This window comes from Vicia villosa, linkage group LG4 (genome assembly GCF_029867415.1).
Source record: "Vicia villosa cultivar HV-30 ecotype Madison, WI linkage group LG4, Vvil1.0, whole genome shotgun sequence".
Classification (NCBI taxonomy): Eukaryota; Viridiplantae; Streptophyta; class Magnoliopsida; order Fabales; family Fabaceae; genus Vicia; species Vicia villosa.
The window spans coordinates 128,256,021-128,328,109 of NC_081183.1; the positions used below are offsets into that span (position 1 = coordinate 128,256,021).

Here is a 72,089-nt window from a genome sequence, read left to right on the forward strand (position 1 = left end):
CCAAAAATTGAGATTTTGATTAATTCGGAGTTGCATCTCCGAAAAAACAAAAAAAAATCTAAAATAATCTCAAAAATTAATTTTTGGATATTAATTAATTCACATATCATAAATTTGATATAATTTATGAGTAATGAATAATAATAATTATATATTTTGATATAATTTATGAGTTATGAATAATAATTATTATATATTTCTATTCTGATTCATATTTTAAAATTTAAAATAATTTTAATTAAAATAATTAAAATAATTTCACTGTTATAATTTTTTATTTATATATTTATATATTTATAATAATTAGGTTAATTTACAATTTTGGTCCCCCTGTTTTGGGTTTTCCACGATTTTGGTCCCCCTATTTTCTTTTTAAACAGTTTTGGTCCCCCATCCCAATTTTGATGCAACTGTTCATGCACGGACATGCACTGTTCATGTACAGATATGTACTGTTCATGGACAAAATTGGGATGGGGGCCAAAACTGTTTAAAAAGAAAATAGGGGGACCAAAATCGTGAAAAACCTAAAACAGGGGGACCAAAACTGTAATTGAGCTTAATAATTATTATATATTTACAAAAAAAATTAAAAAAATGAGTGTTTTAATTTATATATTTATATAATAATTATAATAATTATTATATATTTATAAAAATTATTATATATTTATATATTTATATATTTATATAATAATTATTATATATTAATTATAAATATATTTATATATTTATATAATTATAAAAATTAAAAAATGAGTGTTTTAATTTATAATAATTATTATATATTTATATATTTCTATTCTGATTCATGATTAAAAATGAGTTATAATTTTTTATTTAGTTTAAAAAAATTAAAAAAAGATTTTGTCTTAATTTTATTTAATGAATAAATTTTATATTTAATTCTATATAATTCAAAATTTACTTATGAAATTAAGATGTTTTTTATTTATATAAGTTAGTAAAATAATTTTTAACTTTAAAATTGTTTAGGAAATTTTGATTCACCTTGATTTTATACCTATTAATTGTATTGATTCACCTTGATTTTAATTTTTTAATAATTTTTTAATAATTATTGAATTCTTTCGGAAGTGTACATCCGAAACATTTCAAGACCAATTTGGTCTTGGAATATTTCGGATATGCATCTCCGAAGACACCCCTCCCAAAAAGGGGTGTTTTCGGAAATGCATCTCCGAAAACCAAAAAGGGGTGTTTTCGGAAATGCATCTCCGAAAACCAAAAAGGGGTGTTTTCGGAAATGCATCTCCGAAAACACATTTTTTTTCGTGTTTTCGGAATTGCATTTTCGAAATAAGACAAATTTTGAAAAAAAAAAAACGTTTCGAAAATGCATTTCCAAAATAAGAGTATTTTGATTTTTCACCACAGGTGACCAAGAAAATAGGGAGGTGGGTAAAGAAATTCTCATTGTTTATCTACCACTTAGGGTGGAAGAAGCATTCTCTTGTATGATTTGAGTTATCTCTGTATATTTTATATAATTAAATAGTTTCTCAAGGTTGAATCATGATTAAATTGAAACTCCTACATATGCCTGAATAATTTAAGCCGACTTTAGTATAAATTATTTCAACAAAAAATAAATTATTTTTTCATCTACTATAAATTATTTTTATTTTAAAGAAATTAAAAACAATATATGATAAATTGCTTCTGTAAAATTTTTCAAACAACACACAAAATACATACTTATAAATAAAATTAAATAAGTCAATTTAAACAAACCGATTCAAATAACAATATATATATATATATATATATATATATATATATATATATATATATATATATATATATATATATATATATATATATATATATATATATATATATATATATATATATATATATATATATAGGGGACGGCTCAAGTGAGAACACTTGGTTATTATGAGAAATGAGAACATTGAATCACGACCATTAAATTTTGATTTTGTTGATTTTAATGGACTTGATTGGTTTCTCTTTATATGATCCTTAATATTTATTTTAAATCAACGTAGAAAGAGAAACCAATCCAGTCCATTAAAATCAACAAAATTAAAATTTAATGGTTGTGATTCATTGTTCTTATTTCTCATAATAACCAAGTGTTCTCACTTGAGTATATATATATATATATATATATATATATATATATATATATATATATATATATATATATATATATATATATATATATATATATATATATATATATATATATATATATATATATATATATATATATATATATATATATATATATATATATATATATATATATATATATATGGGTGATGCACTGACAGTGTAAAAAAGTTTTACAATGTCAACCAATCACGATCATGAATCATGACAGTGTAAAAATTTATATGACATAGCAAAACGATTTGTTTCTATTAGATGACAGTGTAAACTTTTTTACACTGACAGTGCATTACCTTTAACCTATATATATATATATATATATATATATATATATATATATATATATATATATATATATATTTATATATAAAGACATAGACAAGTGTTTTTATACAAATAATAATTAGTTTTAAAAAATTGTAAAATAGAATGAAAGTTGTATTTAATTATTACATCCATATTTTTTTATAAATAACAGATAACATATATGATATTAGTATCTTGTGAGTGCAAAGTTTCTCCATTATTGAATGGAGATACACTTCCTCTCATCCAAAACTTTGATAAAGGGAGCGAAGGTTTCTTTAAGAATCTCAAAAATCATGATTATCTTTATGTGATTCATATAAAAAGAAACAACAATATTGGTTATCTAGTCACACACAAGAGTTATATGGAAATCCTTAGCATTCTTTTTCTGATTGAAGAATGATTACAATTAAATGAAATTAATCACAAATTTGATATCATAGTGACCACAATATTATTCAAATCTTGTATAGATCATAGATGATGGACATATATGTAGGAAAGTGATACTCTATTTAGGACCACTTTGCAATAATTTGACCAAAAACTTTCAACGCTTTTAGGCATTAAGAAAAGGTATGCTGTCTTCGCCATCCACTCATTTTTTCTTTCACTACGCCGTACAAGGGCTTTCACAGCGCTTTTTTTGGCCTTTAACAGCGCTTTAAAGCGCTGCCAAAGCCAGCGCTGGCGTAGGCTACGAAAGCGCTTTTAAAAGCGCTCTGGTAGACCCCCCCTTTAAGAGCGCTTTCCTGGAAAAAGCGCTCTTGTAGGACCCCCTATAAGAGCGCTTTCCTGGAAAAAGCGCTCTGGTAGACCCCCCTTTAAGAGCGCTTCTTAGTAAAAGCGCTGGCAAAGACCAGTAAAAAAGCAAAAAAAATTAAAAAATTACGCAGCATACAAAAGCGCTTTTGGAAAAGCGCTCTGGTAGGCCCCCCTATGAGAGCGCTTTTTCCAGAAAAAGCGCTCTCATAGGGGGGCCTACCAGAGCGCTTTTCCAAAAGCGCTTTTGTATGCTGCGTAATTTTTTAATTTTTTTTGCTTTTTTACTGGTCTTTGCCAGCGCTTTTACTAAGAAGCGCTCTAGTATGTGGACCTTTAAGAGCGCTTTTTAGAAGCGCTGTAGTTGCTAAATGAGGTATTTTTATGTGCAGCCTATAATTTAATCCTCCCAGTCGACCTGTAATGTTTTCGACCTGTAATATTTTCGACCTGTAATATATTTTCGACCTGTAATATATTTTCGACTATATTATTTCAGCCATCAGTAAGACAATATATATACTAATATATACCATTATAATATCCAAAATTATATATATACATCATTACAAAATTATATATATACATCATTACAAAATCAACAATATTATAGTTCAAATCTGCATGAAAAATAGCTTAATATAAAATTGACACAATTCCTCTTTGATTTCTTCTAACTTTAGCTTCGAGTACCCAGCAGCACGGAATTCGTCAAGGTACTATAAAACAAAAACATAATATGAATAATATATTTAGGTAAATGTAATAAATTATATGAAATTATCTTAAGTTATAACTTTATACCGTGGGAGGAATCTCTAATTGATTCGCCTGAATGATTTCTTTCATAAACCTCAATACAAAGTATCCGCAGTCTGAACTGTTACGCTGTAGCGGACACTACATAGAAAAACAAATAAGATTCTATATAAGTTGTCTTGTTTTACCAAGTAGCATAAATATTATAAGCAAATTTGTGAAAAGTAATGTACCTGCACTTCGATCCAGGTGATGTTGTTTGATTTAGTCCGGGATACCTGTGCGTCCCGTTGACTACGGAATACTTGTATTGATCTAATTAACAAATATATAAAAGCATATGTTTAGATCAATCCCACAAATAAGTAAATATATAAATATACACGAATATATATTTAGAACGATCCCACTTACAAATCAACGATTTCCTTCATGGCCGGATAATTGGTCCATTCACCCTTTACCGAATTCAGATAATACACGACTTCCCTTATCGGGTTGATAGCAAGCAGCAACCAGTGTGCTCTATAAATTAAAACAATAGGTTATATGAAAATATTGCTATACACTAAAGAAACAGAGATTAGATGAATAAAGAATGAGAAACTAACCCTACTGGTCGGGTATTATACGCCCAAAGATGCAGACATTCTGTATTGCCGGTGGACATGAATCTATCGACTAAGCGCTGTCTAACAGATTCCGGATCCGAAACAATTTCCATTCCGCTGCAATGGGCGGAAGACACGAACCGGAATCTGTTAGACAATGCAGTCCCGCGCAACACTCTGTCATACAACAACCTTAAATAAAAACATAATAAACATTAGATTCTTTTCATTGAAAAGTGTAAATAAATTATATTGTGGGACTAATTAAATAATATATCGGATGAGTGAATATTACCGGATGTATGAATGCATATTACTGACGCCTAGTTGATCTTGGTTAAAAATCTCTTGCAAGTCATCAATTGTAATATGTGACTTGAACTCAATACCGAAGACACTTTCATCCATATCGATTTCCCGTAAAGCACCATCCTTCATATCGGACATATCAACCATTGTTGCGAGTGTCGCCCGGTATCGAGGCACAAAAGCACCGCCTTTTCTTGCCGCTTGCTTCGGAGGACCACTGGGTGGTACACTACGAACCTGCTGCGTCACTTGTTGTGACTCCCGAGCGGATGCCTAAAAATCATATAAGTTAGGTAAAATATAAAATCATGCATATTTTGATTCAGATTATATATTAACACTTTAAATGTACCTCTTTTAGCGATGCAACAGACTCCTCCTCCTGTAAAATCCCTTTACCCTTAATTGCGGGTTTTATAGGAGCAGTCTAAAAATAAAATGTAAAACATAATTAATAAACGGTTTAGAATTGACATTCGAAAACTAAATGATTCATAATCGTTTTCAATTTACCTCATCACTAATGGTAATGAGCTCCGAGGGCCATGCAACAAACGATCCTATTGCATCTCGCAGCAATGTCGTCTCTGAGACCATGTCAGGTACCGGTAGAATCGCATCACGATCTAATACAACATCCACCGATACTTTCAGGTGTCCATCCGGGAGCGGTCTGTGGTGAAGTAAATCTCCCGAAGTGTTGTGCACTTTTCCCTTGCCAACTAGTCGATAATTCGGTTCCGATAAGTATAGTTGGCAAGATGAAATGCCCTAAACCAAAAGTAAATATAAAGTCATTATCATTAATAAAATAGAACAATTTAAAAGGAAAAAAAATTATAATTACCTCGGGAAATTTCCTTTGATAGTTGATACTAGCCTTATCACTAGTTTCTTTCACCGATGAAGTGTTGCACTTTTCTCTCATATACACTTCTTTATCTCTTTGCAATTCAGAGACTTGTGCTTGCAATTCCGCCAACTTTTGCAACACTTCTTCATTTGAAGGATTTCTTCTCCTAGGACTCTTGTAAAAAGAGGTTGGAGTCACACCATGACCCTTACCCCTCACCCGACCGGGATACTCGGGAGCATCTAGTACTCTACTAAGTACGCTCTCCTCACCGGTGGATGCCGATTGCGACAAGGTCTCCTGTAATTCATTTACATTTAAATAATTATTAGTGGAGATAAAAAGTCATTTATATATTAAAAAACATTTGATTTAATTAAAGACACAGTATTATACTTACACATTCAGTATAAACTCTCTGAACATCGGGATCGACAGCGTGATTCTTGCCCACACGAGCTTCCTTCCACAACACATGTACAGGAAGTGAAGCTTCCTCACTTTTACTCTCCTCCAACTATGCATTGACACAAACGATAAAATCGTCAATTAAAACATGCACATGTAGACAATTAATTAAATCGAATTTCTATTTACTTACAATTTTATCCTCTAAGCGTGCATATCCCAAACGCCCTTTTTTGTATGGATACGCGGGTTTGGATGCTCTCTCCCTATTCGTGGCACTCTTTTTCTGAAAAGCTTCATCTCTTTGCTTTACAAACTCAGCCCAATCTGCTTCATCAATGAAGGTCGCATACTTTGTTGGCCGTCCCGGTGCATCTTTAAGAAATTTTCCATCTTTATCCTTAAGATAGGTGTTTGTCAAAAAACTTTTCCACCCTCTATATCTCTTGCCGGCCAAACTAAGTATGTAGCTTTTACGTTCATCTGGTATCTCAAAAGTCCTCTGCAAAAAAACGTACGCATAGTGTGTTAGTATAAATAATTTAAACAATTTATCGTCAAGATAATAACAACAATTAACCATATATGATATATACCTGAAGCTCTTCCCAAATCGCTTGTTTTTTCTCCTCCAATTCTAAATTTTTCGTTTTCGATTTCCAGGTAGCTATGGAGACCGGAATATGCATACGGACAAGTGTACCAATATAACTTGTCAACTTTGCAGAATTAGGACCAATTGGTTGTTTATCAGAATTCCATTCCAATCGGTATACTAATCCTTGGTCTCTATGTCGTATGATACTCCTCATAATAGTGATGCCTCGTGCAACCTCTTTTGCTTCAGTATCAGGTGGAGCATTTGTATCCGAAGCAACTCTTTCTTGTGAGTTTTCTTGTAAGTTTTCAGGTGGGTTTTCAGGTGGAGCATCTCTATCTGAAGCCATTGAACCTGTACAAAACGAGAATATGCACCAAATTGAATAAAACAAATTAGTCGGACTATGTATACTATTACCTTTATCACTAACGTCTCTTTCTTTTCTTGGTAGGTTTGTGTACTACGCGTCTCTTAACAATGCGGACGGTTGGATTGATCCAAATACCCTCATTATGATCATTTCTAATACAAGATTCATTCTCATTTTGATCGTTTCTTGTACAAGATTCAATGCCAACACCAATATCACCTTGATCTTCAATTTTTTCATCAACTATTTTGTTAGATAAAAGCACTATAGACCATTTCGTACTTGTCGGATCATTGACATAGAACACTTGTTTAGCTTGAGAGGCTAGAATGAAAGGCTCATCTTTGTACCCTACCCTATTGAGATCCACTTGCAAAAATCCTGACTTATCCATTCGTACGCCACTATTATTTTCAACCCACTTGCAACCAAATACAGGAATCTGAAACTTCGCGTAATCAAACACCAAAATGCGCTCGATAACCCCAAAATATGACAAATTTGCAAATTTCGGATTTAAGTCATTCGCACTTGATATGTGCATAGCTTCAGCTACCAAGGTAACACCACTATTTTGCATAGTACTTTTATCATCCTGTTCTTTGGTATAAAATGTGTATCCATTAATTGCGTATGCGCTATAAGAAAGTACAATTACAGATGGACCATAGGCTAAACATCTCAACCTTTCTGTTACTGAAGCAGGATCTGAACGATACTTTGAATAAATATGATCTCTAAACCACGGTATGAAACTTCGATTGTGCTCTCGTACTATCCAGTTCTCATTTCTATTTGGATTTAAATCTCGGAGAACAACTTTGTGCATTTCAACAAACGGCTCAACCTCAATCTCATTGTGCAGAACATACAAGTGCACTTGATCCCGTTCGACCATTGATACTGTCACAACTTTATTTCCAATTAGCCTTTTTCCTTCTTTTTTTTCGACAATATGAGATTTGGGGAGTCCAATTGATTGAACATTTGACAGATATTCAGTACAAAACTCAACCGCTTCTTCAGCAACGTATCGCTCGGCAATACAACCCTCCGGTCGACTTCTGTTTTTCACGTACCCTTTTAATATTTTCATATAACGTTCAGCAGGGTACATCCATCTCATATAAGCTGGTCCGCACAGTTGTGTCTCTTTCACAAGATGAACGACTAGATGAACCATTATGTCAAAAAACGAGGGAGGAAAATACATTTCAAGATCACATAAAGTAACAACTATCTCATTTTGCAATGTTGGTAAGATCGCGGGATCGACCACCTTACTGCAAATAGACCTGAAGAAGAAACACAGCTTAGTTATTGCGCTTCTTACTTTTTCTGGCAGAATAGAACGTATACCTATTGGTAAAAAATGTTCCATTATAACATGGCAATCATGCGTCTTCAAACTCTTTAACTTGAGGTCTTTCATGGACACAAGTCTTCTAATATCTGAAGAGTAGCCTTCTGGAACTTTTACTTCACTGAGGAACTTACACAATGTTTTCTTCTCCTTTCTAGATAGAGTGTAAACAGCAGGTGGCAGATATGTTCGTCTTCCTTTCGTCACGGGCCCCAATTCAGTTCTCATCCCCATGTTTACCATGTCATTCCTTATGTTAACGCCATCCTTAGACTTTCCTTGTATATTGAGTAGCGTACCTATAACGCTGTCAAATACATTTTTTTCAATATGCATAACATCCAGGAAATGTCTTACGTACAACGACTTCCAATATGGAAGTTCAAAGAAAATTGACTTCTTCTTCCACCCACCCTTGACAATTGAATGTGCAAAAGGCTTGCCAAACTGAGTGCTCACATCTTTCACCTTTTCAAAAATTTGATCACCTGACAAAAAAGGCGGGGCTGTACGATGTTCGGCCTCTCCATTGAATGCTTTTCTCCACCCACGGTAGTGATGATTAGAATTTAAGAATCTACGATGGCCGAGAAAGACATTCTTCTGACAAAGCGCCAATCGTGTCGTATCGGTTTCATCTTCACAAACAGGACACGCCTTTTGACCCTTGTTGCTGTACCCGGATAGATTTCCGTATGCTGGAAAATCATTAATTGTTCCAAACAACATCGCCCTCAAGTTGAAACTTTCTTTCCTATACCCATCGTAAACCTCCACACCTCTCTCCCACAAAAACTTTAAATCTTCGATTAAGGGTGCCAAGTATACGTCTATGTCATTCCCTGGTTGTTTAGGCCCAGAAATTAGCATAGATAACATCATGTACTTACGCTTCATACATAGCCACGGAGGTAAGTTATAAATCATAAGAATCACAGGCCATGTGCTATGCGAGATACTTTGAATACCATGCGGGTTCATTCCATCAGTAGACAATGACAACCGAAGGTTTCTTGCTTCTTTTCCAAATTCAGGATATTCAGTATCAACTTTACTCCATTGTGGTGAGTCTGCCGGATGTCGCAACTTTCCATCAATAATTCTTTCATCTGCATGCCAAGTCAAGTGTCTTGAATCGGTCTCACTACGATACATGCGTCTAAATCTCGGAATTATAGGAAAATACCATAAGACTTTAGCAGGAGACAACTTTTTCTTATATCGAGGGGCACCACATTTAGGACACTCATTCAACGCTGCATACTCGTTTCGAAACAAAACGCAATCATTTGGACATGCGTGTATCTTATCATAGCTCATTCCAATAGAAGACAACATCTTTTTGGCTTCGTACGTTCGATTGGGAAGAACATTATCCTCTGGTAGCATATCTTTCATAAGGGCTAATAACTCTGTGAAACTTTTATCCGACCATCCATTGTCCGCCTTTAAGTTGTACAACTTTAACACCGCAGACAATCTTGTGAATTTTGAACAACCATCATACAACGGTTTCTCTGCATCGCTTACCAACCTCTCAAACATTTTGGGACAATCCGCTAGATCTTCTTCCAGCGCTTCTGCAATCTCTTCGACTCGATCACAATCGTATGTGTCTGTGCAATCGTCGTTTGAAGCATACTTCCTATTACACCTCGACCCAGCATTCCCGGTACTTTTCTCACCATGCATTGTCCAACATGTATAACTTCTATCAATTCCAAACCGTAGTAAATGAGATCCCAACTGATTCCCGTCAACCTTACCCCCGGCATAACAGCAACCCAAGCAAGGACACGGCATTCGAAGCGGGTCTTTGGAGTTCGCAACCGCAAACTCAACAAATTCCCATACCCCTTTCTCGTACTCTTTCGACAATCGGTTTGAATTCATCCATGTCTTATCCATGTCTTAATTAAGCTAAACAACAACGGTCAAACTTCCACTCTTCACAAGTAACCCCTATGGCGAATTCAATTCACAAAGTTAGTAAGTACCTCCTATATTAACTCTCTAAACACATAAAACTAATGTGTTTCTGTCAAAACGCAAAGTATAAACGGAATGAATCCGAAGCAATAAAACGTAACATATATAATCACACAATTTCAGACAAATTCATCATAATACCAGTAATTTGAGAAAGAAATTTACCTCGGATGTTACCGAACTCAAGAAAACGCCAAACGTCGAACTAGGCTGGGAAACGATCAAACTTTCACTATACACAAGTTACCCCTATAGCAAATTCACAAAGTTAGTAACCACCAAGACAAAATCGATTGAACAAAGGAAATCAACAATAGTTTGATGTGTGTACATACTCCTAAATATGTAGTACCAGAGTCAATGATACGAGCTCCAAAGAGATCCAAAGTTATCAATCCAGTCAGACCTATACAAGAAATTTAATTCAATGTATGATTATAATAAGAATGGGTGAATAGCTCATGATGCAGTTAATTAAATACACCACTACTAACACTACTAACACAAGACACACGATGCAGTTAATTAAATACACCACTACTAACACGAAGCTATAAAACTTTTTGCTCAAAAGCAAACCTTATGAATCATCCTTGTCTATATACATTAACTCACTCTTGTTTCATTCTTTACCTTCTCTCTTCCTCATTAATTCAACTCTCATAAGGTATATATTATTACTATTATTATATATTATTTATTATTTAATTTCTCTATGTGCTGTCATTCTCATACTTTACAGTACTTGGCATCCTTGAACAAGCCAATTTATTGTACAATATATATATACCATCACTCTCAATCTCATACACACACAACATATATATCATAGAGTTATTATATATAAATAAAAGTATATAATATATATTTTAAAGTAGAAACCAGAGACAAAGATTTGAAGATGGCACAAAGATTTGGTTAACTCAATTCTAATAGAAAAGTCTCATTCTAATACATTAATAAGCTACACTTGTGATACTATTGTTTGATGAAATGCCAAAATTTTGTGATACTCATGGTGCAAGTTTAGCCGTACTATGTTACTATTGTTTGATGAAATGCCAAAATTTTGTGATAAACAGTGGCAAGTCTATTTTGTATTCAGTAACTTCAGAATTTTATCAACACTACAGCCAAAAAACCATGGATTTTTGAATCATGAAAAGCGGAAGTAAATCAACTTAGAATTTAAAAATACCTACTAAGGATTGTGGCATTTCATCAATTATCAACTCAAATCATTTCTTTCAGGCATTTCATCAAACAAGTTGCAGGCAGAAGTTCAATCTTTGATACCAAATAAAATTTTCACTGAAAATTAAACCTAAAACTCACCGGCGGTGGATAAAACGAGTGACGGAGGAGAAGCCGACGGAGGGACGCCGACGGTGGTTGCCGATGGTGGTGGACGGAAGGGTTTCGCGTGCAGTGAGGGTTTGTGGATGAAGAACAGTGGTGGACGGAAGGGTTCTGCAGAAAACGAAAGAGAGAAATGAGAAACAGTAACGCGTGTTTTGGTTTTTAATTTTTAGTAATAAAGGCTACTAAAGCGCTTCTGAAAAGCGCTCTCATAGCCTGGTCTATACCAGCGCTTTTGACAAAAAGCGCTCTCATTAAACACCCCTACCAGAGCGCTTTTGAAAAGCGCTTTCGTTCCCCCCACGTTCCCCCCACCTACCAGAGCGCTTTTGTAAAGCGCTTTCGTACCCCCCACCTACCAGAGCGCTTTTGAAAAGCGCTCTCACAACCCCCCCCTACCAGAGCGCTTCTTAAAAGCGCTTTCATACCCCCCCACTATTAGAGCGCTTTTTTAGCGTGTTTTTTAATTTTGTCTTTAGCGAAGCCTATGCCAGCGCTTTTCCTAAAAGCGCTTTCGTAGGGGTGCTGCTAAAAGCCAAATTTGGCGTAGTGTTTCTATCTAAATTGTAAACTTTCTTTGCCACTACAAGTGCAGATCCAAAAGAAACAAACGTGATAATCACTGCATGCATGAAAGCACTCTCTCGGGTCAAAGATATAATAGAAAGTTTGATAACAATAGTTGAATGTATTTGGTTTAAAATTTGGAGCAAACATATTATTTTTTGTTGACTAATTTTTTTAATATTTAAAATTGAAGGGATAAAGTTGGAAAACCACCTTTCATTTTATTTTTTCTGTTCATTTTAACATATTGATTCATTTTAATATAAGCCGCACGCTACTCTTGGATTTATATATATATATATATATATATATATATATATATATATATATATATATATATATATATATATATATATATATATATATATATAAAAGGAGTAAATTATTATAACTAACTCCAACTCTAGATCATTGATTATTCTCAATCTAATGGTTAAAAATAATAAGTAATAGTTTTCTCTCTCCACATTTAATTACTTATTATTTTTAACCACTAGATTGAAAAGAATCAATGGTCTAGATTTGGAGTAAGTTATAATAACTTACTCCTGGAGTAAATGACCATTGATTATTCTCAATCTAATGGTTATAATTAATGAGTATTATTTCTCTCTCTCTCCACATTTAATTACTTATTAATTTTAACCATTAGATTAAAAAGAATCAATGGTCATGATGAGGAGTAAGTCTTGGTAACTTACTCCTGGAGTAAGAATATCCGTCCTATATATATATATATATATATATATATATATATATATATATATATATATATATATATATATATATATATATATAGAGAGAGAGAGAGAGAGAGAGAGAGAGAGAGGGGATCAAGTTACACTCGCTCGTAACTTCATTTCGAATAAATATTTTTTAAAATCAACCGTTGGATTGAAAATACTATCATGTAGATCATATCTATAAAATTTGAACTTAATCTATAATAATTTATTATGCCATTGCATTACATCAAAATTAACGTTATATGAAAGTTCATTTTGAGGTTAATCTTTGGATATCTTGATGGTATAGTAAATCATTATAGATTAATCTCAAATTTTATAGTTATGATCTATATGATAGTATGTTTCAATCCAACGTTTGATTTTAAAAAATATTTATCCGATGTGAGGTTATTAAGCGAGTGTAACTCGTGGTGTAACTCTTCGGGTGTAATTTGATCCCTCCTCATATATATATATATATATATATATATATATATATATTGTTCTTGTGGAGTTCAATACCAATCAATGTCACGACTCAATAAGATTCGGAGTTTAAAGATCTGAAGTCCAATAAAATCATATATGTTCATATTAATGTACCCCTAATTAATAGAATTGAAGTATAATCTAACTTATCATTACAAAATCGGTTTATAAGGTGAAGGGTGTCATTATATATAAATTTTCTTAGGCTCTATCTTTAATCAATGTGAGACTTGAGTTTCTTCCAATACACCTTCTCATATCCAGCACTATCAACTTTGATGTGTGAATATAAATGGTGAGTGACCCAAATTGTAGGACTTGGTTTTTCAATACACCTACTAACGTCTCTCTACAAAATCAGGTTGTAAGGTGAGGATTGTCACTTTATATAAACCCTTCTTAGATTGTATTTTTTATCAAGGTAGGATTTGGATTTCTTTCAATACTAATGACGTCGGATCATTGATGTATGAGAGCGTAATCTTAAATCCACATTTGTACATTAAAAGAGTGTTCTAGGATCTCAGAGCAAATGTGGAATTGTCTTAGAAAGAGACATGATCCGATAAAATTATTGAAGAGAGACCTTCAAATGACATAACCAATTATATCGTGACATCTATCCATATGAGTGATGGTCATTGATCCAAAGATTCTATACATCCATAAATCCTATAAAATACCATATAAAAGTAGTCACAGGCGTTAAATTAAGGTGTACACAAATTTATAGCCTAAATACCACTCACATCCAATAGTCACTAACTTGAGCGTTAAAGTGTTTGCAGGTACCACACTATCCCGCTCAGAGTGACACACCACAGAGGACCCTAATTTTCTAAGTTGTATGGATTTGTAAATTCACGATCAAGTGAAATATTCCTCTCGTGAAGGAACATTCATGCAGTCTCTTAGAATGACATATATCATTCAACCATCTACTTAAATGTCATAATGGAATACTAGGGAAAAAGTAAGAACTTTAACTCGAAATGCCCACAATTTGTGGCTAGTGAAATCATGAGAAGAAATACCAACCTAGAATATAGCCTCACAGGATCCTCATCTAACCCAAATAATCAGATCCAGCCTCCATTGAAAATTGAGACACGTTCTTCCTCTCCACTAGTCTACTCCATGAAAAAAGGAAACATATCACCTTAGGGCCCTACTCTAAGGGACCAAGCAATAAACAACAAAATAAACATCTTGCTGAGAAACCTGCTCACAAGGGTCAATAGACAGTTTGCAACCCTAGAGTTTCAAAACAAACAACATCGTGAAATTGAGTTTTCAAACTACAACCATTTCCCACCTCACAAATTAAACTCACTGACCTTTTAAAATCAAATAAAGATTTTAACTGGCTAATTCTACGAACCAAACAAGAGATTTTGATAGAATAATCTCCAAAACAAACAAGAGATTTTAGTAGAATAATCTCTAAACCAAAAGAGAGCTTTTAACAAGATGATCTCACAAAGTAAATAGAAATTTTAATCGGCTGATCTCAAGAATCAAATTGATATTTTCACTAGTTAGTCTTAAGAACTAAAGTCCAAATAAAAATTTCCTTTAATAATATTGCAAAAGAGATAATACTCTCTTTAGTAAATGACAATAATTACACACTAACAAATTAACTCTCACAATATTTTTTCACTCTCAAAGCCCTAAGGTAGTTAAGGTGAAGAAATAAAATATGTAGTAGAGGAGAGTAGAAAGTTAGAAAGAATAGGTATATATTTGATTTCTGGTGTAAAATGAAAATAATGAAAAACCCTTTATATATAGGAAAAGAAATAACTCAAAAAGGAAAAGGTCTATGGGATTTTTTAATGAATTAATCGATTAACCCTAAGACTTAATTTATTAATAGCTTCAAAAAGAATGAAACCCTTATCCCAAAGTGAAAATCCTACAACAGTTATGTGAGTTAATCGATTAAGAGTATTTCTAATAGAATAAGGAGTATTTTTCCTTGCTCTAATCGATTAGGACCGTTTTCATTTTGTTTTCGGCTAAGTAAGCCGAAATCTTATCGAAGAATGTAGACTCAGACATAGTCTTCATCTTCATCTTCCCAGCCAGTTGGCCGGATTTGCTGAACTCCTTCGTGGTTATCCTAACCCACTATCTCCCGATCCCATTGGAAACCATTTGGGCGAAGAGTAAGGAAGTACAAGGCGTTCTTTGATGGAGAATTCCCCTGTAGGGTTACAAGGGCCTATGTTAGCAAGGTTTCTATCAAAGTTCCTTCAATCTACATGGTTCACCTCCCCATGTAGTAGCTTTGATTATCTTCAATATTCTCTATAATTCTGTCCTCTCGCCAGATGGCAATCCTTTGGTGCAAGGAAGATGGAATCACCCCCACGCTATGAATCCATTCGCGACTTAGAAATAAGTTGTAGTTGTCTCTTTCTTGAATTACCATGAACATAGTGGGTCTTGTTATTGATCATATCGTTAGATTCACCTGTAACACCCCTAATGTGTGACCCATGTTGTCCTCATAGTTTAAGAGCACCATGTTGTATTGTTTGATACCAGTATTAAACATTCCAATACGCCTTATCATGAACTGTGGCATTAAGTTTATCGTTGCTCCTCCATCAACTAGGATTTTGTTGACTCCTACATTTTCCACTTTTCCTTTTATGAATAGAGGTTTTAAGTGGTTCTTCATTCCTTGGTCAGGACACTTGAAGAACGCATTTTGTTCATCGAAGGCCCCATTGTTCATCACATAATAGCACACAGGTTTATGTTTTGCCATCTCAATTTCATGTGTTTCTTTGTTTTCTTCGACCTCTATCAGTTGGTCGTATTCATATGGCAAAACAAATACGACATTACAATTGATGTTAAGGGAAGACTCACCATCTGATTCGAAATCATCAGTTAACATGTCTTCATCATCAATTTCCTTATATATCCTCCTCTCATTCGTTTTCTCTTTCCTTGGAGAGAAGAACTTTCTCCCTGCCGGTAACTTTTCTTCTATTTTGGCATGTGGAGGAATCTGATTACTGCTTGACTCTCTAACTTCTTTTTCCAACATCTCCCGCTGGTCTTTCTTCACTCTTTGGTGTCTCCTCCATTGAGACCTAGTCATAGGGTTTTTACCTTTGTAGTTATCAGATTTGTATGCTTGATGTTTCGATGTCTAGAACTCCTTCTAGTACGCTATGGATGACCCCCTTCCGAATTCAAAACTTCTCCACTTCTCTTGTTCTAGAACTCTATTCTCGATTGGCCTTACCCATTTATCAGTTGGGGCATTAGAGGATGGTTTGAAGGTCACCCTTCGACTTTCTTTTAGATAAGGGCACTTAGGTCTTCTCGGCACTCCTCTCTTGTCGAACACAAAGGTGCTTTTTGCATCCCTCCAGTGTTCCTTGCTTCTAGCGTACTGGACCCTCTCGAAATTTTCTGAGGCCTTTCGATCATAGATGGCGCTACACCTAGGGCACATGAGGGCCTCTGAATTCTTTTTGTTGCCGCTGACCAAAAAGTCCAAGAGACTTTCGCCTGCTTTGGGGTAAATAACCTTCGTTTGGTCCTCCTCCTTCTGGATGAGCCTTTCAACTTTATTTGTATCAGCATTTCGATTCATATCTACCATGTTGACCTTGAGGCTGGGGTTATCACCAATCTTGACCTCCTTGAACTTGACTCAAATACCCTCAGTGGCCTTCATCATCTCGATACCTGCAGTAGAAACATCAATGGTTTCGACATTATTATCTTTGCTGACGAGGCCTTCAGCAACCTCATTCGCATCGATGACAACATAATCTTCAGTGACACTGTCTTCAGTCACATCCACCATGTTGATAACCGCAGGCTCAACATAGTTTGTGTCAGCAGCGGGCATAGGGTCAGCGTCCACCTTCATTTGAGTCTTGCTTTTGTCGCTGAACCTGAGGCGCCCTTCCTTGATTGCATTTTGAATTAGATCCCTGAAAAGAAAACACAGTGAGGTTTTATGCCCTAAAAATTGTGATATTTGCAAAATCCCATCTTCTTCTCTTGTTCTAACGGAGGAATTTTAGCATCAGGTGGTACTACCATTTGGCCATATTTTACTAATAAATCGAAAATCTCATCACACTTTGTTATGTCGAAGGTATATGCTTTCTTAGGAAATTTGCCGTTCTTTTCGGGTTCGATAGGGTTCTTCCCATTTGACGGTGCCAGCATTTTGCAAGGATAAGGTGGCCCTTGTTTTAATTCAGCCAAATCTATTTCGCCTTCTTCAAAGGCTAAAGGGTCTTCGTAGGTTTCTTGTTCGCCTTCTTCGGCTTTGATATATGCAACCCTTTCTTTATTATGGCATCTACTCGCTCTCCCCTTTTCAGCTTTTATTCGTTCGACTTGTCGTACTCTATCGCCCAATTAGGCCATATCCCTCAAGTAATTGGGATCCAATTTCTTTCTTATGGAGAAGTCCAAACCTCTTGCAGCCATCTCAACCAATTCATGCTCGGACACTTGTGTGAAGCACCTTGCCTTTAACAGGCGGAATCTGTTAAGGTATTCGTCGATATGTTCACTAAACTTCCTTTTTATATTGGCCAATTCACTCAAGCTTATCTTTGATTGACCTATACATTGAATCATTGGGGTCTAGGAGTCGAAGGTTGCCCCTGGATTTATGCAGAAGAAACATTTGGTGTACTTTGCGCGTTTGAAGGCATGGCCATCAAAACTATCGCCTAAGGGATTGCCATCGATATTGTTGATGTGGGAATGGCCGTTGTGCCCTGACTAACAGGTATGGCATCGGTTGTTTTCAGTGCAACCGTGATTCCTCCTATCGGAGGAGGAACTTATTCTTTATTATTGTGGGAGGGTTAACCATCTTCCTATTGTATCTTCTTTTAGGTATTTCTTCGTTGCGGTTGGCTACTTTTCCACTCCTCTATCTCATACAGCAATGTTTAAACGATAGATAGTATAATTACAAAAGACAAGAAAGCACATATAAATTTGTGACTCGAAATTTAGACATTGTCCCGCTGGGCGTGCCAATTTGTTTACGTGGAAATTCGTAAACAAGCACTAACCCTCCAAAATGATTATTTTTCTGGTTGCTCGCAGGATCGACTAGATTGATCCTAGGATATAGTCTAAGTTTCAAGATTTTGATGTTGGTATTGTGTTCATTTTTGGTTTGGTTGGTGTATAATTTGTAAGTAAAATAGAATATATTGAAAAGGTATAAAATAAAGTACAGAAATGTTAAAGGTTTATGATTCAAAAAGGTAAATAAAAATAAAAAGACTTTACTGAAGATAAGTATAAACTGATAAAAGACAATGCAATTTGATTTAAATTAATTGGTAATTCATACGTACATTCTCAGCACTCGTTTCTCGATACGCTTTGATACTTTGAGTATGATTGAGTTTTGTACAGATTTGAACACGCTTAAAATCTAACGCTAAGATTCTAATTCATACTAAATCCACCCTAACATTCTATGCCTAACGGAATGCCACGTTTTCCGTTTGCAGGCCTTTCAAATTCTAAGGCTTCCACGCGTCTTTTTTGGATAAGACAGACCATTTGAATTTAAATCTTCCTTCGCTCAAGGCGCCAAACTCAACCAACGTGGCTGTTGAAGCTTATTCTCTGAAAGTTCCAAAATATTCTGAGTCTTTTATCCTTGTCTTTGAAGATATATGCTTTAGTAACATTTCGACAACATAAAAAATCACTTCATATAAATCGATGCTTCAAATAGCCTTCAAATGCTAGATTTCACATCTCTCTTCAAAATATCTTCTTTCAATAATCTTCTCTTTGTCCGTCGAAATTCCCAGCTAACACTACGTCAAATCAAAATGCCAATGTAGTTATATGAAGAGTTTTGTGTAGCCAAGAAGACAAGGAATTCAACCAAGCGCGACTTGCCAATGAAGTCTATTGAAGGCAATAGGTAAAATGTTGTTTTGTTTTATTCTTCATCCCAAAACTGATTTATAAAGAGAGAATACAATTAATTACAATTAATTCTCTCCTTAATAAAAAATAGAGAAATGGATGATGCACTGACATTGTAAAATAGTTTTACACTGTCAACCAATCACAACCATGTATCCAATTACATCACACTTTTATTTTAAAAACTTTTTAATGACAAGGCAGATTGTTGGTTTTCTATTGGATAACAGTATAAAACTATTTTACATTGTCAGTGCATATCCATTAAACCCTAGAAAATAAAGGAAATTAATCATACATAATGGAATTGTCTAGAAAACAATAAAATAGGGAAATAAAGATTGATGTATTTTTCAAAAAAGTTAAATCAAAAGTTGAAGATTGTTCACTCAGATGTATGTGAGTAATTTGAAGTAAAGTCAATAGGAGGTAAATGATATTTTATAAACTTCATAGATGAATTGAAATAATATATGTATATTTACTTGAAGGAGAAGAAAATTTAAGTATTCATAAATTTCAAGAGATTCAAGTTGTTGGTTGAAAAATAGGCTAAATGTGACATCAAGAAGTTGATAACTGATGAGGTGGTCAATATACCTTAACTGAATATGCCCAATTATGTGAGAAATAAATAATTAAGCATGAGATCATAGCACATTATAAATCAAAACACAAAGGCATTCCTGAAATAAAGAATAAGATCATATTAAACATAAAAATAAGCATGCTCTAGGCAAGAAAATTGTCAAACCATTTCTAGAGAGAGGAAAAATATCATCAGTATATGTCCAAAAAATAATTTAATAAACAAAACACCATATGAAGCATGGATATGCCTTAAACCAAGTGTTGGGCACTTCAAGACCTTTAGGCTCACTATGCTACAGGAATGTGCCTAAGCAACTCAAAAGAAAACTAAATGATAGAAGTCAAGTTATGATTCTAACTGGCGATCCCTCACCACATGCATACAAATTATTCTCATTAAATATGCATGAAAATAAATCAGTTCCCACCGCCCATCCCGAATTTAAAGGAGAAAAATTGATTTAACTGAGGGCGGAGGCGGGTGCGGGGAAAACCTGATTTTTAATTACGGGGGAACGGGGTGTAATACCCGAGTAAGGATCCACTCCATTTCTTAAACTCCATTTCTTTTCTATTACTATAGTTTTGTGTGTATATTAAACGTATTTCTAAGACATGTGACACATATTTACTATTTATTTAACTTTATGCACACAAAACTATAGTAATGGACCCTCAATTTCTTTTTAGGAAATGGAGTGGATCCTTACTCGTAATACCCACCCTAGCCCCATCATAGCCTATTAAATTAATTGTATTATCTTTATTCTTAATAATTTTACTATTTATTTACTTTTCTTAATCGTAAAGATAACAAAATTATTGAAATTATTATTTATTTTTGAAAAAATTGATTAAATAAAAATAATTAAGCATTATCATTTTTATTAAAATGAACAGATGTTTAATTTAATTATTGAATTTTGTTATTATGGAAAAAATATGCATTTTAAAAAAATTACAGTTTTTACGGGTGTGGGTGCGGGAAAACCCGTCCTCTGTTGGGGGCGAGGGTGGGTGGTCATTTGATATCCTTGACTAGGGGCGGGGATGGTAATGGTTAAAACTGCCTATCACCGAATGCGAATAATGTGATGATAAGTATAGATATGTAATTTGATGAGAGAAAAGGATGTAATTGGTTGAAAGTTTTAAACAATTCAACGCAAAATGACGAAGGCTCAAAATATAACAACATTACTTTATAATATGACCAAGTAAATGAAATATGAATAAACTCAAGAGGTGAGAAGATCAACAAGGGTCATAATCCAATCAGTTAGGTTAACTAACTATGAAATACTTCCTAATCAAGCCATATGTGAAAATGGTAAGCTTATTGAAGAAGCGATAATAGCTGAATGTGAGCCAACTGACCTCAATCAAGCCCTGAAAGGAAAATTTTGGCAAGAAGACATGACAAAATAACTCAAGTAAATATAGAAGAATCACACTTATGAGTTTGTCAATCATTTAAGCAAGAAAGCCATAGATATAAAATGGCTCTACAAGCTGAAACCCAGACTAAATTGTGAGATAACCAAACACAAAGCAAGGTCAATAGCAAAGGGTTTTCTTCAAAGGTTTGACATTGATTTCAATGAGGTATATGCACCAATTTCTAAAATTAAAAAAATGAGAATTATGGTGTCCATTGCAGCATACAAAGGATGAAAGATACATCAGTTAGATGTGAGGTCATATTTTCTCGATTGGCCACCAGAGAAGGAGGTTTATGTTAACATGAATCAAATTGAAGAATGACTCAATTGATGAAATTTTAGATAGAATCTTGTACAAACAAATCATAAGATCACTATGATACCTGTGCAACACTACATGTGATTTTTCCAAAGTGTTGGCTTGGTGAGAAAATTCATGGAGAAGCTAAGAACATTTTATCTACTAGCAACTAAAAGAATCCTAAAATACAATAAAGGCACGACAAACCATGGAGTACTCATGCCAAATCATTAGAATTATAGAAGGGAAGCTAACTCATATGGTTATTTTAACTTGAATTGGTAAAGAGATCAAGATGACCAGAAAAGTACACTTGGTTACTTGTTTATGATTGGAGAAGCTCTAATCTCATGGAGCTCAAAGAAGCAAGGGATAATGCCCTAACATCATGTAAAGAAGAGTATGTTGTAGCCTCTTATGCAGTCTGCCAAGCATTATGGATTGAATTGATAATTATAAGAAATGAAATTTAGTAGATTGTGAAGATCAAGTTATTGGTAGACAACAAATCAACAATTGATTTGACTAATCATCCAATGAGAAATGGAAGAAGTAAGAAAATCGAAAGAAAATATCATTTCTTTAGAGATCAAAATAACAAAGATAGATTGGAGATTGAATATTACAAAACAAAGTTGCAACTTGCAAATATTCTAACTAAGTTGTTGAAGAGAGTAAAATTTGATGGTCTAAAGAAATTGATGAGAACGAGAAGATTAGACAACATGAGTTAGGAGGAGTATTATGATGTAGTTCTATTTTAAAAGGTAGAAATTAGTTATAAGGTGGACAGACAATAATAACTAACTTCATATGTGATTAGTACAAATTTCATCTGTGGTTACTACTAGTTACATATGTGCTTAGTACATACTAACTAACTATAAATTAGTTAGTTAGTTAATAGTATGATCATATATAAAAATATGTAAAACATGTTTGTAAAAACAACTAAATAGATAAATTGAAAAGCAAACTTTAATTTCATTTTAACTCTCTCTAATTACATTTATTTTCTTTATACTCATCACCTTGTATTATAAGTTATCTCAACACGTCTATCCTATATCTATTCCATCTCAACACTTCTATCCTAATCTATTCTGTCACCATTAACGACCCTCGATATTTCACATTAGTGATATAATTCCTCACCTATTTGATCTACTTCGCACATATTTATGAAAGAAAACCATTGTGCAGATAAATTAGCTAACTTAAGTTTAAAGGTTAATAGTTTTACTTGGTGGAATGAGATTCACTCAAATATTTTATTGGACTTCAACAGAAACAAGTTAGATTTACCATATTATAGAATTAGATAGATTTGAGATCAGATTTTTTGCCCTCCTTATTTTCTATGTATTTTCTCTTTAGGTTTTGTTTGCGAGTTTGGAGGGGAGGAGAAGACTTTCGAAAATGAAAATTTAAAAAATATAGAAAAACATTTGACATTTTTTTAAAAAATGATTTTGTTTAGAATGATAAAAGAGTCATCATCATTACTATATTTTTAATTTTCATAATACTAACAACCTAAAAGATATTTGAAAATTTTATGTAAGCCCTCCAAAACCCTTCTTCAATTCAATTTTTGAGTTCCCCATATTAGGGGATTTTTGGTGTTATGAATAAAATCAAATCCTCCAAAACCCTCATATCTAAAATCTTTCTATTCTCTTCACTCAATCTTTCCTATTTTTTAAAATATTTCCCTCCAACTCACAAACAAAGCCTTAATCTCATGGGGTGAGTTTCTTTTTATTTATAAAAAAAGCTCACCCTAAAATTTTGCGGATATCAATACTCAACACTACCTTCTCACTTTTGCCTTTCATCTTACTTTTTATATGGTAGAGAATTTCTAGAAGCATAATTCTATTAGAGATAGATTTTTTCTCTCTACATTTTAGATGCTTTCAGTTAAGGGGTAAATAAATGGATTAGGATCCTCTCCTACTTTTTGTCTCATGTTTCCATTCAGCTCTCATCTCAACCATTTGTCTCATGTTTCCATTCAGCTCTCATCTCAACCATTCATTTATTATATGTTGTTTCTTTTTGTGTTTTTTATTTTTTTCAATAATAGCCTACCAACCATTAAATTGAAAAAGGAGAGATGACAGCCTCAAAAAGGCAGTAGAGGATCCATATTCTAAATAAATGTATATAGCTATTACTTATAATAATAAATGTACATAAATTACAAATCATAGATGAAATAATTGAATTCAAAGCATCTAAGTTAATGCCACCTTTCTTAAAGTGAGTTGTTACCCTCCATGAAATGTGCTTGCTTGGATTGGATTTCCATAGCTCAACTTTCTCTTTTTTTTCTTCTTCTTCTTGTCTTTAACCTTTCTATTTTCTTCTTCTAGTCATTGTGTTCTTGTTTCTATGAGAAGGATTATGATAATTTAATATTCGACTAATAAATAAATAAATAAAAAATTATACAAATTAAAATTTGAATATGAGTTATCACAAGCAAAATATTTTTAACAGAAGTTGGTTAATCAATTTGACTCAATCACTTACTTGCCTTTAAAGTTTTCAAGCTTTTAAACAAAGAATAAAATTTAAAATATTAAATTAAGAGTTCATATCAAATATTCTCATAAATTTATTAAGTTGTAATAAATAATTGTTCTCGGGGCTTAAAATGGAGAAGCACAATCATCAGTCTAAAATCACTTCATCAAACACTAAATGTACAATATAATCATGCTCTAGAACTTCTTATTTGATTCACGACATAGACTATTACTGTATACCGTTATATGTCATTAAACAGTCTCGCACATTCCACGCTAAAATGACAGAGAACATTTATAATCATCTCTCATAAATAAGACATCTTGTATGAAATGTACAATATAATCATGCTCTAGAGCTCCATATGGATCCATGACAAACTATTACTGCATTTAAATGTCATTAGACAGTCTCGCACATTCCACGCTAAAATGGTATAGAACATCTATAACCATCTCTCCTAAATAAGACATCACCTATGAAATCTAAGGTGCTCTATAAATAATAACACACATTACTCCTATTTTTTAAATAAAATTAAACATTAAAATAATAATGGCTTAATTACAGTTTCGGTCCCCCTATTTTTTCAGATACACGAATTTGGTCCCCCTATTTTAAATTTAAACAGTTTTTGTCCCCCGATTTTCAATTTAAACAATTTTGGCCCCCTCTCATAATTTTGCACTTAAAATTAACGTTATTTTTACTTTTTAAATGATAAATTAATTGTAAAATATGACAAATCATCGTATATAAACCTATTATTGAACTTTGTAGATAAAAATATAACTCAAAAATTAAAAAATCTCATCGATTTTCTTTGAAAAAACATGAAAGGAGACTAAAACTGTATAATTTTAAAATAGGGGGACCAAAACTGTTTGAATTTAAAATAGAGGGATTAATTTCGTGAATTTGACAAAATAGGGGGACCAAAACTGTAATTTAGCAAATAATAATTTTACAGCATCTCCACACAGTTGTCGAAAATCTCTCCACCGCATCAAAACCCTACTTATAGTTTCACCACACATTTCTACTTTCTTATCGGAATGTTAAGCGAAACTGTAACAAATTGCCTATCTACATCTAATACTACCTTCATTAAAAAATACTAAATATTTGAATCTCAAAATTTTAAAATGTTTCAATATTGACAGAGTTTGTTAAATATCTTTCTCATGAGTGTGCTTATTATATCATCGGTTGACAAAACTAAATTATTTCCTTGAAGTTTAAGAATTCTGTACATGTTCTTTCTTATTTGAAAATTCTAGAATACGGCCCAACATCATCAAATGCGCGTCCAAGCCGTAGTGTGGGCCGCGTCGATATTCACGTTACACGTGACTTAATGAAGTGGATTTCATTATTTCAATTTCAAGATTAAGAAGTATCTCGATTATTTTTATGGAACACTGACTTTTTTTTTTTTTACGAAGAGAGAATATTTATTGATAGATAAACTAAGAAAAGTATAAATATATGAAATGAATATAATTTTATTTTCGTAAATATCAAATAGAATAAATTTAATTCAATTTTAATAAAATAAAAATATTTTATTCATCTCTAACAATTTTACGATGACTCAATATTTTTTTACGCGTAATTCAAATATTAAAAATGAAAATCACAATCAATTAATATTGTTTCTTCAAAAAATATAACAATAAAAACAAATTATATAATCAAAAGTTTTAAAATAAAACAAAATAACCAAGTTAAATTCACAGAAGGGATTCCCAAGTCTAAAATACAGTTTAAAAGGAAGAAACAAAAAAAAAGTATAATACATACATAATTTATTTTATAACGAGTAAATTCTTGAATTTAAATAAAATAAATACATAACTATATTTATGACAAAGGTGTTAACTAGCAAAAATATAAAAAAGAATTAATATCTAAAGAAAAGTTCTAAACCACCAAAAAGTGATAAATCTAAACTAAATTACATGAAAAATAAAATATTTTCAATGATTATCCTAATAAAATAAGAATACTAAACCAATAAACTTTAAATGAATGATGATGCTCTTCTTTAAAAATAAAGAAGATATCCAGTAAAAATTGATAAAGTCCAAAATACTCTTTTTTTTTCAAAAAAGAAAAAATATATTCACAAAAATAGATAAAGTCTACAATTAAACATATCTTATTTGAAAAAATGGCTTTGATTCATTTAGATAGGCCTAAAACAAATTATTATATTTTATTGGTGAATGCAGATTATTATTATTATTATTATTATTATTATTATTATTATTATTATTATTATTATTATTATATTATTATTATTATTATTATTATTATTATTATATTATTATATATCCTTGAAAAATTAACCGTAAATGTAAGTTTAAATAAAAATTACTATATTTATTATATATTTTACATATATCTCAAATTAATAATATTTTATCTTTGAATATAAAAATTTATACATAAATATTAGTTAAATAATTCCTTAATTACACTACCATTTTTTAAAATATAAATGAAAAATGATAATTGAAAAAGACTGTACAACAATATTTTTTGGTGAATTTAAATTACTAATATAGGTCCTCCATTTTAGGAGGGTACTAGTACACTCTATCAATTGAGAAGCAGTGCAATATATTAAAAGTTTTTTATAAAACAAATGAAAAAATATAATATAAATATATCTTCTAAACAATTTAAGGTATAGTTGAATTTTACCTTAATTAGCATATTAATTCATCTAAATTTTAATTCATTTAACATTTAAAGCAGATAGAATAATTTCCAAAAAAAAATTATAATAAATACCTAACCGCCTCTCAGTTTCCCAAAGAAATAGTAGGATATTATCAACAACAAAAAAACTAAAAACAAATTAGTAGTAACTGATAAAATAATAAACTAATAAGTTAGCAAATTTGTTTTACGCGTAAATAGTAGGAGTACCAACCAGGAAGTTTCTTCTACTATTATTTTCTCAAATATAAATACCTTATGTTATAGTACATCGTATAAATATCCAAATATCACAAAATTTATTATCACCCAAAAATCATTCATCAAAATCTCTCAAATCTCTTTGATCTCTCTGTTGATGACCATGGAATACAGAACCCTAGAACTCAACATAATTTCTGCAAAAGATCTCAAAGATGTTAATCTCTTCTCCAAGATGGACGTATACGCTGTCGTTTCAATCACCGGCGATCCTCTCAACCCACAAACCGCCACTACCCACATCCACCGTAACGGCGGAACAAACCCTACCTGGAATTTCCCTGTCAAATTCACCGTCAATGATTCTCTCGCTAATCAGAATCGTCTATCTATTGAAATCAAACTCATCTCCGATCGTAAGGTTGCCGGAGATACCGTGATCGGTACGGTTCATATGCCGCTCAAGGAGCTTCTTGATAACCCTTCCGGAGATTCTTTAAGGCAGGTTAGTTATCAGGTTAGGACAAGCTCAGGGAAATCGAAGGGGACGTTGAATCTCTCCTACAAATTTGGCGAACATGTCGGAGCTCCGGCGATTAAGTCGGAGGTGAAAAGTGAAAAGGTGAAAGGGAAACATGAATCGGAACCAGTGATGGCTTATCCTCCACCTGGAGTGGCGGCAGGGTCTAGTTCTGTTCCGTATGGCACACCCTATCCTCCACCGCCACAAACTGCTGGATATGGATATCCACCACCGGCAGCAGCAGCAGCTTACGGTGGATATCCACCTGCTCAACAGGGTTATGGATATCCACCACCACAACAGGGTTACGGATATCCACCGCAACAACAACCGGGTTACGGGTACCCACCGCAACAACAACCGGGTTATGGATATGCAGGGGCACAGAAGCCAAAGAAGAATAAATTTGGGATGGGTTTGGGAGCAGGGTTGCTTGGAGGTGCATTAGGAGGGATGTTGATTGGTGATATGGTTTCTGATGCTGGTGCTTATGATGCTGGATATGATGATGGCTTTGATGCTGGTGGTTTTGATGGTGGTTTTGATTTTTAATTTCTTAAGGATTATTTTGTTTTGGTATATGTTTTTTGTTTTTATTTGAGGTTGCTTTTTGGTGTTTCAAATTGAAGCTAACTTGATGTATATTTAGCTTTTTAAATATGAATATACTTTTCATTTTCATGTTTGTGACATCTAATTTAGTCTTGTATGTTTTCTTTTATCTTTTAATAGTGTCTCCATCCTTTAGCAGAGTTATCAAATTTTTAGATATTTTAATCTTGGTAATTCTGTGGAAGAAAGAAGTTTTCTTGTCCCCTTCAAGATACTAAGTGGCTCTAGATTTTCAATTAAAATTAGATCTAAGTTAAAGCTTTTACTAACTTAACTTATACATGTTTTTTTTAAACTTGAAGTTCAGTAGTGATTCCTCCAGCTTGAATCAGTCTTGAATGTTGGTTAAATGATCAGTTTAAGTTTTGACAAAATTGTGCATATCACAAAAAATCTCTTTGTTCCATATTCTAAGATTGAATTTAAGAAGTTGAAGTTTCTTGTTCAGAATATACATAGGACAATCCACTAATGGAGTATTCCAACATTTGGCTATGAACTCCTTGCAAACCTCATGTAATGTCCATATTTTGTGTAATGTGAATAGGGACATAAATCTATTAGAACTAAATTGGTTTCAAACAAGAATAGGAAGTGGCCAGACCTTAACTTTGGCAAAATTGACATAAATACATTGGCACTTGCAATTTACCAACTTTGAGAGAAGAGAAAAAAACTCTATTTAACCTCCTTTATCAAGCCATCTCCAAATCTCCCATTAGACCAAGTAAATAATGCACTATTGGTTAGGAGTTCAATAAATTATTTTGATCTAACCAAAAAGAGATTTCTTGAATTGAGGTTCCTTTGAGTATGTTTCCTCTCTATGATTATGAGAGCCAATGATAGAATTGTTAAAGTCCCTCATGAAACTCCAAGGCATATAATCCAAACCCTGCAAAGTAGAAAGATCATTCCAAATCAATCTCCTTTTAAAATGGCATGTTGATGCATATATAACAACAAATGTAAGTTTTTGAGAATTTTGATCCACAAACATTGAAATAAACTGATCTACGATGGATATAACTTGAGGGTTAAGAAAATTATTGCATAAGCACAAGAGATTAGGAAGAAGATTTGGCCTAGATTTTATAATAAAAAACTTTAGGCCCAAATAGTAAAAAAATTCTTAAAGAGAAAATGGTATCAGCTTTAAAGATTGAAGATACTATTACCCAGTTGAGAAATCAATTCTATTTTATCCCCCTTAAGAAGATTATGGAAGAAGGATAAATTAGTTATAGCCTCCTCAATAATGCGTGGAAGCCGAGAAAAGAAAATGTCTAATATTTTTATGAAGGGAGTCACCTCCCTAGAAACATTACCCTCATTGAGACGAGTAGTGTTGGAGAAACCTCGGCTTGGGGAGATCGTTGTTCCTCATTCCGGGATTTCTTTTTCGAAACCAATGGTGAGGTTGGTTGCTTCATTGTTAAAATAGTTGCAACATGCGCAAACTGATCCACCACGAGCACAAGAGTCGAAGCTTCTACAGTTGGGGTAGGAAAAGGGGATGGGGCAGGAGTGGTAGCCAACAAAAAAATTAGGGAAAAAAAGAAGCCCCAATATTCACCATGGTCCGAATACCTTGAGCATTGGCAAGCCTATAGAACATGCCTAACTTACTTATCTTATTCATGCTATACGCAAAATGCAGTCATGTATTTAAAAAAAGCATGGAGACTCCCTTCTCACCAAAGATCTTCCACATCTCGTCAAGATTAACTGTATTTAAGATAACATTGGTATCAATTCGCCTTTTCTTCACATCATTAGAAGGCACCTCACCAGGGCCGAACTTGTCCTCATAGCCATGCCCTTGAAACTAGGATGCATTTCCTACTTTTATTGTCACCTCGTACGGAGAAAGAGAACACAGTTTGGTACGGTAAGAGTAAGTAGACCAAATAAAATGGAGTTTGGACCAATCACTACTACAAATAAGACATCTTACCTCGGATGCAAAATGAATTTTACTCTGATTACACAAGCGAGGTATCGAAGGGCATTGTGAAAAGTGCGCCACTTAACCTTTCGGTTAATGCTAAACCAACGGGTAATGTGTATAGTGGTCACTGCTCAATCTCCAGTGATATCATTCTTGGAATTTCTAAATGGCAAACAAATTTCCCCTCGATTTTGAAAATAATCGACGGGTTAAAATAGTTTTTCCCCTCAGTTTTGACATATAACCGACGAGTTAAGTATAATTGAGTTTATTATATCAATGGGGATTTCTTATTCCACCAAACCCTAAATGAAAATATAATCTTGAAAATTGATTTAGAAAATGATAATTCGAAAAACTAAGTTATGTTTGAAAAACAACTTACACTAATCAAAAGCTTTTTGGCATCTTTCACCTCATTACTATTTTCCCTCTTTATTTTATGGTTAAGATCTCTATATGTTTCAAGTTTTTCATTCAAAATTTTCTCCTCTACTAATTCATTCTTCAAAGCATAAAATTTGATGTTTTACAAAATGAAAAAGGAGTTGAACGAAAACTGGGTGGATACAGAAAAAATTTAATAATAAAAAAAGAGAGAGGAATAATGAGTTGAAAGATTCCAAAAAACTATGATTAATATAACTTGGTTTTCAAATATAACTTAGTTTTATCTATTATCATTTAGTAAATCACTTTAAAAATTTATATATTCAAAAAAGGGTTAGTGAAACAAGCAATCCACGTTAGATATAATAAACTCAAATGTTACATAGACTTGAGGAAAGCTGTACAAATAATCACCAAAACATCAATCTTGACTTAACAATAACAATTAATAATAGTTTAATAAAATGAGGACAACAACATAAACAATATGACAACCACATAAACAAAATGACAACATAAACATTATTACAACATAAACAATCAAATAATCTAATTATCTTTCAACAAAATAACAACAACATAAATAATAAATCTATAACATCAATCTTAGTTTTACAAAAACAATCAATATCATTTTAACCAGCAACATCAATCAAAGTTTAAACCTCTAGGGTTTCTTGTCTAAACATCAAAAACAACAAACAATAAAAAACTCAAGAATAAACAACGATAATAAAGCAACAAAAATTATGTAAAATAAGAAGTGATGTTAGACGTACCAGATTTGTGAAGAAGATGTAAAAATAATAATTTGGGTTTTCTATTTTGGCAATTATAGAACGAGAGCCCTAAACACATATCATATTTGTATTGAGGATGATATTTGTTTAGAGCTATGTTGCTTAGAAGTCACATTATCGAACAAGAGCCCTAACATATGCAATAGAAATAATACCAGCAGGATGAAAATGAAGTGAGACTAGTACAAGGATGGCGTAGCTTGTGTTTATAAAATAAATCTTTCTGAACTAATTGATCGAAAGTCATTTTGCCTTATGTCAGTAAGTGATCAGAAATGCGTTTGACACAGAAGGTTATGTCATGCTAATTGGAGATTAATCTCTAAACTTTACAAGTTAAAAGTTGTTAAAGGGCTGCCAAATCTTGATTATCATTCTGATGCTCTTTGCGGAGCATGTCAAGTAGGCAAGATTAATAAAACTTATTTTAAATCTAAAAAACTTTGTCTCTACCTCTAGACCCTTATAATTGCTTCATATTGATTTGTTTGGTCCTGTTGGGACTGCTTCAATCAATGGGAAGAAATATGGATTAGTCATTGTTGATGAATACATCAGATGGACTTGAGTTAAATTCTTTATAACTAAGGATGAATCATATGAGGTATTTAGCATCTTCTGCACACAAATACAATCTGAAAAGGAATCAAAGATTTTAAAAGTTAGAAGTGATCATGGTGGTGAGTTTGAAAATGAGTTATTTGGTGAAAAACATGGAATTATCCATAAGTTCTCTTCTCCTAGAACTCCACAGAAAAATGGAGTTGTAGAAAGAAAGAACAGGTCTTCGCAAGAAATGGCTAGAACCATGATCCATGACAATCATCTTCTAAAATACTTGTGGGAAAAATTTGTTAATACATATTATTATGTTCATAACAGGATCTATATTAGACCAATTCTGAACAAAGCATCATATGAAGTAATTAAAGGAAGAAATCCAATCATATCTTATTTTCATTAGTTTGATTGTACATGTTACATTGTGAACAATAAACTCTGTCTGGAGAAATTTGATGCCAAATTTCAGAAGGGTATATTTTTAGGATACTCTAAACGCTCTAAGGCATACAAAGTGTAAAACTCTGAAACCAGAATGGTGAAAGAGTTTATACATGTCAAATTTAATGACAAAGAGCCTGACTATAATATGTCAGCGCATGTTGAAAATTTTATAGATATTCAAGTTTCTGAAGATCATCTTGAAGCTGAATCTTCAGAAGCTAGGGGCTCAGAAGCTGGTGAACCAAAAACTGACCCAACCTCTGAAGCTCACCTAGAAGCTTCAAATTTTGAAGAAGCCCAAGATGGTTCAGAAGCTTTAACTCAACCCAAGAAGTCTTTCAAGTATAAAGCTTCTCATTTAGTAGAGCTAATAATTGAGAATAAATATGATCCCTTAAGAACTACATCAACATTCAGAAATGATAATTCTATGCTAGGATTTATCTCCTTAACTGAGCCAACTTGTGTTGATGAGGCTTTATTAGATGATGGGTGGATTATAGCTATGAAAGAAGAGCTAAATTAGTTCCATAGAAAGGATGCTTGGGATATGGTACATAAACCAAGTCATAAGAACATTATTGGAATAAAATGGGTGTTTATAAACAAACTTAATAAGAAAGGATAAGTGGTAAGAAACAAGGTTAGACTTGTAGCTCAAGGTTACAGTCAGCATGAAGTATATATTTCTCTAAAACCTTTGCACCAGTTGCAAGGTTAGAAGCAATCAAAATTCGTCTCTCTTATACTATTAATCATAATATTGTTTTATATCAAATAGATGTTAAGACTGCATTCTTAAATGGAAATATTTTAGAAGAAGTGTAAGTCAAACAATCTCCTGGGTTTTAGGATCCAATTCATATATATATTTTACTCAAACAAGCTTGAAGAGCTTGGTATGAGAGATTGAGTAATTTCTTGTTAGAAAATGGTTTTCAAAAAGGTCAGATTAACATTACACTATTCAGAAAGAATATGAAGAAGGATATCTTAATTGTCCAAGTTTATGTAGATGACATAATTTTTGGTTATACTAATGCCTCTCTTTACAAGGAATTTTTCGAGACTATGCATGTTGAATTTGAAATGAGCAAGATGGGAGAATTAAAATTCTTGCATGGAGTCCAAATCAATCAAGGCAAAAATGGAATTTATGTACATTAGTCTAAGTACACAAAGGAGCCTTTGAAGAAGTTTAATCTCTAAGATTGTAAGATTATGGCAACTCCTATGTATCCGACCTGCAGTCCGAACAAGGAGGAAAAGTACCAAGGTGGATCAAAAGCTGTATAGAGGGATGATTGGTTTCTTGCTTTAACTCATAGTTTATAGACATGATATATTATACAATGTTTACTTGTGTGCAAGATTTTAATCAGATCCTAGAGAAGCTCATTTATCTACATCTAAGAGAATCTTTAGATATATGAAAGGAACAACTAATCTAGGATTTCTTTATAAAAATTCCCTATATTATAATCTAGTTGGATTCTATGATGATGACTATGTTGGGGATAAAATTGAAAGAAAATCCACTAGTGGAAACTGTCAACTCATAAGTTAAAACCTAATATCCTGGGCTAATAAAAGACAAGAAACTATTGTTGTCTATAGATTTGTGGAAATAGTATTCCTACCATTTGTGATAATACTGCTTATATTTGTTTAACAAAGAATCCAATTCAATATTCTAGAACCAAGCACATTGAAATAAAATATCATTTTATTAGAGATTATGCTCAGAAGAGTGTAATAGATATTCAATTCATTGATACTGATTATCAATGGGGTGACATGTTTACCAAAACCTTAGCCATTGAAAGATTTAATTTTATCAAAAATAATATGAACATGGTTTTTATTAAAGAATAGTGCTTGCTTCTGAATAGAGTATCAAAGTATGGGAATTTGCCTCTGATGAAAAGTGGCTTTTGAGAGACTTCAAACTCTGAGACTCAGAAGTGGATTATTTTCCTCTGATAGCATTTAAGTGGAAAAACTTTTTTATTCTTCTGACATCTGTCCCACTTAAAACTCCATGTGTCTGATGATTGTCTTGCTTGTGTAGTAGCCGTGTGGGTAGAGTCTAAGGGTAATGATGTGAACTCTCTTATTTAATTTTTGTGTATAATCTCCCATGTCATTTCTTTTGAAACTTTTTTATTGTTTGATTTAGTCCTTTGACTATTGTGTGTATTATCTGTTGGATTTTTATCCTTCATATTTATGCTTGCTCATACAATGAGCTATATTATTTGGGAATTATCATGCTCCCTGGTTAAATAAAATTTAGTCTTGCTATATCTTAGTCATTTCTCTTTATTTGTTTAATTTTTTTGGCTGAATTGGTTGAAAAATATTATGAAACTTCTCCTTTAGTGGATCATTCAAAGGCAGTATGTGAAAAAAGTATAACATGCGAATGAAAATGAACTAATTTTTCATTAATATGGAATGATTACAAGACTCAGAATACAACACATGCATTACAACAACTTATATTATTCAGTCTTGATCGTCATTCTAACCTCATGCCCAAAGGAAGTTCCCCTAGTCAATATCCCACTCTTCCTCAGCATCTGAATCAAAGTAGAAACATTCAACTAGAGCTTTCTTCATCTTGAGACTCTTCTTCTTTCCTGCCACTAAAGCTCTTCTTACCTTTGGTGATCCAATAAAAGTGCTAGCTTCTTTGGAAGACTTTATTCTTTCATACTTCTGAGAACAACCTCTTTTCAAAGTTGTGGTCTTATTGACGATGCTGGTTCTGGAATTCTCAACTGTTTTATTTATTTTGTTTGAAGAAAAGTGTGTTAGAGGGTTGTGACTTTTCTTTAATTGATATCATACTTTTATAGTGGATCTTGAGTATACATTATTTGTTGTTTGGATGCTTGAGCACCAATGACAATAGACGCATGCTATACTCTAGGTCTACTAGCTATTGATTTAATCTTTGACTACTGTTGTTTCCAATACATGCTCAGCTGAAAGGATAATGTTTGACCTTTTTGAGAAATGAAGAAATATTCTCAACCAATCTAGCCATTTTTTCAGATCTTTGAAACTTGTTTTCTCTTTTAATATCTTTTTGGGGAATCATAAAGACTATTTTATTATTATTTTTATCCAGATTTTAAAATTCCCAAACATGATATTTTTTTTATCTTTAGTGCCATAGTTTCTCTCTTTATTTTTTTTGTTGATGACAAAAAGGGGAGAAAATCACAGGAGTATTTAAAGAGGATACAATAATTTTGAATGCTTTTAAATGCACCTGAACCCATAACATGAACTTATTCTTTTGTGTGTTTAAATATGAAGATTATTTCTTTGTGCTATCAAGATACGTTTAAATAACTTGGATAGGACTTAAGGGGGCCTTATGAAACTTAACATTTAGACTATTAGACTCAGGGGGAGCTTACAAACCTTAGACCCTGATGTTATCAAGTTAGTTAAACTGACCAACCATTATTCTTAAATACTTTTGTTTGTCATCATCAAAAAGAGGGGAGATTATGAGAACAAATTTTTTCATATCCCTTGGATTTTGATGATAACAAAGTACTTGAAGAGAAAATGGGTATACTAACATATGTTCAAGTTTGTAGGATCATAACCTTAAAAATCAACTTGGTTTTGACCTTGATAAGAGCATATGAAGAGAAGCTATATGACTCAAATTCTGAAGGATCAGAATCTGATGACTCATCACTTGGCATCTAAATTTCTGGTGACAACTCGGGATTTAAAAACTTGGGTTAAAGGTACTCAACTTTTGATCTGTACTCTGTCTCCAAAGTAGATGTATCTTGTCCAAGCCATATTACGGAGAAAGTTTACTAGAGTTTCTTAGTGCAAGGCTCAAAGAAAGTTGACATGACCTCTTAAGTCTACTCCAACATCTTGGTAGATACCGAGTATCAGAAATACACCTTGGGTAAAGTTTTTACACAGAGGTTTAAGATCATAACAGGGTCAACTTCCAATGTCTCTCTTGGAACTGCTTGTCAACAAAGTTCATTTATGCAAGTTATCTTTAAATGTCTCTTTTCCGCCTATATAAAAGGAGTTGAAGATTTGAAGGAAGATAACTAACCATCTAACAAGAAGAACAGTGAACACGAAATTGAGCTAAAGTTATTATAACTGTTTACTGCACAAGTTCTTGAGACTTCTTATCTTTGTATATCATAGAAATCGTAAGTGGTTAAGAAACTTTGTGTGTGTGCGTTATATCACTTTTATACTTCTGATTTTACATCAAGTATATTTGTTGTCTATTCTTCTAGACTATTTGCTTAAAGTATTGGAAGTCTGTTGCTAGTATGCTTCAGTAGTGGAAGCCTCTTACCTGTGTGCTTAAGCATAAGCCTCTTGCCAGTGTGATTGAGAAGTTGAAATATTATAGTGAAAATCTCTTGTTGGATCAAGGGACTGGACTGCTCTCAGTTTATGGGAGTAACCATGATAAATTTGTTGCTTCTGAATCTTATTCATCATAACTCACCTTGTTCCAGTGGGATTAGCATTAAATACAAGATCATCATAACTTAGTCTCAATGGTGTTCACAAAAATTGGGGAAAGCCAACTTATTTGTCCCAAAGATCATCCTCAAATTCTACTTTTCAAAATCTCGTGAATTGGGAGACAAAGGTGGATGTTGCGACTACTGTAAATTCTAAAGCATGTGATAACTATGATTCAAGAAAGGAACAAAATGAAATTGATCCAGAAAAGAAAATTCAGAAAATGGAGATTGAGATGCGACGGTGAAAGATAAACACATGATAGCTATGATTCAAGAAAGCAACATAATGAAATTGATCCAAAAATGGCGATTGAGATGCGACTGTAAAAGATGATGATTCAACTTTGAAAGATTTGAGCGAAATATTGGGGATCGAGGAGAGATGAACAAAAGGGGTTAGGGTTCTTGAGTAGAGATGATGGTAAACCTGAAAACTTAAATGAAGAAGTGTTTTATTTTTTCAGAATTTAAAAACCTTAAATAAGCTGATAAATATAAAAAACATTTATTAAATGTATTTTTTAATTAAATATTGGTGTAATTTTAAAAAAAGTGAGACTTATTGACATGGCACCATAGTCATAGTGTCACGTCATAAATGAAGAGGACACATATGCAAAATTGGAGAAGGACCACAAAATTCCCAAACTAAGTAAAATTAAGGGATCAAAAAATTGGGTTTTGTAATAGGGAGACACAAAATTTAAAATCTCCAAAATAGAGGGACCAAAAATGCATTTAAATAAAAAAAAAGTCACTATTTTCTAAAATATTTTCAATTTCACATTTTAAAATTCATTTTGAGAGAAGAACTTTTATAATTTTTTGACAATAAAATGTTCAAAGGATGAGCCTTTTTAGGTAGGGGTGGCAAAATGGAGCGTGGTTCGCCGGATCGACCCGCACACCCATCATAAATTGACGGTTTGGGTTAGAATTTCGGGCCCGCAGCCTATCAAAGTCTGCCTCGCCAAAATCCACCGTCTGCCAAAGTCCGTCCTGCCTTAAGCCCACTCCTTTTTTAGTTAATTCTAGTAATTCTAATTATTGATGGTTTTATTTTATACATTTATTTGTGAATATATGATATTTTTTAAGTAAAGTTTGTCTAAAAGATGTTTTATAAAAATTATTCTAAAAATAAGTGAAAAATTTAAGTGAAAGGTAAAAAAAGTTATTAATTTATTAAAAAATAAAGAAAAAAATAGGCGAGCAAGTCCGCCACCCGCCAACCCGCCACTTTGACGAGACAGACTTAATTTTTATTCCTATTAACACTTGACGGACTTGTCTGTTCCTCTCTTTTTTAGCGGACTAAAGACGGGGCAAGACGGGCGGCCTATTTTGTCACTCCTAAAAGATTATTATTATTGTTATTTATTTATTAAAAAAATATTGAGTTATAAATATCAACAACATATTTACTTTAATTTTATAAATATATTATTATTATTATTATTATTATTATTTGAAAAAAATTGTGGAAGTAGTTAAATCTTCCTTATATATTTCCTTAATCTCTTTCTTTAAATACTTGATAATATAATTCATAAATAAAAAAACCAATCTTGTAACACGATGTGAGAAGAATCTTCTATAATGCATATTGGATTACACCGATTGCAAATTGAACTACTCTCTTGTGGGCTAAAAAGAGGGTACAAAAGCCCAGAAAAATTGCGCATCCAGGGAATCGAACCCTGGTCAGTACCGTGGGAGGGTACTATGATACCACTACACCAGATGCGCTTGATGTGTACAATTCTCGTTTTAAGATACATATTATGATACGACACTATCCTGCGTATCAATATTTTTTTATGATGAAGAGGAAAACAAAACCCAACCACGGTGTAGAAATTAATAGCATCAAACAAAAACCTGCAAAAAGAGAAGATGGCACAATGGATTGCATCTTATGCGAAATTGTAAACATATTACCTTTTCTATTTATGCAGTTTCTTTTAATGTAACATTATACAAAAATGATAATGTAGTTTAATCACAATAAAAATTTCAGCTTTAAGTTAATAACTACAGACAAAAAGTTTGATTTTTTGTTTATGTTTTTCCATCACTAGACATTCTATTCCTGGAAACAATATGATGTTCATTAAACAATTGATGCATTTCAAATTTTGAACACAAATTATCTTGTTGTTTAAGTACTGAATATTACAAAACTTGTTTAATATTTATTACACCTTCATGTCTCTTCATTTTCAAATTGTGAGTATATTTGGAAGAGCCATGTTGATTCTTCATCAACAATTTTCTTCTTTTTCACCATCCAAACTATTGATAATAGGATGGAATGCTAACTTACGATCCAAATTAAAATTTTAATTATGTACACCTCAGAACATATTAGATTTTCAAATATTTGTCAATTAAGTTTTTGGAAGTCATGTGTAGGTAAGTCTTGATTCAACTATGAAAAAAAATTAAAAATCATACTCAATCATCGTTTAACAAAGATAAATATTTTATGAGATCCTATTTAATTATGATTTAACCATAAAAAAATTTGGGTCTTGTGTGGTAGACAGTCTTACACGTCCTCAAAGACGGCCCTACACGACCCTATTTTTTGAGGAGTTCGGGAGAGTCGGAAGCATCAATGGAATCTATACTCCAGAACCATAAGAGAGAAAGACACCACATCTCAACCCAAAACCTTAAAGTGTTAGGTAAATAAGTCATCTCTCTTATATATTCAATATTTTAATCATTTATAGGTAATATGAGACTTTAATTGCTCACTCTTCTTTTCTATCAATATCAGAATTATATCTCTTAATAACTATTCCTAAATTTAACTTAACATCTACCACACATACTCGTTTAAACATATAATCACGAAATGTAAAAATATGTTTTGTGATAAAATCTTTTTCAACATCAACTTTAGCGAAATTGGGTTCAGGAACATCCGACCAACCAACCTCTAATACATTAATAACAAAGGGCTTGAATCCATAAGCTCTTAATTGAAAGAGAGAGGTGCTACCACTAGACCAATTAAACAATTTTGATTTCTTTCTAAACTTAAATTTATCAATTAGAAAGTACATTTTTTTAATATTTCATATTTTCATTATATTTTTTATATGTAAATTATTGTATATTTTATATTTTATAATATTATATTATTCTATTATGTTATTGATTTTTTAGTTTTTAAACGTGAGATTTAAATGTGAAATTTAAATAACATAAATGTGAATTAAAAATATTTTGTAAATTAGAATTTTCCATTAAATAATTTTTAATTAATAGACTAAAATTCTAAAATTAGAAATGATGTTTATGAATTAGAAATAATGTCCTTGTGAATTAAATAATTCTGAAAATTCTAATTTACAAAATATTTTAAATTCACATTTATTATTTAAATTTCACAGTTAAACGAAATAATTTAATATTATTAAATATAAAATATACAATAATTTATAAATAAAAAATAAAAATATGAAATATAGAAAAGATGTACTAATTAATACATTTAAGTTAAAAATAAATCAAAACAAATTTATTGATCCAGTGATAACACCCCTCTCATTTGACAAAGTTAATTTAACAAAATAAAAAATTTACAGAAAAGTAAATTAATTATGTCTATATGATAGGGGTCAAAAATGTTAATAATTTTTATTTTATTTTTTACAGGAACCAATGTCTAAGGTGTCATTCCATAAAGTCATTCCCCATTAGAGAACTTATCCTACATTCCTTATGTTTAGTACTTTATTCTCAAGTAAATATCTTAATCCCCAAATATAATATTTTTTAAACAAAGTTTGGTACGAATCTTACAAATGCATAAACAAGCAAATCATTCTCGGTTAGCGTTAATCACACTGCTTCCTTCACACACAAAATCCCCCACCCATCATTTCCCTCCCCATTTAGAAAATATCTAATTTAATGTTCTTGTTTGTGATTACTTTAACTACTAATAGCATGGAGAATAGATTCATATGTATAAACTATTGGCGGTCATTTAAAGTATCATAATTAATGGTGGAAGAATTGTATTATTTTATGTCATGCCAGCTTAGAGAATTTGAGATTTTGTAAAAAGATTTTAACTTATTATTTAATATATGAGATTCTAGTTTCAAAGGAATGACTGAATATAGTATGACAAGGCATCACATATGACAGATCTCCAAACATGCACTTATCTTTTTTTAAAATAAGATGAATAAGGTATTTTACAAGTATTCTTTGAGGATGATAATTAAATCAAATCTGTACTACTCTATATCTCTCTGTACTATAAATTATTGTAAAAGAAAAATACTATAGAAGATTAAAGATAGTGCACTTAGTACTAATATTTTAAAATAGTTTTTCATTATCATTTAATAGAAATTTAGTAATCGACCATATCATCAACAACGTAATTTTAGAATATAATTGTGATTTGGTGGGTGTTACCTTGAATAATATAATTGTGATTTGACGGGTGTTATCTTGAATTTACAACCAGACGTTGAGGATTATGATCTTAAAGGATATGACTTACTAAGGATGTGTTTGTTTGAAGGATTAAAATTATAATCTTTGGAATACTATTTCTGGGAATTTTATTTCCATTTATGTGTTTGGTGACTAATATAATTTCCTGAGAATATTTATGAAATATATTTAATTTAATTTTGGGTTAAATAGTTTTCACCCCTTGCAATAGTAGCGTGTTTTGATTTTCCCCCCTATTAATTTTTTTTGTCTTAACCCCTTAACAAAAAAAGATTCCACAATGAAAAACTTTATGGAGCCAGATTCTTTGGATATTGCATACGTGGACAGAATGTAGAAGGTGATGTGGCTTTGGGTGACACGCTGGCATCTTGTAGGATATAATTTATTCATATCCTGAATCCCCCCTTGGAAATTTAGGGTTCTTCATTCTGGAAAAGTTGCAATGGGGAAGAAGAAGCGTGCTTCCAAGAAGGCGCTGCCACCGTCAAAGCCATCGGAAAACCCGTCAAAGTCCAAGCAAGGGAAGAAAACAAAAAAGGATGCAGAGAAGCACGAAGAAGATGGAACATCCGTTCATGATGATCAGGTATGTTTAGCTATGTTTTGGTACCTTTCGTGATGATTAGGGTTAAAGTTGGGTTTTTAATGTATTTTCATATGATTTCAGTCAAATGATATGTTCAAAGCTGTAACCCAATTTGGTGGTGAGTTTGTGCTTCTGAACAACGGTGATACGATTTACAGAGGGGGTCTGTCGTCGTTAGTTTCGGAACTCCGTTTAGAAGAGTTTACAATGGATAGTATACATAGGTTGGTGATGGGTTGGGGTTACCGGGAAGGGACATATAGAATCTGGACTCTAATTCGTGAAATATCTGAAGATTATTTTCAGATTAGAAAGGATGAGGATTGTTATGACTTTGCTGCATATAGTTGTGCTAATCTAATAGATGGGGAACTTTTCATAGAGCATGATGTTGATGATTTGGGAGCATCAGTTACTTCTCCTAGGTGTGTCAATGAGGTTGTTGAGATGGAAGGAAGTGATGAAGATGTTGTTGAAGGTTTAGGTGACAGTGAAGATGAGAGGGCCACTGCAATTCTTGATGGTTTTGAAGGGATTGATATAGGTTTACCAATGAAGGAGACCCCAAAAGGTCTTGAGTTTATTAGTGAGCCTAAAGAGAAAAAGTGTGAGGAAGATGAGTATATTAGTGATGAGTTGGAAAGTTCTGATCCAGATTTATCAGATAGTGAGAAGGGTAAAGTCCAAAAATTTGAAAAGTTTAGAAAGGACCATTTAAATAAGGATTTTAAATTTCAGCGGGGTATGCAATTCAACTCCCTAGATGAATTTAGATATGCCATACGTGAATGGTCAGTATTAAATGGGAGAGAAATAACTTTTACCAAAAATGAAAGTGATAGGTTAAGGGTAGTGTGCAGGGCCAATTGTGGGTTTTTAATGCTTTGCTCCAAAGTGGACCATAAGAGGACTTTTGCTATAAAAACCATAGTAGACAAACACACATGTGCTAGGGTATTAGACAACACATCTGCAAATTCAAGGTGGGTGGCTAAGGCGGTTTTGAATAAGATGCAAAGCTCACAAAATGTTAGAATCACTGATATTATACAAGATCTGAGGCAAAATTACTCAGCTGGAATTACTATGGCTAGGGCGTGGAAAGCAAAACTCATAGCCAAGAAGATGTTGGAGGGAGATGCTGATAGGCAGTATGCAATATTGAGGTGTTATGCTGCAGAATTGCATAGAGCCAGCACTGGAAACACTCTATCAATCACTGTTGAAAGGCCAAATCCAACCATCCCAACAAGATTTGGTTCTTTTTATTTCTGCTTTGAAGGATGTAAAAAGGGGTTTATAAATGGTTGTAGGCCTTTTGTTGGTGTGGATGGCTGCCACTTGAAAACCAAGTATGGTGGTCAGTTGCTAATTGCTGTAGGGAGGGACCCTAATGATCAGTATTTTCCACTTGCTTTTGGGGTGGTTGAGACTGAAACAAAAGAAAGCTGGAAATGGTTTTTGGAACTGTTGATGAATGATGTGGGCCATAGTAACAAATATGTCTTTATATCAGACCAACAAAAGGTATGTGTTAATGATTTAAGTTACAATTACTTGTTGCAGTGTTTGATGAATATGTTTAATGTATTGTGTGACTAATGGTTGCAATATTTCAGGGTCTCATTGTAGTGTTTGAAGAGATGTTTGAAAGGATTGAGCACAGACTTTGCTTAAGGCATTTATATGCTAATTTCAAAAAAAAATTGGAGGAGGTGCCCTAATTAGAGATCTCATGATGGAAGCTGCAAAATCCACATACTACCAAGGTTGGCTTCAGAAGATGAATGAGTTAAAGTTGGTAGATCCTAATGCCTGGACATGGTTAATGGGTGTTCCTCCAAAGGCCTGGTGTAATCATGCTTTCATCCATCAAGCTATTTTGAGTGTTAGAGACAAACCTATTTTGACAATGTGTGAGTGGATTAGGAAGTATTTGATGAATAGGTGTTCTGCCTCATCCATCAAGCTGAAAAAATGGCCTCATAAAGTAATGCCAATTCCTAGGAAAAGGCTTGGTAAAGAGGTCATGCTTAGTGGGCATTGGTTGCCCACTTGGGCAATGGATGAGACTTTTGAGGTGAATCATTCCTATAATAGTCAGAAGTTTGTAGTTAACATTTCTAAGAGATCTTGTAGTTGTAATTTCTAGGAGCTGGTTGGTATCCCTTGTAGACATGATATTGCTGCTCTAGGTTTCAGACAACAAAATCCAGAAGATTTTGTAGACCATTGTTACCACAGGGACAAGTATGCCATATGTTATAGTTTTGCTATAAGTCCAATAAATGGTGAAGAAATATGGCCTGAAGTACAATCTGATCCAGTAATGCCCCCTATGTACAAGAGAGGTCCTGGCAGGCCTAAAAAATTAAGGATTAGAGAGTATGGAGAAGATGGTGCAAGGAGGAGGAGATTGCCAGGTGTGTCTTATAGGTGTACTAAATGTGACAAGTTTGGTCACAATGCTCAAACTTGCAAAAGCACAACTCAAGATCCCAATGCACTAAAGAGAAAGGTATGTCTACTATTCTTAACATTACAAAGTGTATTGTTAACATGTATGTTGAATTAACAAATTTTGTATTTGACTGATGTAGAGGAAAGTGAAAGTGGAAGTTCAATCTGGTACAACTCAGGAAATTACACAAACTGAAGTTCAAACTCAAGGGCTAGGTGAAGGGCAAGCTGAAGGGCAATTGATAGGGCAAGCTGAAGAGCAAGCTGATGGGCAAGCTGAAGGGCAAGGTGATGGGCAAGGTGAAGGGCAAGGTGAAGGGCAAACTAACATGCACAAGACCCTGCAGAGAATGGATCAACACAAGTAAACACTGATTTTTTTGGAGACATCACTGATGAACTGCTATCAAGCCTTCCAGACATTAACTCTACCCAATGTTCTTTTGTGAATGACAATGCACAAAGAAAAGGTAAGAAGCATATCAAAATGAGGACAAGTGAAAGACAGAAATTGTTCTGGTTTAAGAAACCAATCATAGGGCCAGGTGCTAATCCAGATCAACCATTGTCTTTAACTGATGAAGAGAATGATGGTGACTCAAAGCGTGGAAAGAATAAATTAAAGAAGAAGTTTTAAGTCATTAACTGCTGCTATGTCCTAGTTATGTAATTTGCTAGTGAACATTTGTATTTTAGTTATGTTTGATGTTGGTACAATGGTGTAATACGGTGAACTGACTTTTTATCGAAATGTTGCGGATAGCAAGAGTCGCCACCGACTTTTATTTTATCCAATTGGAAAGGCTAAAAGAACAGGAAAGACCTTTTGAAAGATTTTGAGTTCGGGGGGTAAGTTATACAAAGGGAAGGTGTAAGGCACCCTTTGTATCCATGGTTATCCATGGGCTCTTAATTGCTTAGCTCACTTTGTTTGAAATGTTTGATTTGTTGGAAAAGATTCATTTAAGGACTTTAGCTTGTAAATAAGCGTAGCCTTGTTTTGAAATTGTTTTGGAAAGAGAGGTGTAAAAAGCAATTTGATTTTGAATTGATTGTGAGCAAGCAATTACTAGCTACCTACCCTAAGTTTGTCTTTCTTGTTTTTTAAGTCTTTCGTTTGAAAGGGTCTATCCATACCATGAGAGGGTAGGAAGTCTTTCAATTGGATGTGCGGGTCATCGAAGGGTCATCGAGAGTAATCGTTTGCCATAAGACTGTCCCTGCCATAAAGAGGGCAGGTAGTCTAAGGGAAGGATATAATAGTCATTTTATCTGTTTAGGCATCATGCGAGGATACCTTAGCAACTTGGGACAATCATCCTTTATCGAGGCAACTTCGAGGGACTAGATGATTTTTAATCTCTGTAGCCAACCTTGCTTTAGGTATCCTCGGAACCGAGGGACTTGACTATTTAGTACAATTTAGAGGCAACAGGCAACAGTAATAAGGCAACAAGAGGGATTACCCTAAAGGTGTCTGTGTGCACCAATCACGTGATTGTGTTCAGATAATATTCATCTTATAGTTAGTTATCTACTTCTGTTAAAGGCTTGCACTCCCTAAGATTACTAACCACGCAGTTTAAAATTGCAGAAATTAAAAGGCAGAAAATAAATTCCTACGCTATTACAATAAACACCTGCGGGATGGGGAAATTGAAACAGAAAATAAAATAAAATAAATGAATAATTAATTTAATTTATCTTGAGCCTTGATCTTCCTCGAACCTCCGATCCCCTGAAAATTAAAAGAAAAATGATAGGGTGAATGTATTATCAATTCAGGGATCAGGTACGGTTAATCCTAATCAATAAAAATAATAATAACAATAATAAAAAGGATAAAGGACACTTAGCTTCGATTGATGAAGGTTGACGGGCAAAGGTTTGCCTTGAGCATTGACTCTGACCATATGAGAATTGCCAGAAAAATAAAGGAAAAAAAAATAAGTGTAGGAGGCGTTCATTGGCGGGGATAATCAAACCCTAATTAAATAAAAGGCAGAAAAATATTTAAATAGTAAAGATTAGAACTTAGCTTTGAATTTGACGTGGCGCGTAGTCGGAGTGTATTTGAAAAGTCAACCCTGAAAAAAGATATAGAAAAAAGAAATAATTTTAGTGTAGGGTGTGATCTCGTAAACCCTGATTAAGGCATAAGTTAACCACGGTTAATAGAACAAATTAATTGTTGGTTTTCAACCCAACTAATTAAATCGGCAAAAAAATAAATTTTCAATTAAATATATAACCCTAATATATATTTTTAAGAACTATTAAATTAATTAAGTAATTAAACAAAACTAATTTAATCATTTAGAGAAAAAACATTAACAAATAAATCAAATTGATTATTATGAAATAAATACTATCAAAATAATTAATTTTATGAAGAAGAAAAAAAGAAAATTTAAAAGAAGTTTATTTTAAAGAATATTTAAAAGAAAATTTTATTAAATAAATACATAAATAATTAAAAAGGATTAAAACAAAAATAAATAAATAAATAAAACTATATAATTAAAAATAAAGGAAGCTTAGCTTATGATTGGGTGTGGTGAGGCTGCATGTCCATGTGATGATCCTCCAATCCTGGTACGTTGGATTCAGAACGCTGCAGATCTGATGGTGGGATTTTGAGGGTGTATAATAACGTGTATGCGCATCGCCCACAGGATCTGCGTGAATAATTAGAGAAAACAAAGCAAAAAAAATGGATTTGTCACACGCAGGGGTCGAACCCCTAACCTTGAACACAACCAATGGCGTCCCCCTCTCCACCAAGCCAAATGCTCTTCGCTGTTAAACAAACACTTCCAAAATATAATATACAAAATCATTATTGGAATTTTAAATAAAGAAGCGCGCCCAGCCAAGCTTCATCTCCTCCAATTCGTTTTTTTTCTGCAAAAAGGTAGGAACCTTTACCCACGGTTTTACACCGTGGCTATATATTTTGGACCTTCAAACCTGCAAGTTACTTAAGGAAAAATACCCAATAACAGCGCACGTCGATTCTACACATTCATACGAACCCAACGCACATGTTAATTAAACCTGCAATCGCTTATAAACCAGAATCCCTCTTTTAAAGAGACATGAACCCTAGTATGGTGAATCTTCATACATGCATCAAAAGTCTAATTAAACTATCCAGATAGCTTTAAAGCTTCATCCTAATCGATAATATGCAATCTAATTACGTTAAACCTGGATGAATCTATGAAAACAAATTCAAAAAAAAAACGCTCAACAAACCGTATGAATATGTTGCCGACTCTGGATGCTTTGCGATTTGGGATTGATCTGGATCGTTTCTTGAATCTCCAAGGATCGCTTTTAAACCTTCAAGAGTCTCTAATTCTCCTCCAATTCGGAAAACCGACTTTGAGTTTCTTCTTGAATTGGTTTGAAATTTCACGATGCTCTGGGCAGCCAATCCTTATGAAAACTCTCCCCTAGGGCTTCAGAAATCTCTATATGTAGTGGAACGAATTAGGTCCACAGATTTGATGAGAAATCTTATCATTCCAATGATTTGAGATTTGATTAGAACTTGATTGAAATTGGTTCTCATATGCAATCTTTCCAAATTGATCCACTTTTCTTTTCCATGATTTTTCACGTTGTAGATGCCCTTTATTATTGATTTAAATTTGATCAAAATCTCAATAAATCAAATATATGGCCTCTTGTGATTTTTATTTTATTTTATTTGTATTTAAATGAATGAATTCATAATTAAATAAAAATAAAAATAACATAGAAAAATATTTTGTTTTGATCAAGAAAATATTTGATTTTCAATTTGCATAAAAACTTGATTTTTTTTTTGTTTCAATCTTGCTCCTCTCTCTCCAATCTCCCTTTCCACGAAATTGAATCGTGTATTCGATGTATTGCATAATTGAAACTGATTGGGAAATCAAATCTTGAATTTAAAACAAATTATTCTAATTTTTATATAATTTATCAATATTTAGATGAATTAAAATCCAAATAAATAAAGTAAATATTATAAAAATAAAATAATTATTCTGAGAGTGATCATAAGCCCCATAGTCAAGTTTTAAACCCATATCTTAGGCCCATTGGTTTAAAAACAACAAATTGTGCAATTAGGATTTTGTGCTTTGGTATGAGTTTGAATAAGAGGAATAGTATGGGCAAATTTTGGGGTATGACAGCTGCCCCTGTTCAATTTTCTTATATCTGAAGATGTAGAGTGGTTTGTGCGCCAGTTGGAATCTGAAGGTAGAAGAGGATTGAACACTAGAATACCCAGAAATTTGCCCTTGCTGAAGTAGGGACCTTTGTCGGAGATGGGCTTAAAGATGCCATCTGTCTCGACCAGTTTTGAAAGTCAGAATGAATCGTACGTTAGATTATATCTGAATTTGAAGTGTTGAGAAGTAGTTGTTGAATGTTAATCATGTCATTTCTGTTTGTAGTAACAGGATTTAGACTTTGACAGTTGATTGCGTCTACCTCGTTTGTGATGATAGAGCTATATCTTGGAGGGTTGATCGTGTCGGCACCATTCGTAGTAACTGAATTAGATCTTGGAGAGATGATCGCGTCCACACCGTTCGTGATGATAGAATTAGATCATGTAAATAGTACCATAACGGGTCATACATTAGACCATATATGATAGAGGACGTCAGAACGAGTCATTCATTAAACCATATCTGAAGGATAATACCAGAACGAGTTATTCATTAAACCATATCTAAAGGAGAATACCAGAACGAGTCATACATTAGACCATATCTGATGAAGGATGTCAGAACGAGTTATTCATTAAACCATATCTGAAGGATAATGCCAGAACGAGTCATACATTAGACCATATCTGATGAAGGATGTCAGAACGAGTTATTCATTAAACCATATCTGAAGGATAACGCCAGAACGAGTCATACATTAGACCATATCTGATGAAGGATGTCAGAACGAGTTATTCATTAAACCATATCTGAAGGATAATGCCAGAACGAGTCATACATTAGACCATATCTGACTGAGAATACCGGAATGGGTCATGCATTAGACCATATCTGATAGAGAATGCTTGCATGTTAGAGTTGATAAGTTATTTGATGAAGTTTTGGAATGTAAAAGCTTGTCAGGATGAATCTTCAGCTCGATTATATCTGAGAGGAATGCTTGTCGAGGCGGAACATGAGAACAAAGTTAGAAATATGCAATGTCATGATGCATGTATTGTATGACGAGTCTCTCCCAATAAATGAGAAACCCGTATGTTTATCATGAAGTAATGTATGCAATGTTTGAATATGTATGTGATATATATGATGTATGACTGATGTTGTTCTGAGAAAATAAATCTCTGTATTATTGTGGCTTGGATATTTGATCTTGTTTTGAAAATGTGTAGTTGGGGATTTTATGATTTCTGCCTGGGGATGATCAGTAACTTGATATATCCTGACTGGGGATTAGAGATATTAACAAACCATGTTTGGAGCAGAGAAACAGGTCGGGGAACAGATGATGTCAAAGATGTGAACTCTATTGAAGAGCTATGTCTTTGTCTGGACGAGAGCATTTGAAGATATCTTCTCGAGGATTGCTCTGTGGGGATATGATCTTGTGAAGTCAGGAAGGCATGGATGCCCTGAACATTGCCCCCAGTATTATAGTAACTACCATTCCTGGATTTGATTAGGACACGCCGCTGAGTATTGATCAAGATGTCAAACTGGACTTTCATAGATTTGCCCCTGCTAGTAGGGACTTGAAGAGATTCGCCTCGCGAGGACTTTATGAGAGGTGCGCTATGGGTGACATGCCCCTAGTACTTAGTATGATTCCCCTGACTGATCGAGAACTAGTTTGAAGCCCATTTGGGAAGTATGCCTTTGATTGTTGGTGCTTCTGAGGGATTCTCTGAATCTTGGCCTGATTGCCCCAGATTGATTGGGCAAAACGTGCCATGCCCCTTGTATACGTAGGAGACATTGCTTCTTGGAGTAATCTGTGTTGGTCGGGATAACTTTGAGTCGTTAGCCATACCCTTTGCAAATTCATTCTGATGCTAACATTTGAAATTATGTAGCAGAATATGTTTAATAATGAATTCATGAGATGCAATGCATACGTTTGTCTTGAGTTTTATTGAAAAACGCTAAAACAGAAGATGTAAAGGAGTGATATTTGTAAAAACATGATATTTGTAACAATGTGATGTTTGTAAAAACGTGATATCAACTCGGCATTTGTGGTAAACCTTAAGGAGTCAGGATACCCTTTTGGTGACAGTATGCTTTCGAACCAACCATGCTTCAATTAGGACTTTCAAGGGTTGTAACGTGGCTTGGTTCACGGTTTAAGAAACAAAGGATAAAGGCTCAAAGTTTATTTTTTCCCATCCCCATCTTCGTGATGTTCTTCGATCCTATGCCCAGTTAACTTTGCATTTAAGTTCTAGCAGAATTTGAAGTCGTAATATTGAAATTTGATGATGGTTAGAGCACCAGAACTTTTATTTGGACAGACAGTCATCCTTTCTGGTAATACTTTCTTTCTGTCGAGGATTTGTAGTGACCTCCTTTAAAATGTTTTCTTTTGTCGAGGATTTTTAGCAACCTCCTTTGTTACTTTGTTATCCCTAACTTTTGCCTGAACTGTTTATTTTAATATTACAGTCAGCGGGATGTTTTTGATTTTTGATAAGTCTCCTTCATAGGTTTTGACTTAACATCTTTTCTTTTTTGGTGGACATTGACTGCCTGACTTAATGGTTGCGGGAACCCATCATTATTCGTGTAAACAACAGCTAGTACAATCGAGTTAACTGAGTAACTACCCTGCCCAGGTTATGATTAAGGGTTTAATTTGTGTGAGAAAGAAACTTCTACTTCTTCGGCTCAAACGGGGTTGACGAGGGATTAACATCCTTATATCTCCACTGTTTAGGAATTGAAACAATGCCTGTACATCATCAACATAGTCCGTTCAAAAGCATACTGTATGAGGTTGCGGTATCATTTTCGTCATCCTCCCTCAAAAGGCATACAACTTTTAACAGGAGTCGAGTATCACAAAACATATGCAAAGTAAAGACATAATTTAAAAAAGAGTGATAGCGAAATAAATTACTCAAGACAAACATATGCAATGCACTGATGATGATTATTAAAACAAATAATGTCTATCATAAGTCGAATGTTTAAACAAACAGAATAGAAATTGCAAATGAAAGTAAAACTAATGATCTTAAAGTCCACCCTTCTAGCCATTCACAGTGTTAGCACTCTTGTTGTGATTAGGCACGGTTGCAGGAGAGTCGAACTCAATTTCTCCAGCGTCGATCATATCCTGGATTTTGTTCTTCAGCGGCCAACAATCATTAGTGTCATGCCCAATGCTATCAGAATGATAAGCGCATCTTGCATTAGGATTGTATTGATGAGATAAGGTATTGGGCTTCAGAGGAGGGTCCTTTAAAGTAATCAACCCTGCTTTCAGCAACTGGTGTAACGCTTCAGCCAAAGTTATATTGATCTTTGTGAATTGTCTTTTAGATGTGCTTGGTTTACGCTGGTTGCCCCCTTGTCGTATCAGCGCTTGATTAGAGGCTAGGATCGTCCCCACAGTATTAGATTCATTCCTCTCATTGTGCGCTTTCTTTGAGGTATTAGAATATGTAGCCATTTGAATTTTACCGCTTCGGATACCACTTTCAACACGTTCCCCAGTCAGTATAAGCTCGGTGAATCCAGATGATGAACTTCCCAGCAAATGACTATAGAAAGGGCCAGTCAGTGTATTCATGAACATATCTACCATCTCTCTGTCAACCAAGGAAGGTTTGACTCTTCCAGCTAGATCTCTCCATTTTTGAGCATACTCCTTGAAACTTTCCTTGGGTCCCATAGACATGTTTTGTAGTTGCATGCGAGTCGGTGCAAGGTCAGAGTTATATTCGTATTGCTGGTAGAAAGCAACAACCAAATCCTCCCAGGTACGGATGTTGGTACTTTCCAGTTGATAGTACCATTCGAGTTGAGTTCCGGATAAGCTCTCTTGGAAGAAATGGATCCAGAGCTTCTTATCAGCAGTATGAGGCTGAATCTTTCTCACATAAGACCTCAAGTGTAGTTTAGGACAAGAGACTCCATCATACTTAGCAAAGGTCGGAGTTTTGAACTTCGGAGGGATGATAACTCCAGAGATGAGTCCTAGTTCTTCAAAATCTAACCCAGGTATCTTCTGAATTTCCATGGCTTTCATACGCTCCTCCAGCAACCTGTATTTGTCATCAGGATGTTCGTCCTCATGGTAATATTCCTCCTCTTCGTTGGAGGGCTTGGCAGAATCATGGTTACTCTTTCCATCGGTTTTGATACTAGCATCATCATCTTGCTCATCTTCGTCACTGTCTTCAGAGACTTCGGCATCCCTGAGTTGTAAGATCGGTCTGAGCTTTTTCCTCAGAGTCTTCTTACCCTTCTTCTTCTTCTTCTTGGTAAGGAGTGCTTTCAGTTCATCTTGCCCCTTGGATAAGTTCAGGATCAGATCTTGAAACTGGGCATTCTGAGCTTGAAGGTCTTTGACTGATTGCTCGAGATTCATGATGCTGAAATAAACAGCGAGGAGGTGAGAAACCCGTGGTGGAAACCTGTGATGCAATGTTATGAATGCAGATGCAATATTTTCAAGGATCTCTGGAAATTTAGTTAGCAACGTCAAGAATGATTTGGTCGCTTCTTCGTTTGAAGAACTCGGATTTTTGGATGTTCTTCTATGGGAATCAAGCTCACCATATCCAGTGGGTCATAGCCTCTGATTCGGGATATTCTGAATTTGAAGGTACATGGCTAGAGGAAAATAAATCCTCTTGCCCCTTGATAGGTACAGTGTCTCTGAAGTGGAAGGTATGTGGCGAGAGAAAAGTAAATCCTCTTGCCCTTTGGTAAGAGTTCAGTCCTTGATAAGAGCACCTGAAATTGTGCGCCCTAAATTCCTAAGATCCTTGAAAGGGTTAGTAAACATGCAATGTTATGATGTCATGATGTCATGATGTTATGCGGATGCAATGCATCAGACGAAACGTAAGGTAATAAGGACAAGTGAGCCCCACAAAAAACCTGCAAGAAAACCAAAGGTTAGTAACAAGCACAGACAAGTCACACAAGTGTCCTTAAGTTTGAAGGCTCGCGTGAAGTTCATAGGTAAGTACCCTCCCCACTGAAGTTTAGTTGGTTCAACCTGTCCTATATAAAGATCGGGTTCTAGGGAGCTCATATCATTGACCTTTCTCGAAGGCGCTTATCTCAGTTTGGCAATCGAATCACCAACCGAGAAGGTCCTGAAAGTCCAGTCCATATGAGTGTAGCTTCGAGTATCAACCAACTTCAGTCGGAACCAAAGCCAGCCATCTCGCTACTTTCTAATAGGCCAAAGTCAAGTTCAACTAGGGTTCTAGGGAAAATTAGTGCTTAATGACACCACGCAGCAGCCAAGTGTTTCCTCAAGTCGGATCCCAAGGAACACCAGGACAAACAAATGTGTCACACTAACGATGGCCACCAGATCAACCACATCAGTATACGCTGTGCAGTCTCCTTGGTCTCATGCCATTTACCTAAGGTTCTCAGATCCGGGTTAGGATCTTTCACACAAGTGATATTCCCAAAACAACCTTTAAAAATAAAGCAAACAAATCAAGCAATTAAAGTGAATCCTAAACTCTAAGGTAACCCCTCTTTTAATCGAAAGCATCCCCAGCAGAGTCGCCAGTTCTGTAATACGGTGAACTGACTTTTTATCGAAATGTTGCGGATAGCAAGAGTCGCCACCGACTTTTATTTTATCCAATTGGAAAGGCTAAAAGAACAGGAAAGACCTTTTGAAAGATTTTGAGTTCGGGGGGTAAGTTATACAAAGGGAAGGTGTAAGGCACCCTTTGTATCCATGGTTATCCATGGGCTCTTAATTGCTTAGCTCACTTTGTTTGAAATGTTTGATTTGTTGGAAAAGATTCATTTAAGGACTTTAGCTTGTAAATAAGCGTAGCCTTGTTTTGAAATTGTTTTGGAAAGAGAGGTGTAAAAAGCAATTTGATTTTGAATTGATTGTGAGCAAGCAATTACTAGCTACCTACCCTAAGTTTGTCTTTCTTGTTTTTTAAGTCTTTCGTTTGAAAGGGTCTATCCATACCATGAGAGGGTAGGAAGTCTTTCAATTGGATGTGCGGGTCATCGAAGGGTCATCGAGAGTAATCGTTTGCCATAAGACTGTCCCTGCCATAAAGAGGGCAGGTAGTCTAAGGGAAGGATATAATAGTCATTTTATCTGTTTAGGCATCATGCGAGGATACCTTAGCAACTTGGGACAATCATCCTTTATCGAGGCAACTTCGAGGGACTAGATGATTTTTAATCTCTGTAGCCAACCTTGCTTTAGGTATCCTCGGAACCGAGGGACTTGACTATTTAGTACAATTTAGAGGCAACAGGCAACAGTAATAAGGCAACAAGAGGGATTACCCTAAAGGTGTCTGTGTGCACCAATCACGTGATTGTGTTCAGATAATATTCATCTTATAGTTAGTTATCTACTTCTGTTAAAGGCTTGCACTCCCTAAGATTACTAACCACGCAGTTTAAAATTGCAGAAATTAAAAGGCAGAAAATAAATTCCTACGCTATTACAATAAACACCTGCGGGATGGGGAAATTGAAACAGAAAATAAAATAAAATAAATGAATAATTAATTTAATTTATCTTGAGCCTTGATCTTCCTCGAACCTCCGATCCCCTGAAAATTAAAAGATCCCCTGAAAATTAAAAGAAAAATGATAGGGTGAATGTATTATCAATTCAGGGATCAGGTACGGTTAATCCTAATCAATAAAAATAATAATAACAATAATAAAAAGGATAAAGGACACTTAGCTTCGATTGATGAAGGTTGACGGGCAAAGGTTTGCCTTGAGCATTGACTCTGACCATATGAGAATTGCCAGAAAAATAAAGGAAAAAAAAATAAGTGTAGGAGGCGTTCATTGGCGGGGATAATCAAACCCTAATTAAATAAAAGGCAGAAAAATATTTAAATAGTAAAGATTAGAACTTAGCTTTGAATTTGACGTGGCGCGTAGTCGGAGTGTATTTGAAAAGTCAACCCTGAAAAAAGATATAGAAAAAAGAAATAATTTTAGTGTAGGGTGTGATCTCGTAAACCCTGATTAAGGCATAAGTTAACCACGGTTAATAGAACAAATTAATTGTTGGTTTTCAACCCAACTAATTAAATCGGCAAAAAAATAAATTTTCAATTAAATATATAACCCTAATATATATTTTTAAGAACTATTAAATTAATTAAGTAATTAAACAAAACTAATTTAATCATTTAGAGAAAAAACATTAACAAATAAATCAAATTGATTATTATGAAATAAATACTATCAAAATAATTAATTTTATGAAGAAGAAAAAAAGAAAATTTAAAAGAAGTTTATTTTAAAGAATATTTAAAAGAAAATTTTATTAAATAAATACATAAATAATTAAAAAGGATTAAAACAAAAATAAATAAATAAATAAAACTATATAATTAAAAATAAAGGAAGCTTAGCTTATGATTGGGTGTGGTGAGGCTGCATGTCCATGTGATGATCCTCCAATCCTGGTACGTTGGATTCAGAACGCTGCAGATCTGATGGTGGGATTTTGAGGGTGTATAATAACGTGTATGCGCATCGCCCACAGGATCTGCGTGAATAATTAGAGAAAACAAAGCAAAAAAAATGGATTTGTCACACGCAGGGGTCGAACCCCTAACCTTGAACACAACCAATGGCGTCCCCCTCTCCACCAAGCCAAATGCTCTTCGCTGTTAAACAAACACTTCCAAAATATAATATACAAAATCATTATTGGAATTTTAAATAAAGAAGCGCGCCCAGCCAAGCTTCATCTCCTCCAATTCGTTTTTTTTCTGCAAAAAGGTAGGAACCTTTACCCACGGTTTTACACCGTGGCTATATATTTTGGACCTTCAAACCTGCAAGTTACTTAAGGAAAAATACCCAATAACAGCGCACGTCGATTCTACACATTCATACGAACCCAACGCACATGTTAATTAAACCTGCAATCGCTTATAAACCAGAATCCCTCTTTTAAAGAGACATGAACCCTAGTATGGTGAATCTTCATACATGCATCAAAAGTCTAATTAAACTATCCAGATAGCTTTAAAGCTTCATCCTAATCGATAATATGCAATCTAATTACGTTAAACCTGGATGAATCTATGAAAACAAATTCAAAAAAAAAACGCTCAACAAACCGTATGAATATGTTGCCGACTCTGGATGCTTTGCGATTTGGGATTGATCTGGATCGTTTCTTGAATCTCCAAGGATCGCTTTTAAACCTTCAAGAGTCTCTAATTCTCCTCCAATTCGGAAAACCGACTTTGAGTTTCTTCTTGAATTGGTTTGAAATTTCACGATGCTCTGGGCAGCCAATCCTTATGAAAACTCTCCCCTAGGGCTTCAGAAATCTCTATATGTAGTGGAACGAATTAGGTCCACAGATTTGATGAGAAATCTTATCATTCCAATGATTTGAGATTTGATTAGAACTTGATTGAAATTGGTTCTCATATGCAATCTTTCCAAATTGATCCACTTTTCTTTTCCATGATTTTTCACGTTGTAGATGCCCTTTATTATTGATTTAAATTTGATCAAAATCTCAATAAATCAAATATATGGCCTCTTGTGATTTTTATTTTATTTTATTTGTATTTAAATGAATGAATTCATAATTAAATAAAAATAAAAATAACATAGAAAAATATTTTGTTTTGATCAAGAAAATATTTGATTTTCAATTTGCATAAAAACTTGATTTTTTTTTTGTTTCAATCTTGCTCCTCTCTCTCCAATCTCCCTTTCCACGAAATTGAATCGTGTATTCGATGTATTGCATAATTGAAACTGATTGGGAAATCAAATCTTGAATTTAAAACAAATTATTCTAATTTTTATATAATTTATCAATATTTAGATGAATTAAAATCCAAATAAATAAAGTAAATATTATAAAAATAAAATAATTATTCTGAGAGTGATCATAAGCCCCATAGTCAAGTTTTAAACCCATATCTTAGGCCCATTGGTTTAAAAACAACAAATTGTGCAATTAGGATTTTGTGCTTTGGTATGAGTTTGAATAAGAGGAATAGTATGGGCAAATTTTGGGGTATGACAAATGGTTATGTTTTTTGGTTGTACTGAAATATGATTATGGTTGATGTTGGAACCATGGTTATTTTGTTATGTAATTGGAACACAATTCAACTAATATGCTTAATTGTAAACCAAACGTTTCACCAAAATATAAGACTTTTACTCATTCATTGAACAAACACATCATTACACATCATTTGGAACAACACACATTATATTACATATAAGTGTACATTACACCCAATACAATCCAAGACATCACCAATGCCACTTTCAATTGGGAAATTATTCTCTTCAAAACAGCCTGCTTCAACTTGGTTTTTTTCCAGAATTGCTTCTACCAACTCATTCTTCATTTATGCCAACTCACACTGTTTGCATACCTGTTCTGAATTGGTGATTTCATCATCCCAAACAAAAAGCTCACAACTATTGTCCATCTGCAACGACAATACAATACGACTTAAACCCAGCATTCATTACACATAGGAGACAAACCTCAAATAACCAAAAACTTACCCCTGCATTCCTGCACTTCCAGAATTTCCGGTTGCGATTTTTGACGGTGTTAGCTACCCACATCTTCATAGGATGACTACATCCACGTGTAGGGACCTTCGAAATGTACGAGTTGCAGCTACCGATACTTTTTCTAGATTCCATTTGTAAGTAGAAGGTAGAAAACGAAGATATAAGTGTCGGAACAACTTGAATACGACGGCGATGATGGATTAAAGTGATGGAATTGGAGGAACAATGGAGGAAGAAGAAGCGTGGGATTGAACCTAACATTTGGGGGTTTCCAATCCTCTGCATATTTACCCTAATTATATCCTACAAGATGCCAACGTGTCACCTAACGCTACATCAACAGGAAGATTCTGTCCACATATGCAATATCCAAAGAATCTGGCTCCATAAGGTTTTCCATTGTGGAATCGTTTTTTGTTAAGGGGCCAAGACAAAAAAAAATTTTAATAGGGGGAAAATCATACTATTGCATGGGGGTGAAAGCTATTTAACCCTTTAATTTTTAAAATAAAAAATAAATAAATTGAAATGCTTGTAAATGAAAAGTTAAGGGTGGTTACTTTTTATTCCCACAGGAATGTAAGATTCCCACCTTATAACAAGGGAATAGAAATGGACAATATTATGTGGAAAATAAGTTCTTGGGAATAAAAAGTTCCTAGGCACAATTTATATAAACTTGAAACAAACATAGGAATTGAAAATATTCCAACCTACATTCCTGGGAATAAGTTTGCAATCCATGAGGGATAAAGACAAACAGTTTTTTCTAGGACACGTGGAGATGTATTAGGCGAAGGCATGCATGAGTCGGAGACGTGGCGTTTGTAGATTAATTGACGGTTATCGACGGTTATTATTAGGATCTTTATATAAGGAGTTTTTTTTTCAAATTTTAGAGGTCCGCAACTTTTACATTCCTTAAAGAAACTCAAAGTATCCAAGTTATAGAGAGAAAAAAGTGTTACTTTAATAATGTATGCACGTGTTCCATAAATTTCAAGCATTTTAATGTAATTGCAAAGTTTACATTCTTTATGCTCTCTCTTATCTTTGAATCTTTCTTTGTCCTTTATTGTTTTACTGTTCTCATAATTCAAGTTTTATTAACTGAACACACAAAAATCCAACAAAACTTTGGAATTGTGTCCTAGGATTACTAGTCATTCCTGCAAGTAACCTTTAAGAAAGAGACTAGAGATCATTTACCAAAATCAAGGGTAAACAAATTGGAACGCCCAATGGGACCCTTGTGTCAGAGCTATTCCCTTTTAGTTGTTTGTTAGAGTTTTGTTTTCTGTTCTCAAAATTTTCAAGTCTCGGTGTGTATGAGATTGAGAAGAGGTAGAATTTCAAAAGACTACCCCAATAGTACGAAAAGAAAGTATACTAGGATGATAAATCCAAGAAATAACAATAATAACAACGGGGAACAACCAAATAATACGAATGGGGAAGGAACAATCGCTGCAAATTCAATTGAAGCAATTGCTTACACAGCCAGTACAACGTCTATACCGTCGATGATGCAAAATGGGCCAATATTAACCCCAACGACGATGCAGAGTCATCCAGTGACTCCTAGGCCGTTGACGCACGGTGATTTTAGGTATTTTATGGCTAGTTTCACAATGCCTTTAAATGGTCAAGAACAACCTTATGGCATGTCAACGTCAATGATGACAAGCTTGTAACCTTTGACATTTATTGAACAAGCGACGACCACCTTTGAGTATTGAATGTATGTGTGTCATATAGGTATCTTTGATACAATTATCTAAGTGTGTGTTGCTTGTGTTTTAAGCTATTGTTCTTGATCAAAGATTTTAAGCAAGATCAAGTATTTGTTGATTAAGGGAGTCTTAACCTTGTATTGTTTGTAATTGACAATTATGGTTAAGGGCCTTCAATATCAGTAACTTGTGTCGTTAGTGTGAGACATCACTGCAGTGATTGGAAGTGAGAGGGGTTTCTTTTATCTAGGAATTTCTTAGGTAGAAGTTGCAATGGGTACATATTAACTGAGAAGTCAGTAAAATGGAGTTGTTTACGTGTGAACTGGAGGTTGTTATCATAGTACTTTAAATTGATACTACTAATAATGGATTTCCTTCTTGACTTGGTAGCCCCCATATTAGGTGTTGTTGTACACTGAACTGGGTTAACAGTTATGAGTGTTCAATTACTTTCCAACATTATTTTAATTCATGGATATCTGTCTTTGCATGTTGTGTCAGATCAGATGTCCCAACAAGTCACATGACATCTGGAATCTGAAGACCATAATTTTAGAAACCAAGAGGGAAGTCTGTTCTGGTTTAAAGAAAGAAGTGTCCAACACTGTAAAAAATATTAGAACATTTACTGGAACATCTGGAATAGGGAAAACATCTATAACTAAGATGAAGTCCATCAAGAAAAAGCATGATCAAATACTTGATTTAGACTCATACTAATGAAGATAGGGTCAATTTCATTGGCTCAGGAGGTATAGTTGGATAACTACTAAAGGCTATCAATTATAAAAAAGTGTGTTTCTTGTTGAGTGTTAGTCTGGTTTCCTTTATTAAGTCATTTTGTCTATTTTTCCTTCCTTTTGCAATCTAGTAAATGCATTTTGGTTTGCATTTTGTCTGTGTCTTATTTTGTTCCTTTTCCTTCTTCTTCTTCTTCTTCTTCTTCTTCTTCTTCAGTTTCTCTTCTTTTTGTCAATTTTTGGCTAAAGAGAGGGAGAAAAGTGTTTATGAGTCTAGTATAAGTCTAGTATGCAACTATTTAGGGGGAGCATGACTGTCCATCATGTGTGTCATTAAGTCTGTCTTGTTTTCCTTCAAACTGCTTATGTGGTTGTTTGCAAGATGTTCCATTGGATGTTTTAACATCCTGTCTGTTGTTTCTTTTTATTTTACGTCTTGTGGTCTGAGTTATGAGCATAGTTGTGTCTTATTCTCTGAGTTATGTATGCTGCTTCTGCTACATGTTCTTCTAATGTGTTGAATTTAGATAGTTAGATATTGTGTTCAGGCTAGTTCTCTTGTGCTTCCAGTAAAGGAGTTTCTTCCTCTTGAGTGGAAGATTTGTCTCTCTGTGATGAGAATTGGTTATGTATTTAAGGGGGGAGTCTTGCATCTTCTTCCTCTTGTACAAAGTTTATATGTTTAGCATGTAGCTTGTTTTTGGGTAACTGCTTTATCTCTGAAATATCTTTGTGCGGTTTTGCTCTATGGTTTTATTTCGCTTCCTTGTGATTTTATTCCTCTCTCTAGTATGGTTGGTCTTTGGTTGTTTAAGCCAAAATTTTCCAAATGGGGAGATTGTTAAGTACCATAGTTTTAGGATTGGCACAATTTTGCTAAAACATGGTTTACTGCAAAGATGTTATGGAAGATGTTCTAACGTGTTGCTTAGGAAACATGTTCTGACAGATGTTGTGACATGTTATACCAGAACATCAATACAAGCTGTTTTTAATCTTGACAGATTTGATTTGATTGTGTGATATTTCTTTTGTATATATCTCAGTATTTGTTGCAGGTCAAGAAAATTTAATTTGGAACAAGTTTAATATCTCCAGTTGTATACAAGTTGCCAAAATTGGATGAAAAGAAATTTTAGAAAACTTGATATCTGTGTTCCAAGATTTAAGGAGGTTTATCTTCACAATTGATGTATCACTCAGCTTATGGATCAAGAAATATATGGATGCAGATTTTGAAGCCCATGGACTTCAAAGGTGTATTTAAAGAGAAGACATGACCTAATGTAATTGGAACTTTTCATATTTTGTTAATCAGGAGAAGTTTAGAGTTGCAGATTTTTAGAGTATCTTATGTAGTGTTGAGTCACCCTTGTATCTTCTGATACTTGTGGTAGACGTAAGGTTCTCACTCAGAAGCCTTTAGGTAGTGAGTTGAGTACTCTTCTCACTATTGAAGCTTTTAAGCAAAAGAGTTGAGTTTGTTTTGGAAGAATAATCTTCTTGTTGGGTTGTTCTTGATACAATCACTAGGACTGGGACTGTTAGATATCACTGAGGTGATTTAAGAAGTGGGGTGGTGATTTCCCATGTCTAGATGTCGATTTCTAGGTAGAAATTGTACAATATAGTTATTAAGTGAGAGCTTGTAAATTGGGATTGCTTAGCTTTAAATTAATTCTACTAATAATGGAATTCCTTCATGGCTTGGTAGCCACCAGATTAGATGTTGTTGCACTGAACTAGGTTAACAATTCTCTGTGTTATTTATCATTCTGCAATTTTATTTCAGTAACAATTTCAATCTGATGAATATGTTCAGTTTGAAGACAGATGTTGTAACATCTGTCTTGACATTGTTCTGATGTAAGGACATCAGTATTAACATGTTTTGTCTGTACCAAAAATTTCAACAAGCTTTGCATAATAAACCTGGAGACAAGAAGTAAAACCACAACAACAAAACAAAATCTACATGAAATACATGTAAACTTTGTATAAACTGCAAATATAAAACATCTGAGTTATATGCGCAGCAAATCTATCAGCACTAGCAGCAGGACAACACTCTTTACTCCTAAGATGTCATGACATGTGGTATGTCATCACAGAAAAAGCAACACACTAAAACACAAACAGAACTGAGAAACTGAGCAACATTAAACTCAACACACAAGAACCATGCTCCCCCAGTAATAGTAATCCTCATGTCTCATGGAACCAAAACTAACAATAATTATTTCTCCCCCATTTTTTAACATAATTTTGGCCAAACCATCTAACTCGACTATGCTTGTTGTGGTCTCAACACTCTGTAAGGGGAAAACCCAAATTATAAGAACAACTCTCATTATAATTTTTAAAACCAGCAATATTTCTTATCAAACCAGTCTCTTGAAGTCTATAGCATCTTATAATTTTGCTGGTTTATAGATGCAATATTGCTGGTTTTAAAAATTATAATGAGAGTTGTTCTTATAATTTTGCTGGTTTATAGATGCAATATAAGAAATAGTTAGAACATCTTATAATGAGAGTCTATAGCATCATTGTAAACCTGCAATAAGAAATAGTTAGAACATCTTGTAAGAACTACTACATTATGGTTTGATAAGCATCTTATAAAAATTCTTGAAGTTTATAGCATCTTAAATTATAAGAAATATTGCTGGTTTGATAAGCAATATTGCTGGTTTGAAGATGCAATATTTTTAAAACCAACAATATTTCTTATCAAACCAAATTATAAGAACTACTTCAATTAGATCTACCACTCTCTTGAAGTCTATAGCATCTTTACCAAAGCCAATCTCCTTTGGTACAAATTCTTGCATTTCTCAACCTACTTCACCATAATTCCTTGCAAGATGTTAGAACATATGGTATGACATCATGCACACATATCAGTAGTAGTAGCAGAAGCAAGAAAATTTTCTTAAACACCAACAACAAGTATGACACACAACCAAAGACTACTCTCCCTAAGGAGTAATACAGTCCTATCAAAATATTAATCAACATTTCAAGGCATTTAACATGACATCAGGACAAACTAGCTCCCGAGCTAACATTCTAACACTTTACTCCCTTTTTTAGTCAAATCTTGACAGAAAATAGAATAAGTGTACAATAAAATTGGAAGTACACATGCATACAAGCATAACCAACAAATGGAAGAAAAATAAACTTGACGTAATCAGATGCTAGATAGAAAATATAGGATGTAATTACTCATGTCAAAGCATTAGTACAACCATACACAGTTAACATAAACCTTGATAATTCCACAATAGATAAAGAATGTAAGGAAATTATTACAGAACTAACCAATAAGGAACAACATAAGAAAGTTTTCATATTTTAAACCAGCTATTCAAACCGACCACCTGAGTCAATAAAAATGACCCAATCTTCATCAACATCTAAGTCATAGTATTGTAATTGAGCACGATTTTTCTTGAGGGACTTCATCTTTGTTACATAATTTTTCCCTGTCGTAGATACTCTAGTAGATGATACAAAAAATGTTTCCGCCTTGGATTCAACCTTCTTTGGATCAGTACTATTAGCCTTCTTTCCTGACTCCTGGACCTTTTTAGTATTAATTTTTTTGGGAGATTGACTCATATTGAATTACAAAATTTGATATGAGGGAGAAGCATAAGGTTTTAAGTTTAATAGAGAAGAATAACCTTGCTTTTAATGATGAATCAGTCAAGAAGAGTTTCGAAAGAGGTGTAATCATCCTCAGTAACAGTGCACTTCTCACTATAGGATAGAGACATTCTATTATTATTCTTTCTCTCTTCCTATGCTTTGTCTGCTGGGGACTTTTATGACACTCCCTTGTCCAAAGATAACCACATCGGGTTTGACATTGGATAATGTTTTTCCTGAATTTGTATGCACCACTAGATGGAGGAGAAAGAAAATATTATTTGTATGCCTCCTAACCTGTAATTGCTATAATTTTTCAATAGTACAAATTCTCAAACCACCCCTCAAATTCTCAATCTGATTTTAATCAACTTGTTATAGTACAATGTTATGACATCATGTTTGAGACTGTACTCTTCTAGCCTTAGTGAAAGACCATGATACATAAATTATCTTATTTCTAATCCATGGGACAAGATTGTTTCCCAAGAAGAAACATTATTCATCAACACTATCTTTATCATACTTGTTATGTAAATCCCTTTTATACCAATAACTTTACTCCGAAAATTCACCAGTCAAGATATCCTTCAATTTTTTAATACAGAGTTTGAGATAAAACCAGGATAAATACTTCTTTCACAGAGAATCAAAATAAAGAATTCCTTTGGATAATTTTTCTATAATCTAGAGGGAATTTTGTTGACTTGAGAGCTCTCTGATTTAGTGCATCCTATCTCTTCAGAGTCTGCCTCATTTTATGGAGTATTAGTCTGCTGAGGTGATGCTCCAACATCTGTTTCGACATGAATCCCTTTCTCAATGATTGAATCATCGACTTTGGTTATAGTGTCAACATTCAATAAGTTCTACTATCAATAGAATAACCCATAAATATCCCTTTTGTTTTATTTGAAGGAACTGATAAAGACCTTTGAAGACTTTATAAAATATCTGATTTTTCTTTGCTATAATTCAACCAGATCATTTGAAAAAGATCATCAATAGACATATAGACATTCGTATGCCCACCAAAACTCTCACCTTGTATTGGTCTGATTAGACTCATATGAGGAAGTTCTAGAACTTTGGCAACAGTCTGATGTTGCGACTTCTGGTGTGACATCTTGACTTCATCTTCCTTTGGACATAAGCATCTGGATGAGAAAGAATTTCTTGTGGTACCCACAAATAGAAGTTGTCTTTCGGCCTAACTCCCCTCATAAGAACTTCATTCTTCCCATTAGTGACCAAATATTTTCTCTTAGAGAAATTTAACTTCAGACCTTGATCACACAACTGACTTATGCTTATCAAATTAGTTCTCAAACCTTTAACAAGGAGAACATCATTAAGAATAGGGAATCCTGTACATTCCAGTTTTCCAACACCCTTAATTTCACCTTTGGCACCATTACATAAAGTAACATAAGTGGTAGACTGAGACTTTATGTCCACCGGCAATTTCTTTACTATAGTCATGTGTCTGGAACAACAATTGTCAAAATTCCAATCGTCTTTTGCTTAAGATCTAAGAGAGTCATGCACAATAAGGCAATTAGCACCTTCTGTGGGTTTCAATACCGTCCTAGTTTTAACCACTGCTTGGTCAACCTTAGGCTAAGTTGGACCTTTGGGATAGCCATATAATTTGAAACATAGGGACCTAATATGACCAATTTTACCATATAAAAGACATCTCTAGTGCAAGAAATTGCCTTTAGCTTGAGTATTTTGATGTCTGGTACAATGGCGAGACATTTGGTTTGACATCTTTGGCTCAACATGCCTTTTAGAGGAAACAAAGTTTGTCACTTGAGTTTTTTCCTACTTGTTACATCCTTAATAATCAAACCTACCCCTATTAGGTTTTTCAAACATTTCTCAACTTGAAGAATCTCATCCAGCATATCAGAACCATTGTTCAACATCCTCATAGACTTGATCTTGTTTTCAAGTCAATAAAGTCACCTCATTCAGCAGATTATGGATGGTAGGCAAACATTCTTCTTTTTCAGCCTATAGTTGAGAAATAGTTACCTTTTGTTCTTCTCCTTATTGACAAACTTCTTCACTTTTGATGCACAATCTTTGTAAGAAGCAACCAACTTATCATAAGTTATTTCTTCATCACATGATTCTACATTTGAAGCCCACATTCCAGTTAAGGCAGTAACAGACTTGGTTGATTCATCATCAGGATCACTTTCCTCATTAGACCAGGAAATAGAAAGCCCCTTAAGTTTTTTCTTGATATAGGTAGGGCATTCTACTCTAATATTTTCAAAGCCTTCACATTCATGACATTGAATGCCTTTACTTTGATTGACATTTTCTTTGAGCATCATAGTTCTTGCTAATGCTGAACTGATGTTCTTGACATTTGGTCATGACCTTCTATGGACTCTCCTTAGTACCTGGTTGAAATACCTCCCAAGTAACACAATAGCAGTGGATAACCCTTCTTTAGTATCCAAGTCACATTTCTCCTCTTCATCTACAATATTGGAGACAAAAGTTTTGCTCTTGTTGTTCTTTTCAAATCTGTCATTTTATAGTCAGATCAAAAATTTGAAGTGACCCAACAAGTTCATATATTCTCATATTATTGATGTCTTTAGCTTTTTCAACAACTGTCACCTTCAACTCAAATCTCTTGGGAGAGACATGAGTATCTTCCTGACCAGCTTCTCTTCTGAAATCTATTCTTCCTAAGTACTGAAAACATTTGATATTTCAAGAATATTCATATGAAAGTCATGGATGCTTTCATCATCTTTCATCTTCAAGCTTTCAATTTGGGTTATGAGAAGCTTAAGTCTAGATATTTCTTACCTTAGATGTGCCTTCATGAGTGGTCTTGAGAATTTCCCAAGCATCTTTGGCCACAACACATGTGTTTATCAGTCTGGACATATTTTTCTCAACTCCATTGAATATAGCATTCAAAGCTTTTAGAGTTACCAAGAGCCAACCCATCCTCTTGCTTAGATCAATCCTCTTTTGACTTCGAAGTAACATTCCTTTCTTTATCCTTAACAACAAGATTTTCTAAACCTTTGATGATAAGTTTTCAACTTCTGTTGTCCATTGATTTCAAGAAAGCTACCATTCCAGCCTTCTAATAGTCAAATAGTACCCAAAAATTTATCTCCCCGGAGCTCACCCAAAATAGAACAGTGTGCCTCCTCTGATACCAATTGAAATTTTGGCACTTTAAACTAGATGTCAAGACTGATGTCCTAACATCAAAACACAATGTCAAGACAGATGTTAAGATATCATTTGCTAATAGAATACTTTTTCCAAAAATATTTATGCAGAAGTAAATAGCAAAAGGTAAATGACACGGTCAATTGTCAACCCACTTTAGTGCAACATCACCCACTACGAGGGAATCCAAGCAAGGAAGGAAATCCACTATGATAGTATTAGTTCAAATTTAAACAACCCTAGTTTACAACTTATCGCCTAATCACTACCTTGTGCAACTTCTACCTAGGACTCTCCTAGATATGAAATCCCCTTCTCACTTCCCAATCAGATCAGCGACAATAACAAAAGACCAAAACAGAAGAACATACTTCTAATTACACACAATATACTCTTTGATTTAAAGCTCATGAGTGATTGACAATGAACAACGAACAATTAGTCAAACTCAATGTATCAACATGATACACGAGTGACATACATAATAAATAACACTAAAAGACTCCCAAAAGCCGAATTGCATTAGGATTAGGTTTCACTTTATATACTCCTCAGCTGTCCACGGGCTTCAAATTATTCACCCAAATATTTTTTGATCCACAAGCTAAGGGTTGAACCAATTATGCAAAAAAATCTCCTTGAATCTTGGAACAAAACGTCATAAGTTTCCTAAATTGTCTCAATATCCAATTTTAGAAATTTATGCACAGTTGGAGATTAAATCAATTGTTCCACATAAAGTATTCTTGACCTGTGCAAATAAGTGAGATATATCCATAGAGAATCTCACATAATCAAATGAAATATGTCAAGAAAATAAAAACAACTCATGCTATATCAGTTGTTTAGGATGTCACAACATTTGGAAGTGATGCATGTTTTAATAAATGCAACATATTAGAGCAAAATTTCTGCCAATAATAAAATAAAGGATCTCACAACATATAATAAGTCTGAATAGCTAGCCGTTGTTGAAATTGGAAGAGCACTAGGGAGCAATTTACTTTCGACAAGAGGGGAGTGCCCCATAAAAAGAACAAATGGACATGAACATTCAAAGGAATACGTCAGCAACATTCAAACCAACTGTCGACGTGCCAACGGGAAAATGAGTTAGACCTGTAGAGAAAGGGAACCAAAGCCAGCAAAAATGGCAGAGTTTTGGAGTTGATAGAGGTTCATCGATCTCATATCAAAAGGAGTTTCAAGTATCTAGGCCACAATAAACATATGCCCCCACCTGCTATAAAGGCAAGAACCCTATGTCGAGGTCTCAATGGAGGAGACAACATAGGCGTCAAAAGGATGGGAGAGAGGCTGCTGAAAAGAAAGGATTAGAGTCAAGTAATAACCCACCTAAGGTCGAGAATAAGGAGTCTGAAAAGGCACCAGTTGGGAGAAAACTGTTTTATCCTAAAATGGAAGAATCAAAAGAAAGGGTGTCATATTAACCTTTTCTAGAAGATGATATGGTCCAAGATGACTTTGATTTAGGGTCAGAGTCAGATCTTGATATCAATTTTAATGTGGTGTTAGTTTTACCCTTGGAATATGATCAAGTTTGTGAGGTCGAAGAACCTAAAGAGGGTGAAGATGCAGAAATGGCCCGACACAAGCCACTTTGTTACTATGTTATGACTAAAGGCTGCATTGAAGAGCAAAATGCTTTCAACAAAAGGCCAGATGCAAGTATGAAGAATCACCTAAAACCTTGTTTATCAGAGGAAAAATTGAGAACATTGTGGTGAACAAAATGTTAGTGGATGGAGAAGCGGCAGTCAACTTGATGCCACACTTCATATTACAAAAGATTGGAAAGTTTGACGCAAATCTAAGGCCACATAATATGGTGTTGTCAAACTATGAAGGGAAGATTGGCCACACTATGGGTGTTATTCACGTCGACCTGACAGTGGGGTCCGTTACCAGGCCGACTGTGTTCATGGTTATTACTTCAAGAGCCAATTACAACTTGCTTTTGGGTCGTGAATGGATTCATGGAATTGGAGAAGTACCATCTTCCATGCACCAAAGGGTGTCGATTTGGAGGGAAGATGGTCGAGGTCAATCATGTCGATAGGAAATTTTTTATAGGAACTTGGGAAATAGGTTTGATTACCAGCTCTTGTTATTTAATGTTTTATATGGAACCAAAAAGGTGCCTTATTTTTTTTATAGATTTTACAACGGATATGTTACCTCAATTTTCTGTAAAATCGAGATCAAAACTCCCTAATTTTTTATTCTTTTTGCAACCAAAAAGGTGCCTTTATTTTTTATAGATTTTACGTTGACTATGTTACCTCAGTTTTTTGGATTAACTGCGATAAATACTCTTTATATATTTTATTCCCTTAGTGTCTACCTAAATCAATATTCGAGCCCTAACGAAAGAACACTACTTCCCCACCTAATGAAAGAACACTTCTTCTCCAAGGAGCCATAGCGAACGAAAAAAATCTCTTAACATTAATCTAAAAACTCTTCTCTACGGTATGTTATTATCCATTACTGTTGTTCTTATTATTGTTGTTGTTCTCTGTTACTATTATTCTTGTTGTTCTCCATCGTTGTTGTTCTCCATTACTGTTGTTCATGTTGTTGTTGTTGAGAAGCTTTATTTTGTGGATCGTAGTTGGATAAAAACTAATAGATTAAGTAAAGAGTATGAGAATGGAGTGTTACAATTTCTTGATTTCGTGAAAAAAACCTTCCCGACTATAATGAGATTTTTTGGTGTCTTTGTATGAAATGCTATAATACAAAAAAAAAACATCCAAGGGATGTTATATTCAATCATTGTGATTATGATAAAATTATTCAAATTTACATGAAATGGGTATGGCATGGTGAAGGGACAAAAAATATGCCTCTATCACATACAACTGAAAACGAAGATGATGAATTTATGACTGATAATCTAGAAGACATCATTCATGATATTGGAGTAGATCCTTTCAAGAAAGCTAATATGGTAGATACTTTACGAAGAGACATGGAAGATTCGTTGTACCTGGGATGTAAAATTTTTACAAGATTGTTAGTTATGTTAAGACTATTTAATCTTAAGGCAATAGGTGGGTAGGCAGATAAAAGTTTCACTGAATTACTTGAATTGTTGAAAGAAATGCTTCCCGAAGGTAACACGTTGCCAAACCGTACTTATGAGGAGAAAAAGATATTGTGCCCAATGGGTTTGGACTATGTCAAAATACATGCTTGTCATAATTATTTCATCTTATATAGGAACGAGTTTGGAAACTTGAAGAAGTGTCAGAGGTGTGGGGTGTCGCGCTACAAGAAAAAGGTCAGTGGTGTTAATGACGATGACGGTGCAACTAGCAAGGGTGTTCCTATCAGGTGATGTGGTAACTACCAATAATTCCAAGGTTCAAGATATTGTTTGCTAATGTTAGTGACGCAAAGAATACTAGACGGCATGTAGATGAAAGAGTGTGTGATGGCAAAAATTTGCCATGTCGCTGTTCATTGCAATAAAAGAAAATTGATTCCTTGTTTCTAGATTTTGCCCTTGAGCCGAGGAACCTTAGGCATCGACTTGCCACAAACGAAATAAACACTTTTGGTAATTTGAATACTAACCATACTTCATGGCATGTTCTTCTCTTAATTTATAACCTATCTCCCATGGTTGTGTATGAAGCGCAAGTATATGATGCTATTATTGACGATTTCAGATCCAAAACAACCAGAGAATGACATAGATATTTATTTAATGCCATTGATTCAAGATTTGAGACTTTTGTAGGAGGAAGGTGCTGATGTTGATGATGTATATACAATTGATAACACTAAGTTGTGTGTCATGTTGTTTTGCACAATCAATGACTTTCCTGCTGTCATACCCCAAAATTTGCCCATACTATTTCTCTTGTTCAAATTCAAATCAAGGTACAAAGCTCAAAGATACCCTCTCCTAAACAAGGCTCAAAGATTTAGGGTTTTGTTGCTCTGAAGGAAAATCAATGAACCAAAGGCTTCAAGACATCCCATATGGTCTATGATACCCCACATTATCTCCATGACAAATTTCAGGTCTCAATTCAAAAGATTGATCATTCAATTGCTCAGAAAGTCAACAGTCGATTGGGTTGACCTAAAAGTCAATTGTGGTCAAAGTACGGTCAAAACTCCTGATTTTTTGTCAACATCTTCATATTGAAGTATCATTCACCATTTGATCAAGAATTGATCATGGTTCATCAAGGAAAGATCAG

At 33.8% G+C, this 72,089-nt stretch overlaps 3 protein-coding genes and 1 non-coding gene across 4 annotated transcripts; 3 read left to right on the top strand and 1 right to left on the bottom strand.

Annotated features, from left to right (window-relative positions):
• Positions 1–27,452: 27,452 nt before the first annotated feature.
• LOC131595196 (protein SRC2-like) lies at positions 27,453–28,590 on the top strand. The gene has a single exon (XM_058867490.1). The coding sequence runs from the start codon at positions 27,544–27,546 to the stop codon at positions 28,459–28,461; it is 918 nt and encodes a 305-aa protein (XP_058723473.1). The 5' UTR covers positions 27,453–27,543; the 3' UTR covers positions 28,462–28,590.
• Positions 28,591–38,883: 10,293 nt separating this feature from the next.
• Positions 38,884–38,954, bottom strand: TRNAG-CCC (transfer RNA glycine (anticodon CCC)). The gene has a single exon. It is a non-coding gene; the product is annotated as a tRNA-Gly (tRNA).
• Positions 38,955–42,135: 3,181 nt separating this feature from the next.
• Positions 42,136–44,003, top strand: LOC131597850 (uncharacterized). Its single transcript, XM_058870514.1, has 3 exons — positions 42,136–42,279; positions 42,361–43,806; positions 43,899–44,003. Exons 1-3 carry the CDS (start codon positions 42,136–42,138, stop codon positions 44,001–44,003), a joined length of 1,695 nt encoding a protein of 564 aa, XP_058726497.1.
• Positions 44,004–44,017: 14 nt separating this feature from the next.
• On the top strand, positions 44,018–45,376 carry LOC131597851 (uncharacterized). Its single transcript, XM_058870515.1, has 4 exons — positions 44,018–44,359; positions 44,432–44,797; positions 44,880–45,103; positions 45,205–45,376. Exons 1-4 carry the CDS (start codon positions 44,018–44,020, stop codon positions 45,374–45,376), a joined length of 1,104 nt encoding a protein of 367 aa, XP_058726498.1.
• The last annotated feature ends 26,713 nt before the right edge of the window (positions 45,377–72,089 follow it).

Coding starts and splice junctions, on each gene's coding strand:
- LOC131595196 (XM_058867490.1), top strand. CDS start 27,544: ATGACCATGGAATACAGAACCCTAGAACTCAACATAATTTCTGCAAAA.
- LOC131597850 (XM_058870514.1), top strand. CDS start 42,136: ATGGGGAAGAAGAAGCGTGCTTCCAAGAAGGCGCTGCCACCGTCAAAG. Junction 42,280..42,360: donor CATCCGTTCATGATGATCAG/GTATGTTTAGCT, acceptor ATATGATTTCAG/TCAAATGATATGTTCAAAGC. Junction 43,807..43,898: donor TTATATCAGACCAACAAAAG/GTATGTGTTAAT, acceptor GCAATATTTCAG/GGTCTCATTGTAGTGTTTGA.
- LOC131597851 (XM_058870515.1), top strand. CDS start 44,018: ATGGAAGCTGCAAAATCCACATACTACCAAGGTTGGCTTCAGAAGATG. Junction 44,360..44,431: donor CAATGGATGAGACTTTTGAG/GTGAATCATTCC, acceptor TGTAATTTCTAG/GAGCTGGTTGGTATCCCTTG. Junction 45,104..45,204: donor CAGAGAATGGATCAACACAA/GTAAACACTGAT, acceptor CAATGCACAAAG/AAAAGGTAAGAAGCATATCA.